At 36.1% G+C, this 70,268-nt stretch overlaps 7 protein-coding genes and 3 pseudogenes across 9 annotated transcripts; 4 read left to right on the top strand and 6 right to left on the bottom strand.

The window, feature by feature from the left end:
- Positions 1–6,256, top strand: part of LOC143531030 (putative ubiquitin-conjugating enzyme E2 38) — a 15,641-nt pseudogene extending 9,385 nt beyond the window's left edge.
- A 4,801-nt stretch (positions 6,257–11,057) lies between these two features.
- Positions 11,058–16,190, top strand: LOC143531029 (putative ubiquitin-conjugating enzyme E2 38). The gene is made up of 8 exons (XM_077026423.1): positions 11,058–11,087; positions 11,182–11,333; positions 13,600–13,684; positions 14,785–15,072; positions 15,163–15,226; positions 15,302–15,441; positions 15,528–15,839; positions 15,927–16,190. Exons 1-8 carry the CDS (start codon positions 11,058–11,060, stop codon positions 16,188–16,190), a joined length of 1,335 nt encoding a protein of 444 aa, XP_076882538.1.
- A 2,510-nt stretch (positions 16,191–18,700) lies between these two features.
- LOC143530979 (uncharacterized) lies at positions 18,701–21,788 on the top strand. The gene is made up of 13 exons (XM_077026384.1): positions 18,701–18,974; positions 19,674–19,786; positions 19,859–19,915; positions 19,989–20,084; positions 20,179–20,249; positions 20,337–20,379; positions 20,465–20,545; positions 20,627–20,686; positions 20,768–20,818; positions 20,927–21,022; positions 21,100–21,150; positions 21,225–21,269; positions 21,342–21,788. Exons 1-13 carry the CDS (start codon positions 18,701–18,703, stop codon positions 21,765–21,767), a joined length of 1,464 nt encoding a protein of 487 aa, XP_076882499.1. The 3' UTR covers positions 21,768–21,788.
- A 1,443-nt stretch (positions 21,789–23,231) lies between these two features.
- On the top strand, positions 23,232–25,032 carry LOC143530978 (uncharacterized). Its single transcript, XM_077026383.1, has 2 exons — positions 23,232–23,525; positions 24,512–25,032. Exons 1-2 carry the CDS (start codon positions 23,282–23,284, stop codon positions 24,823–24,825), a joined length of 558 nt encoding a protein of 185 aa, XP_076882498.1. The 5' UTR covers positions 23,232–23,281; the 3' UTR covers positions 24,826–25,032.
- Positions 25,033–27,188: 2,156 nt separating this feature from the next.
- LOC143531012 (MLO-like protein 11) lies at positions 27,189–32,876 on the bottom strand (annotated as a pseudogene). The gene is made up of 16 exons (XR_013134951.1): positions 32,737–32,876; positions 32,479–32,536; positions 32,175–32,396; positions 31,978–32,094; positions 31,857–31,886; positions 29,661–29,691; positions 29,479–29,573; positions 29,311–29,385; positions 29,050–29,135; positions 28,918–28,967; positions 28,792–28,832; positions 28,561–28,731; positions 28,445–28,480; positions 28,296–28,363; positions 28,095–28,155; positions 27,189–27,762 (listed from the first exon to the last, which is right to left on the bottom strand). The product of XR_013134951.1 is annotated as an MLO-like protein 11 (transcript).
- Positions 32,877–43,746: 10,870 nt separating this feature from the next.
- On the bottom strand, positions 43,747–46,278 carry LOC143531028 (putative pentatricopeptide repeat-containing protein At3g15930 pseudogene; annotated as a pseudogene).
- Positions 46,279–48,331: 2,053 nt separating this feature from the next.
- On the bottom strand, positions 48,332–52,041 carry LOC143530977 (uncharacterized). 2 transcript variants are annotated; one of them, XM_077026381.1, is made up of 11 exons: positions 51,682–52,041; positions 50,475–50,543; positions 50,222–50,314; positions 50,005–50,126; positions 49,730–49,925; positions 49,473–49,648; positions 49,143–49,272; positions 48,905–49,065; positions 48,720–48,826; positions 48,549–48,645; positions 48,332–48,447 (listed from the first exon to the last, which is right to left on the bottom strand). In XM_077026381.1, exons 1-11 carry the CDS (start codon positions 51,973–51,975, stop codon positions 48,402–48,404), a joined length of 1,491 nt encoding a protein of 496 aa, XP_076882496.1. In that variant the 5' UTR covers positions 51,976–52,041; the 3' UTR covers positions 48,332–48,401. The 2 variants fall into 2 exon arrangements, with proteins under 2 accessions (XP_076882496.1, XP_076882497.1); XM_077026382.1 differs by having other exon boundaries at positions 48,333–48,447; positions 48,549–48,633.
- A 3,554-nt stretch (positions 52,042–55,595) lies between these two features.
- On the bottom strand, positions 55,596–57,976 carry LOC143530976 (uncharacterized). The gene is made up of 5 exons (XM_077026380.1): positions 57,722–57,976; positions 56,537–56,669; positions 56,237–56,436; positions 55,977–56,150; positions 55,596–55,874 (listed from the first exon to the last, which is right to left on the bottom strand). Exons 1-5 carry the CDS (start codon positions 57,920–57,922, stop codon positions 55,788–55,790), a joined length of 795 nt encoding a protein of 264 aa, XP_076882495.1. The 5' UTR covers positions 57,923–57,976; the 3' UTR covers positions 55,596–55,787.
- A 2,379-nt stretch (positions 57,977–60,355) lies between these two features.
- Positions 60,356–64,324, bottom strand: LOC143531009 (protein KINASE OF THE OUTER CHLOROPLAST MEMBRANE 1-like). The gene is made up of 5 exons (XM_077026411.1): positions 64,153–64,324; positions 62,858–63,235; positions 62,674–62,777; positions 62,125–62,598; positions 60,356–61,394 (listed from the first exon to the last, which is right to left on the bottom strand). The coding sequence occupies exons 2-5, from the start codon at positions 63,221–63,223 to the stop codon at positions 60,428–60,430; spliced, it is 1,911 nt and encodes a 636-aa protein (XP_076882526.1). The 5' UTR covers positions 63,224–63,235; positions 64,153–64,324; the 3' UTR covers positions 60,356–60,427.
- Positions 64,325–67,677: 3,353 nt separating this feature from the next.
- Positions 67,678–69,873, bottom strand: LOC143531008 (PTI1-like tyrosine-protein kinase At3g15890). The gene is made up of 4 exons (XM_077026410.1): positions 69,740–69,873; positions 69,271–69,418; positions 68,528–68,790; positions 67,678–68,444 (listed from the first exon to the last, which is right to left on the bottom strand). The coding sequence occupies exons 1-4, from the start codon at positions 69,781–69,783 to the stop codon at positions 67,814–67,816; spliced, it is 1,086 nt and encodes a 361-aa protein (XP_076882525.1). The 5' UTR covers positions 69,784–69,873; the 3' UTR covers positions 67,678–67,813.
- Positions 69,874–70,268: the final 395 nt, after the last annotated feature.

The raw sequence follows: 70,268 nt of genomic DNA, 5'->3' as shown, positions 1-70,268 counted from the left end.
TCCCAAGAACTTCCCTTCTTCCACCCCAAATGAACACTTGCTCGGGTTGAGCTTCATGTTTATCTTTCTGAGCGTGTTGAAAGTTTCGTCAATGTCTTTCAACATCGCCTCTGGCTCGGGGCTTTTGATGACCAAATCATCCATATAGACTTCCAAGTTTCTCCCAATTTGGGCGTGAAACTCTTTGTCCATTAGTCGTTGGTACGTGGACCCCGCGTTCTTAAGTCCGAATGGCATCATTTTATAACAAAATGTGCCATCGGGCGTCCGAAAGGCGGTTTTGTCCTGGTCATCTACAGCCATGTGGATTTGATGGTACCCCTTATACGCATCCAAGAAGCATTTAAGGCGAAATGGTGCCACCGAATCCACCTTGAGATCAATTTCTGGCAACGGATAACAATCTTTGGGGCATGCTTTATTCAAATCTTTGAAATCTATGCACATGCGCCGTTGTTTGTTATTCTTCGGTACCATTACGGGATTTGCAACCCATGTTTGATATTTGCTAACGCGCACGATGCCCGCGTCAAGGAGTTCCTTGACTTGGGTTCTGCACGCGTTGGTTTGCTCGGGCCCCATTACTCTGCGCTTTTGTACGATCGGCGTAACGGCCGGATCGCATTTGAGCTTATGCTCTGCCTTACTCCGGGGTACACCAGTCATGTCGGCTGGTGTCCACGCGAAGATGTCTGCGTTTCGCTGCAGTAAGCGCTTGAGTAAGGTGCGTGTTGGATCAACAATTGTCGGGCCAATGGTAACGGCCTGATCGGGATATTTCCCATTGAATGCCCACTTTTCAGGTTCAGTGATGGTTTGTTTGGCCATCTTCGGTTTGGGTTTAGAGGAGACAGATGCGATGCATACCTGGGGAATGCCCGTGATCATCGCTACGCCTTCAGTTGTTGGCCATCCCATCATGCCGTGGACTGAGGATACCACGGCGTTGAATCTTGCCATCCCGTCTCTCCCGAATAGGATGTCATACGTATGATGTGGTTTTTTCATTACAACAAAATCCACATCCTCCGTGCGTGAATAATTCCCATCGGTGAGAGTGACGGGGAAAGATAGGGTGCCCAAGGGAGTGTTCATGCTGCCGTCAAACCCTTCCATTGAAGCGTAGACCGTCTCCAGGCGTTCCTTGTCTTCATCGTCTAGCTTGTCGAAGAACTGCCTGTACATCACTGTCGACGATGCGCCATTGTCAACGAGGGTGCGGGAGGTGATGTAGTGCCCCAGCTGGCTTTTAATGACAATGGGGCCTTCTTTGTTTGGGCCTCCCGGCACTCGCGGGAAGCGCACTTCTGCTTCCTTCCATGCGCATGGTTCGGTCATCGGTCTCTTTCTTCCTCTGACCTTACCATGGACCATGTTGATGCTGATGTCGACGGGCTTTCGTCCGTTACCCCTGTACCTGTTGTTGTTCCTTCCTCCCTTCTTGATAGATGCCACGAGGTGTGCGAGCCTCCCATCCTTGACGAATGTCTCGACGATGTCCCTCAAGGATGTGCACTCCTCAGTGCTATGGCCCTTTGTCCCATGGAAGTCACAAGACTTGCTTTGATCCGCATTGGGTTTCTGTCGGATCGCTGGGGCTTTTGGCCATGGCAGTTTTTCCGTGGCAAATATCTCCGTGACGCTCTTGGTGAGTGGCGTCCAACGGTTTTTCCGGTTCGAAGGGTGCGTGTTGTCCCTTCCGCCAACCAGAGGGCGAGAGCTTGAGGGGGTGTCAAAGTTTATCCTTGACTGCCAAATACCTTGCCGCCTCTTTTTGTTTAGCCGGGCGGTTCTCACATTGTTCTCCCTTGTCCTCTGTGTGTAGAGGTTTGTATTCTGGGGGAGATCTCTTCCCAGCTGTTTCTCCGTTTCGGCAAAGCGTTTGGCTGCCGTCATTATGGCATCCCATGTGGATGGCATGCCGTCTTTACCTGTCAGAGTGCGGATAAGTTCTGGGTACTCAGCGCCCTGAATGAAAGCGGCGCGAACGAGGTCTTCGCTGATGTTGCCCAGACTCAGCTTCTTGGAGTTGAAGCGGGTGATGAAGTCCAGTAAGGATTCATCCTCTTCTCTCACACAGTTGAGGATCGTCCACTGCTCCTCAGTGTGCTTCCTCTGTTGACTAAACTGTTGACTGAACTTGTTCTGGAAGTCTGCCCAGTCATAAATGTGGTGGACCGGTAAACGGTCGAACCATGCTCTGGCTGCTCCTACCAGAGTCATCTGGAACATGTAGCACCACGTGGGTTCCGTCCAGTTACTGACGGTTGCCCCCGCAATGAACCTGTTCAGATGGTCATCTGGGTCGGATAGACCATCGTTTGTGCCAATGTTGGACATTTGTTTGGCACTCCTCGGGGCGATTGCTTCTGCAATGTCCCTTGCAAATTTTGACCTTCCTGCGTTTGTGGCAGTAGGTCTAAAGGCCTTGGAGAAGTCACGCGAGCTTTTTTCCGTGACTGGTTGGAATGCTTCCCCAAAATTCCTTTTTGGCTGGGGATCCGTTTCCTTACGCTTCCCTTTCGCCCTATGGCGAGGGTTCGCGTCGGTGTCGGAGTCTTCCCTCTCGTCGTCTGAGTACTCGTACTCACTACTCATGTTGAGGTGCTGGCGAGTACTACCGAATTCCTCAGCTTGTTGGACTGAACGCAAGCGTTCGTCCAACTCAGCCTGAAATTCTCTTTGACGTGCCTCGGCCCATGCCTTTACTTGATCAAGTGTTTGGCGAGGGGCTCGAGTTCGTTTTTCCAGCTGGGCATCAGTGAATCCCAGTGGAATATTTACTCCACTTGCCCCTACATGAGTGACTGGGGTAGTGTTCGTAAAATGTACTTCACTTGCCCCAGCTTGGGTGGCTGGGGTAGTGTTTGTAAACATTGTGTTGCCGGTGTTTACCCCAGTGGCTGGGGTTGTGGTTACCGGAATTTCTCTAGTCATCTTGGAAGTTTTGAAAAACTGGAGAAAGATGTAGTTCTAGCTTTATGCACGGATGGCGCCAATGAAGAAACACTAAGTGACCCCGGGCAGATTATGGGTAATCTGGGGGCTAAGTAATGTTTCCCTCGAAGGTTAGGTCCAGCAGAGTAAGTTGTACTTCAGGGAACCTGCAAAACAGACACCGTGAGCTCGTCACTGAGAAGGGGGGGGGGGTTCCTCCTTGTGACCACCCTCCGGCGTGAGAATCAGTCTATATTGCTCTTTAAATATAAAAGTATATGAATACTATTAGAGCAATTATCAAGTAAGTTATACGAGATAGTAGATGATGAAATGATAATACCATTTGCTGTCTTTTATAGCCGAAGGTGGGTTTCCAAGGGGTTTAGCCGGCCCAACACGCTACCAACTGTAACCTATGCACGTGCCCTACCTGTGAGTGGTGGATAGGTAGCGGCTGACACAGAGCAGGCGTGCCGTGCACTCTTCGTCTTCTACCAACTGCAGGCTAGGCACGTGGTCTGGCAGGAGTTGGTGGGCAGGCGGCGGCTATTGGTCACAGTGCTGTGGCGTGCTGTCTGCCACGCTGCTGTCAGTGAGCTGTCGCATTCTTGGTCAGATCTTTTGTCTTTACCTCGTCAGGTATCACGCAAAAGATCCTCCATCATACGGACTGGCCCATTTTGGCGGGAGTTTTCCCCCTCCCGCCTTTGCTCATTCTTTCAGGTGACACTGAATATTTGTAAGTGTTAAGCCTTATGCGTGTAGCTATGCTGTGCGGGTAGCCTTCCCTGATGGCTTGTATCCGCAACTGCGGGAACAGGCGGGTTACTTTACCATTGGGAGGCTTTTCCCTGCGTATGCAGCTTGCATACTGCGCGTAGGCTTCTCTGAGCATGGTGGGTCCTGCGGGAGTAGATGGTCTTTGCGCAGACATCCCTGTTCAAGGTGAGTCATGCGGGACCAACTGAGCCCTGCTGGGACCTACCTCTTCAGTATCTGATGATGTTGATGCTTTGACTTTACAATCCTTTATTGATAACATTGATATCCCTACTGGAGTCAAAGCCTCTGCTTATACACTAACTGGTAAAAGTAATCATTTTTCTAATGCTGCTGTAAATAGCCCTGGCCCATCAAGTTCAAGATCTGCTGGAAGCTCATCTAGCAAAGTAAAGCCTGTTGTTAATGATGATGCTATGAAAAAGTATCAAAGTTTCAAGAGGTTTGACACTGTCATGGACCATTCGGATCATCATTTTGCGGCGACACAAGCAAGAATCTGTTTTTGTTAACAATTTAAAACCATTGTTACATATCTCATTATCTATACTATATATAATATGTAAGTGATGGGCAAATTAAGACGCTAGAATTAAGAGTTTTACAAGTTATGATGCATAAGGTACATGTTAAAGTAGGGATAAGTTTGTCTTTTTCACACATATCACCCACGTTCATTTGATTTCTATAAAAACAATTACAAGTATAGTACCTCAACTTTACTTAGATTTTGTAAATTTAAGAATTAGTTACAAATTTAATCCCTCATGATTCCCCATTTTTTACTCTAGCTTTATTGTTTTTGGTTTTCTTCATGTATGTTTTACAAAAATACGGTTAACAAAAATCCGAACATACCTACTTAAACGAGCTTATTTTTGTCGACGTTTCAATATTAATTTTTTTCAAAACAGATTGACGGTTTAAAATGTACAAGTCATTATTGCATGAATGTACAAGTTTCTTAAAGGACAAATGTTTCCAATCTCATGTTTTCATATAATTATGCATCAAACCCTTTAATTTTTTAACTTGTTTCAATTCAAAATTTAAGTAATCCTTACAACTTTGACCCCTCAAATTTATCCAAATATTACTTAACTTTAATTGTTTTTTCCTTCTTATGTGTTTTATAGAAATGTGATTAAAAGTATTCAAGTTATATAAATATTTAAAATAATTAAACAAACGTGAGTCAGGCTCGGTATGAAGTTCGAGTTGAGCTAGAGTATTATTCCCAGCTACATCGTGAGGGCACCTAACTAGTTTATTTATTTATATATATCATATGTCAGATGTTTCAGCCATCTAAAAAATGTTCTAAAAAGATACAAGAAGAGTGGAGGATTCTTGAGAAAGACTCGCCTGGTATGTCTCACCGGTTTATTAACTCGGTTGAGATATAATGAATAAATGCATATATGATTTTGATTATTTGTTTACAGACACGATATTTCTTCGAGTTTATGAATCAAGGATGTATCTTTTACGAGCTGTAATCATTGGAGCAGAGGGGACACCTTATCATGATGGTCTTTTCTTCTTTGATGTTTACAAGAGATCCTCGAGATTTCTTAGCAGTCACCTCCACACCCCCAAAAACCATTGCAGATCTGAACGGAGGAGAGCGAGATTTGGTTACATCATCCCGTAGAAGACGATCCGAACTATGCCTGGTACGTTTCGTGCTTCTTCAGATGCGTGTTTTCCAAGCAGTTACCTGAAGACGCCACCTGTAAGCCGTCTTTTTATCCACTTGATTTCAAGATTTTAACGAATATAGCAAACGACTGACTTTTTGTCATATGTTTTGTGATGTTTTTTAGCTTGTGCCTTATCACTCTGGTGGTCTTTGTATCAATCCAAATCTGTATCATTGTGGTAAAATTTGCTTGAGTCTTCTGAACACATGGTTTGGCGGCAAGAATGAGAAGTGGATCCCAGGCAAATCAACTATGCTTCAAGTTCTAGTCTCTATACAAGGTCTAATTTTGAACATGAAACCGTACTATAACGAACCCAGCAGTGAATCTTTTGTGCAATCTGAAGGGCCTTCTTTAAGATATAATGAGACTACTCTGATTTCATCACTCAAAACAATGGTCTATACCATGAACAAACCACCAAAGGTAAGAGTTGTATTTTATTTATTTTATTTTATTTTTAGTGTGTTTATTTAAAATAACAGTGAAAGTGTTGGGTGCAGCACTTTGAGGATCTTGTGATTGGGCATTTTAGGAAACGTGTGCTTGATATTTTGATGGCGTGTAAAGCTTATACATAAGGTGTGCAAGTAGGGTGTGTCGTTAAAGGAGGTGCACAAGATGTTGATGAGCGTGGCGGTTTTTGTTCACTGGAGTTTAAGAATGGTGTGGCTTCATATGTTAAGACACTTATAACTGCATTTAAGAAGATTGGAGCGAAAGAAGCTGAAAAATTTGTTCATTTAAGTGTAAAGAATAGTCCTTTGCCTGCTGCGACCCGAACCCCAAGTGCTATTGGTTATTCTGGAACCTATGCATCAAAGCATTGGTGAAAATGTGTCAAATGTTAATTTGGATTTTGATGATATTTTTCATTTTGGAGATGATGGGTATATTGGGCCCCATATGATAGGATATGCTATGCTTTGTGTATACGGGACTAACTTCTTTCTAGTGTTCAAACTTTTGAGTTGAGTAATATATCTACCGATTTTGGTAAGATTGAGTACTAGTGGCAGGTGGACATGACTAGAATTAGAACTCCGTTTTGGTCCTCTGCATACAGCATTTATATTAATATTATTCTTTTACAATATAAGTATGTATAGCCTATACATATCAAATTAACTTGGTTTATAATTGTAGTTGGTACTTTAAGAAAAAAATAAAAAATAAAAGAATCAAAGTTTACGTGAGAATATATGGAGATCGAACACAATTAGGCTATAGGCCTCAACAACCTATTTTCCTTAACTGGCCCGTTCTGACCTACACCCATTCTAATCTAGCATGCGGCCCGATCTGACCCGCTCGTTTCGCCAGGTCTAATAAATGGTTTTCAATTTGTTCTAATGTGTGATTCCTAAAATTGGTTATATGGCTCAAGTGTGAATACCATGATATGATGATTTAATGTCACACCCCGTTAATCGAATTGTGGAAGCATAAAACGAAAATGCAACAGATACAACTGGTATCAAATACATTGTTCATAAAGAAACATTACAAACTAATTTACAATATATTACATCGTTCTAACATCTTTTATAAACTAGGTGATACAATCAAACCGGTTCTTCAATTACTTTACTTCTAACTCAAATGCCCATGACATCAATCACCAATCAGACACGTAACGCACAGGAAATTACTTCTCATATCTGATTACCTGAAAAGCATGTTAAAACAGGTCAACTACGAATAGTTGGTGAGTTTCATAAGTTTAACGAAATCAGTTCTGCGTACCACACAGTCATAGTTTGTATATACCCGCGTATGTAAAAATATGTATTTACGTTTGTATAAATATGTACAGCCATATCCTTGTGTGTGCATATGCACACATGTAAGTTTATAATATAAATTCGAAATTTCGATAAAATCGTGATTGTTTGTTCGTACTACCTGTTTCCAATTTCCGTGTTTAACCAACCACTATGGACCCCCTTTCCTCCCACAACGGTTCCACATAAACTCAACCACTGTGGCCCCCCTTCCGCCCACAACGATTCCGCGTTAACATCAACCACTGTGGTCCCCCTTCCACCCACAATGATTCCACGTAAACTCAAACATTATATTGTGTACACGCAAATAATTAGTATATTCTACACATAGTATTTCCTACGGCTAATCACATAGCATGTATATAGACACATATACACATAAAGTATTTATCACGTATCACCAAATACTGTGGCTCCCCATCCGCCCACAATACGCATAATCACATTATTTTCTTAACATTCATGTCATAATCAAGTTAGTTCGTTTAATAAGTTGCAGCAGAACTTGACTCATAGGCCATACTCAACTTTAGTTTATAAGTTGCAGCAGAACTTGACTCATAGGCTATACTCAACTTTAGTTTAGTAAGTTGCAGCAGAACTTGGCTCATAGGCCATACTCAACTTTAGTTTGTTACTATTGTGGCCCACCTTCCGCCCACAATAGCCCCATAATCATCACAGACCACGTTATCCCCATGGCCATTACAGACCACGTTGTCTCCCAAATTAATTATGTTTAACATTACATAACGTGTTTGTATAAACATGCTGTCACGTGTAATTTCATTATGTTTTGCAATTCGCATTATCTCCACTCAATATATCAATCAACGATAATAATCATCTTTCATCAGCACGTAGTCAATCATTATGTTTGTAGAGACTTTTCATATATAAATGTTCAGATATTTTATATCCTGATCCGTTTTTAAATAGATAACGTGTATAAACATGCTTTCCACCTCAAAAGTTCGTAAAATAGTTTAAAGAGTGGGGTCATGAAACTCACAGTTTTGTAGGCACTCAGTGCGAGATCAGCTCGGGGTTCGTTTCCCTTGCTATCACTTAGTCCCTATAGTCCATATTATAATAATATTAATATTTTAATATTATTATAATCTCAGTACTAAACTGGGCTGTATAACTAATCTAGGTATAGCTGGAACGCCCAGAAAGTGGCAATAGGCTTAGGTTGTGATGTTGTTCAATGTCTAATACTTAAAACCGAACTTGGCACAGATTCCCGTTTTCCCAACTGGGCCAAGTTGTTTGTTTACGCGTTCAGAAAACAGTTATGGGAAAATAAGCTTGGGTAAATGTATTGGTTAATAAAATGATTAAGTTATAAAGAAAGATCACATACTGGAGTCCCGGATTAGCCTTTGGGCCCATTTCCGTTTATTCAGTTTGATTTGAGAAGAAACGCGCACAATCTATCCGGATTGTCCAGGTTTCTCATAGAAAAGTTCGTGTTTACTTAACTAATCCAAAAATATGATTTTTTTATCACTCTTGGTGTTTTGATATTCCTGCAGGTTCGTTAGTCGCGAACTTGCCGGTTTTTATAAAAACTGAATTTGTTTAATCTTCAAATTAGTATAATTAATTAACCGTTAATCATTAAATTATGAAAATTTAGCCACTTATCAATTAAAATATGTAGATTTTTATAAAAATATTTCTGGAATTATTTACTGATTTATTAATTTATAAAAATTCATTTTATCAGCTATATTTCGCCTGAAAATCGTCCGTTTATCCCAAACAATTTCCAAAAATTCCACAAAAATTTCTGAATGCTAAAATCATGTCCTAAAACAACTTGTATCAATTCCAGAATGTAAAAAGCTTGTTCAATATTCTTTTCGGCCCAAATTCGGTTATAAAAATTCGCACGAACGCATATGTACAAAACACCTTTAGACTTCTCCAAATGATCTCAAAATTCATATGTGATTAAAATACATCAAATCTGTGTTCCCAGAAAAAATTCATAATTTTTGAAGTATTTTAGCTATTTTTCCCAAATAAACGTCCCAATTTAGTAATAAATCGCCAAATATTCTCGGATGGTCGAAAAATTACCAAATTTGAACAGGGACTCAATAACATGGTCCCTGATGTCCCTGAAATATTTCAAGGCCTAATAATATGCACATCACAACTTAACCTAAACAGCCCGTAAGCGAGTGTTTCGGCATTACCTTAGCGGTTTTGGTTCGTTTCCGCCTTTCTAATCAACTTTTCAAGCCATTGTGCTCCTATGTAGGCTAGATACAGGTCCTATATCACAAACCAAACAAGTTTCATCAATAGAACAGCCCTTTAACTTAGGGTTTCGGCTAGTGCACAAAAACGAACTTTTGAACCGTAAAAACGGCGTTTCAACCCTTTAATATGTGTTTATGGCCAAAAAAACTATTAAACCAGGTTCCTCACCATTTTTATGATCAAAACATGTTTATGAACCATTTTTAAGGTTTTTACATGGTTAGGAATGATTTTTGGCAATCAAGCTATGTTTATATGGTATTAATCGAGTTTAAACGAGCCGGAAATTGATTATTTATGACATTTTTACCTAGTTTCTTGCTGGTTCTTGATGGAGAGCTGCTTGTGTCCAGAATTCTCATGAAAATGATTTCACAAAATCTTAAACTTGTTTAATATTTAAAGGAAAACCAAGGATAAAAAAGTCTTTTTTGGCGGGCTGGGCTTGTTGGCCCCCCTTTTGGGCCCATTTGGCCCACTTTTCTTGATTTACGTGCCTGAACGTGAAATGCCGAGTCCAAATTTATTTCGGGTTCGGTTTTTGGCGACAAAAATATATCGGGTGCGACAAACGGAGCGAAAACGAGTGTTTTTTTTTGCTATTTTTGTGTAAATTTATAAAAACATACTATATGTTTGTAAAAATCAAAAATATTTTCACGGATTGCTTAAAACATTTCCAATAAGTGTTTGGTAAGTCTTTTTCGGCTTAACGGATGATACAATGATTGGTTTGTAACTATCTTTCGTGTTTAAATCTATAGCGGGTAGTTAAACGAACATGTTTTCGTTTAACTTGTTTGCTATCGAACTAAGGCCATATTACTAATATTTTAGCTTGCATAGATCGTATATCACTTATAGATGGCACCCCGGGAAATCCGGACCATAACCAGACCCGTTTGGTTATTCGTTTGTTCGTTATGCAATAAGCGGTTAAACGCTTATTCGAGTTTGTAAGTACTAAGGTGTACTCGGTTTTGCCACGGATGTCACATTTAATCACTCAATTTGTCAGGTTGCTTTTCATGAAATAATTGATCTAGACATTGATGAAGATGTTGTGTTTCTTGGAGGCAAGAATGTTAGACTCTAACAAAAAGATGAAGGGTATAATGGGGATTTCAATTCCATTTTGATAACACTGATCTCCCTACTGGAATCAACTAATAACAGTAATCATATTTCAATACTCAAGTTGCTGTAAATAGCCATAGCCCATCAAGTTCAACATTTGCTGAAAGCTCATCTAGCAAAGCAAAGCCTCGGCGCTCAACTAGCAAAGAGAAGCCGCCTGCTATTGATGATGCTATGGAAAAGTATAAAAGTTTCAAGAAGTTTGATACTGCCACGGACCATTCGGATCATTATATTGCAACGACACGGGCAACTTTTTGTTTTTATTTATGCCATTGTTACATTTGTCATTATTTATATACATGCCACTTGTTTCAGCCAACTAAAAATTGTGCTAAAAGGATACAAAAAGAATGGTGGATTCTTGAGAAAGACTTGCCTGGTATGTCTCACCGGTTTATCAACTCGGAATATTTTCATTTTGTCACTCAAAACAATGGTTTATACCATGAAGAATCCACCGAAGGTAAGGTTCTTTCATTTTTCTAATGTTATTATGTTCCTAGTTTTTTAATATGTTAATTTGGTTAAAACTTAAATGATGAAAGTATTGGATGTAGAAGTTTGAGGATTTCGTGGTTGGACATTTTAGGAGCCACGTGCTTGATATTTTAAAGGCATGTAAAGCTTATAAGGAAGGTGAGCAAGTCGGGTGTCTTGTCAATGGAGGTGTGCAAGGCATTGATGAGGGTAGCCGTAGTTGCTCAGAGAAGTTTAAGAACAGTACGTGTGGCGTCATATACTAAAACACTTATAGCTGCATTTGAGAAGATTGGAGCAAACGAAGCGAAAGAATTAGTTCATTAAAGTGCAAAGAAAACTCCTTTGCTCGCTGCACCAAAAGCTACCCGGAGCCTGTCTGGTATTGGTCATTCTCTAACAGGGGTCAAGTCTAAATACAAGTATCGGTGAAAATATGTCAAATGTTATCAAATTTGAATGAAATTTTGCATGGAGATGGGGAATTTGACATTTGGACTCCATATGATGGATATGCGCTTGTTTTGGTACAATTGTGAGTACAATGGCAGATAAATGATTTTAAATTTTTAACCGTGAATATTTTTTCATTAATGGTAAAGATGCACGTTTCTTGTATGTATTTTGCGGAAAAGGTTTTCGTTCTTCATAGGAGTGTCATCTAGGTTTTAGAACTTGTGTTATGGACGAGCTATACAAACCAACATGGATGATATCGGTTTATTGTTGGAGAACTTGCCAATGACAGGGTTAACATCAATCTCAATGTTGTCACGTTTAGACGCATGTGACTGTACTAACTTACTAAGATTGATGTCGCATATGTTACAGACGGATTCTCATAAACTAGGAAGATGTCGTCCTTGTCATAGGTGGATTTATGACTTCTACATGACACGGATATTAAGACCAAGATGTCGCCCCACCGTGACAACCCTTTTATAAAAGATGTTCAAGAAACTTGAGCTTGGACCCAAGCGCGCCTTAATTTAAGTATGGTCGTCAAGAATGATAAACGATAATTAATCTAACAGGCAACTCATAATATGCTTGTTCTTTTTGAGTTATAATTTGAGCTTGAGCTCGTAAAAGTATGATCCAATAACTCTTTTAATAAAAATTAATATTCAGTATTTAAGTAAAAACAAATATTACAATTAATAGACCATAATGTGTGCAATGATTATAAATGAAATCGAGTTACAACATATAAAAAGTTTAAGTTTGGGCTTAACTTAAATGAGTCAAACGAATGAGCTTACATTGGCTCAAGGTCGGCGCAGTTACAAACCAAACGAGGTCACTTCACCACGTTTATATCCAAGGTGATGCCATGCCATGTAAAGATTTGGTAAAATTCACCTTCATATATGGAAACAGGGTTAGGTTTAAATACGAACTTTGATTTTTCTAAGAAGGCTAAGAATGAGTGTATTTTTGTCTTAACACTTTTATATCAAAACCCACTTACTTTAATCTCAAAACTCACCTACATTAATTTCAAAAACCCACTTACATAAAACCCAATTACATCTTCACTCATCTCCTACATCCACCACCACTCCACCGCCCACCGCCACCACACCTGTCACCCACCACCACCACCTCGCTGGAAAAGTCCGAAAAAACACAATGGAAAACACTATGAAAAACACAATGTAAAAAACACAATGGAAAAAAACACTATGAAAAAAAAACACAATGATAAAAACACAATAAAAAACACAATTGTATGAAACAATGTAAAAAACACAATGAAAAATACCATTGTATAACACAATTTTGGTAAAACACAATTTATAAAAACCCACTAATTTTTTTTTTAGTTTTTATATTACAATATGGTACTCATATTAAAGATAAAAAGACACTCGTTATTATGGTGAATTTATTTTTCAATAGAAACGTGGTAAAAAAAGTTATGGACGTTTTAAAATGATGGAGGAATTTGGCATGTGCCTTGCATGTGGAGAGAGAAAGTCAATAAATGTGTTATTACTTTTATACCCTTTACCTTGTGTTTACACTTGATTTCCCTCTAAACTAATCTCAACCCTTCATGTTCAAAATCAAAGACAAAAAGTATTCTTATCTTTCATACAAAAAGTATACTTTCTATTATAATCTAACTCTACGGTAAACAATAATAATGCTAACAAAATATGAGATATACAAGAATAACAAACTAATATAAATATATTAATCATCCCTTTCCATCATTATCTCCAATAATAATAATACTAATAGTTAAAACGCAAGCAAAAATTAATATCATGATCGTTTCAAATTCGCCAGAGAAACATAGGGTTTAATACAACGTGATTCAAGCTTTAATAAACCCATTCTTAATTATTTTTTTTTGCTGTTAATTCACTCTTGACAAATGGAATCATCGTCAAGATACATGACTCGAAACTCCAAGTAAAAGCCTCTTCTTGTTGATTACTGGTACCTTGTTTTTCAAGTTATGTTAATGTGAGAGTTTATTTATTTTGTAGGAAAAGAGCGAATGCGGAACCCGATGTTGCTCCTCCTTCGGCTGATCAGAATTCGAAAACGAAGGCTAGGCGTAAACAAAAGGAGGTATGTAGTTAACTAGTTATCATGTTGGTTGATTGATTCAAAATGATCGAGTGGAAACTTCTTATTTAACGCTTTGGCTATCGCCCTGCTTGCTGTCGCATAGACTCATACTACACGTATAGGTGGCAGCTTTTTGTCATATTCCCGTTGACCGTTATATACGAGACAGACTATATGACTACATCACTACGCCCCATACGCCCCATCCGAGTAGTTACTCGTATGGGGCTTTACGAGATTCATACGACTTTGAACCAAATGAGATAGATTTGAATTTTCTTATACAAGGTTAGGTCATATGAGTAGTATAATATAGTCTATACGACATAAATTTTTACAATCTCCGCTATAAGGCAGTCTAAGTAGTATGGAGTCGTATGACTAGTGACTCATAACGATTCTAGTCAAACACGTTTTCTACAAAGCTGGTACGGTGTCATTGTACGGACTATTAAACAATGCTTATTGCAATATGTATTGAAAATGATTGTTGTTTTCTAAATCGGTTACAATAGATAATAAGATGAAGCTTGAATTAAGGAGACAAATCCTCTAATAATAAATACAATGAATATAAACAACATGGTCGTCTTTAGGGACAGCGAAACGAAGCTAGGGCTTTAGGTCTTCACTTCCTAAAGCCCTCAATTTCCAGAACAAAATTAATAACTATACATCTATAATTTGGGTTTTGAATTGGTGTGTGCAATTTGAGCGGCGTTTACACTGAATTAGGTCTGGCAAGGTGTGAGGAACTACATTACTTCTGTATTTGCAAAAAATGATGACAACATCTTAATATATTTGGAGTGAAAGCAAGATAACATTTTTACAATAAGGCCCCATTTTTTATACATTGTTTTAGGCCTCCAAATAGGTTGAGCCGGCCCTGATAAACAATCTTCTAATAATAGGAGTTTGGATTGGGACATGATTGTCGGTTGCTATAATGCAAAATATGTGAAATATTCTTTTGTTTGATCACATTAATACGGACAACCTATACGCCTTGTATAGGCTATACAAGTATAAAGGGTGTCTCAAAAATTGAGGTATGCGTCTTATTAGGAGCTCCCTTATTTTATCACTCAATTTGTCAGGTTGAAATAGTTGATGTTGACAATAATGAAGATTTAGTGCCTCTTAAAGGGAAGAGCGTTGACTCTAACAAAAGGACGAAGGGCATTTCATTAGATGATTATGTTTTAGATGATGTTGATGATACTCAAATTGCTGTAAATAGCAAAAGTCTATCAAGTTCAAGACTTACTGGAAGCTCATCTAGCAAAAAAAAGCAGCCTGTTAATGATAATGCTATGAAAAAGTATGGTTTCAAGAAGTTTGATACTGTCGTGGACCATTCGGATCATCATTTTGCGACGACACAAGCAAGAGTCTGTTTTTGTTAATAATTTAATACCATTGTTACATTTCTCATTATTTATTTATTTATATATATCATATGTCAGATGTTTCAGCCATCTAAAAAATGTTCTAAAAAGATACAAGAAGAGTGGAGGATTCTTGAGAAAGACTTGCCTGGTATGTCTCACCGGTTTATCAACTCTATTGAAATATAATGAACGTATGTGTATATGATATTTTATCTGCATACAGACACGATATTTGTTCGAGCTTATGAATCAAGAATGGATCTTTTAAGAGCAGTGATTATTGGAGCAGAGGGGACGCCGTATCATGATGGTCTTTTCTTCTTTGATGTGTGTTTTCCAAGCACTTACCCGGATACGCCACCTGTAATTATCCACTTGATTTTAAGTTTTTAACAAATATAACAAATGATTGACCTTTTGTCAAATGTTTGATGATGTTTTTTTTTCAGCGTGTGCATTATCGATGTGGTGGTCTTCGTATCAATCCAAATCTATACGAATGTGGTAAAGTTTGCTTGAGTCTTTTGAACACGTGGAGCGGGGACATGAATGAGAAGTGGGTTCCAGGCACTTCAACTATGCTTCAAGTTCTAGTCTCAATACAGGGTTTGATTTTGAACATGAAGCCTTACTTTAACGAACCCGGGCATGAACGTTTGAGTGGCTCAGAGCATGGAGAAAAGTGTTCTTTACAATATAATGAGGACATTGTTATTTTATCACTAAAAACAATGGTTTATGCCATGAAGAACCCACCAAAGGTAAGATTCTTTTGTTTTGTTTTGTTTTGTTTTTATGTTCCTAGTTTTTTAGTATCTGTGGTTCAATGGCCAAAGTGTTGGATGCAGAACTTCAAGGATCTAGTGATTGAGCATTTTAGGAGTCGTGTGCTCGATATATTGACGGCATGTAAAGCTTATACAGAAGGTGTGCAAGTTGGGTGTGTTGTCAAAGGAGGTGCACAAAACGTTGATGAGGGTAGCAATGGCTGCTCACAGAAGTTTAAGGATGACGTGGCGTCATTTATTAAGACGCTTATAGCTGCATTTGAGAAGATTGGAGCAAACGAAGTTAAAGAATTTGTTCATTTAAGTGTAAAGAAAAATCCTTAGCCCGCCACACCAAAAGCAACCCGGTACCCGCCTGCTATTGGTTATTCTGGAATGGCGTTTACTTCTAAATCAAAGTATCCGTGAAAAGATGGCAAATGTTATTAAATTTTGATGTTATTTTGCATTTTGGAGATGGGTATTGGATCACATATGATGGATATACTAGATATACATCATATATGGATAACTTTTTTCTAGTGTTTATAACTTTTGACTTGACAAATTTATCTACTTGTTTGGGTAAAATTTTGAGTAAATGTGGCACATTGTTATGTCAAGGTTTTAAAAAATACTTGAATTCTAATGATAGGAGACCCCCCCCCCCCCCCCAACCACCACCACCACCACCACACACACACAAAATTTCCCCCCTTTAATTCGCCCAGACTATGCTATAGTTTGGTTGTTTTAAAACGTGAAATGGGTTATCAAAACTAACTGTAAACCAGAAAGAATATTCATGTTCTAGATTGTCTTTGTGTGCTTAGCAACTTCGACCACGCGTCTTCCAATCACATTTTTACTCGTTCGGTCACTTATGTTGTTTGGGATGCTACAAACTCGTGGTGCAGAGTTTTCTCGCTTTATGCTTTCATAGTGAGAGACATTTTAGAGTTATATTTGAATGTGGGGCTAGGCTTAGGAAAAGGAACCATTTTACGGTATGGTGATTAATATATGCATGTTGGAGGACAAGCTTTTTGAAGGCAGGGAAGTTGAGATCGAAGGTTTCATGATATAAAGTCTTTGGGCTTCCTTTGGTTCAAAAATTAGATTAAAGAGTAAGCCACTAAGCCGTTAGCTTGCTCCAATTGGATTGATTTTAGTTAGACGTAGTTTGTTTTTGTGTTTGGTTCTCTTCGGGTTGTGGTGGATTGGTGGGGGCGAGTGGCTTCGGCCTTTGTTTATAGAAATTAACACTTAGGGGTAAACAAGAAGACTACATGATATGTACTGTTTGTTTATATAAACACAGCAGGTTTAATAAAAAAATTCTCTTCTTTTCATATTAACTACCAATTTACAACGAACAAGTACAAAAGTGTATAAAATAGTGATGTGAATAGAAAATTTTATATCTTTGCCAATTTACGACAAAAAAAGTACAAAATGTAAGGAAAACATTTCAAAGAAACTTGCTCGAAAATCTATCTTTTACCTCTCCTCCCTGTCTGCATTCTGATTGATTTGCTTCTTCCTTGCAGTTGCATCTCCAGCTTCTACTATAGTTTCACCGCCACTCTAGCTCTGATGCACTAGGGGCTCTCGGAAAGATGAAAATAAAATGTTCAAAAGTCAAACTCTGAAGCCAACATGAACGTAGTTAAGAAAACATAGTTTGGTCAGAGTGGGACAACGAGACTCTCCAAAATTAAGGAGTGTGGTGGCTTAACACACAAAAAAATCGTCGTTCAAAAAAAGTAAATGGTTAGCTAAAAGTGTTAGCTAAATTAAAAACTAAAGATGAACTAAATTTATGACACTTGAAAACTTTAACTAAAAACAAGAAGGCTAAAATAATGTAATAATGTATTATATCTTAAATAAAATAATGTATTATATCTTAAATAAACGTGTTTTCTCTAAGTTAACAAGGCTAAACTGTTTTATCTCGTGTTTTAGAGACCGGACCGGTTTGGCCGTCTGACAATCAGTCCGGAGCTGTAAGGCTAAACTGTTTTATCTCGTGTTTTAGAGACCGGACCGGTTTGGCCGTCTGACCAATCAGTCCGGTTCTATACAGCTCGTTTGTTTCTTAAACAACCGGACGGTTCGTAGCGGTTCACAGTCGGACTGAAGAACCGAACCGGTTTACTATGGGAAAAATATATTTTATTTCAAATTTAAAATTTTTCAGTCTTTACCATCATTTTTTTGCCAAAATTGTTCGGTCGGTCCTACCAGTTTGACAGGTTGAACCGGTGAATCGGTTGCATGTCCGGTTTGTTGTCCGATCCGGTTACAAAAACATTAACTGTATCATAATTTCACTCATTTATCAACCGATAAACCAAGTATTTTTCTTTTCCAATCCAACACGCATCAACCCTTGTGGTGTGGGAACACCTTTGGGATCTAGCATAACCAGTCCATTCATCATCTTCATCTCTATAATTACACTAAAAACACTATATTTTCTCTCTCATTTTCAATTCAATAATATATTTTTATACTTTTAAAATTACATTTTCTCTCTCCTTCACTCACAACCACTTTAAAAAACATTATAAAATTATTAACAGTGTGTTTCTCCGAATTTAACCATGGACAGTAACATTTTATCTCTCCTCCTCTCATAACCACTTTTAACCATCTCTAAAATATGGAGAACTCCCTCACATAATTTGGAGAAGCCACTGGGAATGCTTTAGAAGTAACAAGTTTGAGGTTTCCGGTTTTATGTAAAATGACTATAATACCCTTACGAATTCATCATATAACAAGTTTGAGAGTGCTCAAATAGTAACAAAAATAAACCGAATTCATCACCATTCTTTTCTTCTTCCGTCATGGAATTGGACGGTTATTTTATATACAAAACCACATCTCCGCTAACAATCACCGTCGCCAGGTCCACCGCACCGCCGCGTGAACCGGAGCCTTATCACGTGCTGCGTAGTGTATGTACGAATTCAACTCCGTTGCCGGAATCTTCTGCCCCTGAGTTCTACTCTCTCGACGGTGTTGAAGATACTGATGATCGGAGAATCAAACGTCCTCGGTTGGCCAATGAAGAACCTAATAATTGTCGGTTTAAGAGTCCCATGCTTCAGCTTCATAAGGGTATTTGTTTTTCTTTGTTGTTTTTAATTTGATTGATTGGGTTTACTTATTTTGTTCAATTAATCAATTTGATTGTTGATATAATCAAATTAGTTAGCTAGGTGACTTTGATTTGATTATGTAGTTTAACTACAGCTAAATTGATTGCAATCAAATTAACATGACTAGAAGCACACAAAAGAACAATGTAACTAGATAGGTTATGAAGATGATTATGGATTTCGGTTTAATCATACTGTTGTAAACTATGTTTTGATATTAAAAAAGCTATTTTGGATTGTTTTTAATAGGTGTGTGCACGGTTTGGTTCAATCGATTTTCGGTTATCAGTTTGGTTTATTCGGTAGAATGTTGGTTTTTGATTGGTAACCAAAAGTGGCTAAAAGTTTTGCTTAGACATACATGAAAATGGAGGTTTAAATACATGAAATAGTGAAATGGAGGTATAAAACATAAAATACATGTTTTTGGAGGTATAAAAGTTAGAAATATATGAAAATATGAATGGTTCGGTTCGGTTATTTTTGGTTAACCGATAGTATAAAATAAACTGATATTCGATTCTCGGTTAATGCGGTTTTTGGTTAATTTTTTATTTTGCTTAATTCGTTTAATTTCGATTCGGTTTGTCGGTTTTTGGTTCGGTTAGCGGTTTCGTTATTGCTCACCTCTGCCTATTAACATCTGTTTTGTTTGCAGAAATACTGGATTTCTGTGATTTTCTATCTCCAACTAGTGAAGAACAAGTGTCACGCAACACAGCAGTTGAAACTGTTTCTAATGTTATCAAGTCTATCTGGCCAAACTGCAAGGTACTGTTTTTATTAGTATGAATCTCTAAATGCTAAAAATATGCATGATTATAGCTTACGTGTGCCTTTCAGGTAGAAATTTTTGGTTCTTTTAAGACAGGTTTGCTCCTTCCAACCAGCGATGTTGACGTAAGGCCATTTGTTTTTCTTTTTGTTGATTATTAGAAAAGAATTATTGATTTACTGTAACTGTTACATGTAGATGGTGATATTAGAATCACATATTCAAAATCCTGAGACCGGTTTACGTACTATCTCTCGGACTTTACATCGGAGAGGTCTTGCAAGAAATATTCAGGTACCCTGTAGAATGTGGTGATATAGTGAATGCATCATGTCATTATCACCTTCATCAAATCTGTGTGTAACTTATATATTGTGACATATATCAGGTGTTTGGAAAGGCTCGTGTGCCAATCATTAAATTTGAGGAGAAAAGAAGTGGTATCTCTTTTGATATAAGGTTAGAAATCCCAAAAGTTCTCTCTTTTTTCTAATTAAGTGTTATAGTATTATCGTTGTTCCTGAATGCTTGTATTTTTTTTAACAGTTTTGATATGCATGATGGACCAAAAACTTCTGAATATATACAGGTTTCATTTTATATACTGGAAGATACTATAAAACTAAGGAACTTTTTACGGATCTATCAACTTTGTAATACACATCTCTTTCCAGGATGCTATATCTAAGTGGCCCCCTTTAAGACCTTTGTGTTTGGTATTGAAAATTTTTCTGAAACAACGACGGTTAAATGAGGTGTGATACTTTTCGGTTTTTAAGTCTCGTTTCTAGTAGTGTACTCATAAAATTAGTATTAATCGGTTGTTATTAGTACAGGTGCATTCGGGTGGGATTGGGTCCTTTGCGCTCCTAGCTATGTTAATTGCAATGTTGCGGGTACATATTATCATTTATTCTAATCCTATGTTCCATGTCTTTAACTCTTTGAGGAATTAATATTCTTATTTTATTCTACAGAATTCTGTGAACAAGAATTCTTTTTCACAATATAATCTTGGAGTCCTCCTTGTATGATCTCTTTTATCTTCTTGCAAAGTTGTATGTGCTGCGCGCTTATAAAATTATGTTTATTTTGTGTGCTTTTATTAAACTGTGTTTTGTTTTTGAAAAAAAAAGGTAACTTTCTTTGATATGTACGGGTGCAAGTTAAATACTCTTGATGTTGGTGTATCTTGCAATGAAGGAGGCGCGTTTTTCCCTAAGAGTAGTAAAGGGTAATAAATATCTTTTTTTAAATGTACTTTATTTTTTATACTTGTTGATAAGTATATTGTCTTTGTCTAACTTTCGGGTTTCTAATGCCTGGCAAAAGATTACTACTTTCCGTCCAGAGTCCACTGGTAATGCATCTATCATTGTATCTTTAGGTTTTTTCGAAGTTATGATTAATTTGGTTTTCTTTGTTTGATTATAGGATCCAGAGAAAGATGTAGGGAAAAATTCCTACAAGTATATTAAGGTTAGTATGTTTTCTAACTTAAGTTATAATACTAAAATAATTTATTTAAGGTGTAAAACGTTACTGTTGCAGATTAAATGCGCATTTAGAATGGCATGCTCGATTCTGACAAACACATGGCTTATTATGAGCCTGGGGCCCGACCGGAGTATCCTTGGTACTATTATAGGACCTGATGAGGTGGTGTTGGAACGAAAAGGAGGTTTAAATGGTGACGTGGCATTCACTGACGTGCTTCCTGGAGCAGGAGAACTTATGCTAGATGAATTTTGTGGGCCCTATGGGCTTTTTGCTAAACAGCATATTGATGACTGTGAAGAACCATTGCTGCCATGTGAGAAGGTGGTTGCTGGTGGTGATGATGGTGTCAGTGAAAAGGCTGAAGAAAAGTCAAAGAAAGGGGTGAAGGTGAAGAAGGTCAAAGTCAAAAAGATGAAGAAGGTTATTGTTATCAAGGAGAAGAACATAACATCAACAGATGCAGATGCTCAGAGCTGAATGTTGGTGTTAGTTTATTCACTTTATTATATGAGTAGATATACTTGCTATACTTGTAAGAAATCTTGGTTAGTTTTTCTTGCTATATTTTTGTGGAATATTGGAACTTGATATCAACGGTAATTGTGCTTAGTTATATTTTTCAAGTTTGTTAGCAATAATAATATCATAGTTCTGAAGGGGGTGTTTATAGGCTGCTGATACTAAACTGAACCGTCCAAACAAAAGCAAGTCGGGCGTCAGCCATTTTGAACTTGGATTTTTGTTTTTCGAACTGCATTCCCCGTTGACAATGATATTTATGATCCCGATTCGTTAAAGATAAAACCGAGGGGTGGCTAGGTTAGGGGAGGAGATCAAATTCAAATATATTATTATTTAAGTTTTATTTATTAAAAGTTTATGCTTATCTTTCATTAGCTTTCTACTTCTAGTCAAATTGTGATTGTTAGTTCTATAAACACTTTGGAGTTTTTTTTATAATAATAAGAAGTTGAAATTTGAGAAGTTGTATGGCAAATTCTCTCCTTCCATTCGATCTCAATTATTAAATGATATCACATATATTTAATAATTAATACCCATGGTCACTTTTGTTTTCCATCAACCAAGTCGTAAAAGAAAACTTGTGTTTTCTTTGTTAACTCTCAAGTATACAATCAAACTCATAATAAGGGTTTTAAATTCAGTTTGTTTTTCCAACAGGCATAACCCACCCTCTAGTACGAGCCAACACGGGACAGGCAGATCATATTTTGAACTTGGATTGGATTGGCCGTTTAACATTTATTATTCTTTTTTTGTTCTGTTTATGAATATGCTATTTTGTATATATGTTCGTTAACTATGTTTATCATTCTTTAATTTCGAATACAAAATTGTATAGTTTAAAAATATATAAAACATAGATTTAATCAGGATGCCTGGCTAATCCAACATGTTCAGTCGATTTGTCATTTTCAAAATAATAATTATCAATTTAGTCCCGAATTCATATGTTTGTAAATCGTAAAGTCATTTAAAATGTATGATTATAACAAGGATGATGTTATACATACACCACCCCAAATCTACACACGAATAAGGTTGTCACAATATATATGAGCCTGAGTTGTATGTAGTCATAGTGTCAAACAACCCGCATAACTTTTTCAAATCACACATGACACACCTATCATATCTGTCACATCATACAACCCATATAAAGCAAACTTTTACATCATATACCCGTTCGTCTTGTGCCACCATTCACCCTTCTCATATTAGTCAATGCCAATAAAATTATGCATTCGTATAACCATACACCACTAGAGCTGTAAACGAACCAAGCTTTAAGCGAAAAGTTGGAAAATGGAAAGTTTAATATTTTACACACCGCAAACGTGTGTTAGGCACGTGAGGTCTCATCCATCCCACCAACAAACTCCAACTATCCCATTCCATTGCGTTTCACTCTTTCTTTCCCACTGCCAACACAACAAACACTTTGATTATTATTATTATTATTAATCTCCATGGCCGGCGTAATTGAAACCGTAACCGTTCCTCGTGCCCCCGCTTTACTGGCGTCTTCAATATCTCGCGTCGCAACCTCCCGCGTCTCTCGGTTATCCGGTTGCCGGAATGCGGTTAACTTGCAGGAATCCAGTGGCTTAAGGACCCAATCGTACGGTTCTCCTGCGTCAGTGAGCTTGAGGTCGAAAATCGGACGCCGTAGATTTGGAATTGTATGCGAGGCTCAGGATACAGCCGTTCAAGGTTAGAATTGAATTGTCCGTTATTATTATTATTATTATAGCAAACTATTTTCACGCCTAATTGGTACTGTAAAGACCTAGGGTTTCATAATTAGTTTTTCTGCGGTAATAGTTTAATTTAGCGGTGAATGCGGCCTACTAGCATTTGTTGCAGAATTGAAGTTGTTGTTTATCTTACTCTGTATGTCTGTATGCCGATTATACATGCTATTACTCGATTATTCAATTTACAAAGCTCCACATATGATATGATTTTGTTGCGGCATTGACGCAACATGTTTCCCTGGTAAAGGTTTAGGTCCATGAATATTAAGATTGAAGATTGAAAACACGTTCCTTTTTATTAAATAAGTTTTTGGTTTGAGTTAAAAAAATAATAAAAAATAAAATTGATGGGCATCTGACTTTATGAGTTAAATGTAGCTAGGCCTGTGAACGAACCGAACGTTCATGAATTGTTCGGCTGGAAGTTCGTTTATTTGTTTTCTTCATTCATTTGTGTTTGTTTATGCGTGTTTAAAATTTTAATAAATACATGAGTAGTTACATTTGTATAAATATAAACCTAAAAGGGGCTTGTTTAAAAATTAAATCCACAAGTGTGATGAATTGAACTTGTTTGTTTGTGTTTTGTTTGTTTAATTATGTTCGTTTAAGCTTGTTTGTTTGTGTTTAGTTATGTTCGTGAACTGTTCATTTAGGTTTAACATGAATGAACACGAACATGCCCATTTTCTTAATGAACTAACACTACCAAAAAAAAGTCTGATTATATGTTCGTGTTTGGTTAAAGTTAAATGAACGAAAACGAACGTGTCCCCGTTCGTGTTCGTTCTGTTCGTTTACAGGCCTAAGTGTAGCTTTTATGTGTGTAACAAATGAGTATCTATTATTTCTTAGAATTTGAGAGTATGCTGCAATCATACTGAACATTTGGTTATGATTTTTCATCAATATGTAATACATTTTGAATATCAACAATGGCAGTGCTTCCTGTGACTGATTCAACATGGCAATCACAAGTCCTAGAGTCTGATCTCCCTGTACTGGTTGAATTGTGGGCCCCATGGTGTGGTCCGTGTCGCATGATCCACCCTGTCATAGATGAGCTGGCAAAGGAATACAATGGAAAACTTGCTTGCTACAAAGTAAACACTGATGAGAGTCCTTCGACTGCAACCAAGTATGGAATCAGAAGCATCCCGACCATTATAGTTTTCAAAGGTGGCGGGAAGAAAGATGCAATCATTGGTGCGGTTCCCAAATCAACGTTGTGTACCTGCATAGAGAAGTTCTTGTAGAGGTATTGTTAGTGCATTAGAGTTTAGTGCCCTTTAAACTCTATCAAGCTTTTGAAATTTGACGTTTTCTTCTATATCTCAACTTGATGGAATTGAGAGATGAGTTCATGCACTAGGTTGATTTAGTTCTTTCCGTTCTGTTTGCAGCGTATGTTATGTTTCGTTTATGTTAATTCAAGGATAAGCAACCGTTTTAGTCCTAATGGCCGGGAGAGTGTAACACATGTAGTAAATGAGACCAAAATGGCATTTTCATCTTTTTTACTTTTCAGTTCAAAGTTATGGGGTCTCTTTTCTCTAATTTTTTTATAGTTTTTTTAACTGTTAATAATGATATCCTGTTTTTACCATCAGTTTCACCGCTCCAACTCGTAAACAAGCATAGTGGTTGGTTCTTGGCCCGGTATTGAGAGACACAGGACAAAAACATGACATGTATTAAAATATTTAGGAACACAGGACAAAAGCATGGGACATGCATAAAAAAGAAAAATCTTGCTTCTAGTCTTGTCTCCTTGTATAATCAAATATTTGATGAAAACCTTTGTTCTTATCTTTACATTCCAGTTTCGTGCGCCCGTGGGGGATACTGTCCTCTTCCCCGTGGAGGTAGGCCTTCACCAAGGTCAGCGTTGAGTCCGTTTCTCTTTGCTGTAGTCTTGGACGAGTTGTCAAAGTCGATTCAGGAGCCACTCCCGTGGTGCATGATGTTCGCAGACGATATAGTGCTTGTTGCTGAGAGAAAACAAGATCTTAACATGAGGCTAGAGGAATGGCGAACAGCCTTAGAGAGAAAAGGTTTAAGGATTAGTCGCTCTAAACCGGAGTACCTTCACTGTGATTTTGGTGGAGTAAATGACGATGAGGACGTCCAGATCACCATTGAAGGGCAAGTGGTTTCGCAAGTAACGAAGTTCAAATATCTTGGATCGTTTGTCCAGAGCGATGGGGAGCTAGACAGTGATGTGACCCATAGAGTTCAGGTAGGATGGTGTAGATGGAGAGCAGCCACAGGTGTATTATGCGACAGGAGATTCCCAACTAAACTAAAGGGAAAGTTTTATAGGGTCGTAGTTAGGCTTGCAATGTTATATGGAACAGATTGTTGGGCCATTAAGAAGGCACAAGAGTGGAAGATGGAGGTAGCAGAGATGAGAATGTTACGCTGGATGTGTGGGCACACAAAGTTAGACCGAATAAGAAATGGTGTGTTTCGAGAAAGATTAGGGGTGGCTAACATATCAGACAAAATAAGAGAGTGGAGATTGAGATGGTTTGGACATGTGAAGAGAAGACAGGCAACGAATCCTGTTAGATCCGTAGAAAACATTACTATAGAGGGGAGGAGGGGTAGAGGCCGACCTAAATTGACTTGGGATGAGAGGATTAGGCATGATTTGTTAGACCTAAACCTCTCTGAGGACATGGACATGGTTGAGGATAGGAATTCTTGAAGACGTAAAATTAAGGCTATTAACTTTTAGGGAGAAAGTAAGGGCTTCTTTCTACCTTATTTTTGGTCACACGACATTATGTTATTTTCTTTTCATATATACTGGGTAGTCTTTTTTGTATTTTATTCTTGGTATTTCAATATATCTATATATTATTATCATTATTATTATTATTATTATTATTATTATTATTATTATTATTATTACTTGTGCTATTATTAATTATATCACTGTTAAACGTTGATCGCCTTGTATATTTTTTTTAGAGCTGAGGGTCTCTGGAAGCCACCTCTCTATTCTATTGGATAGAGGTGCGGTGTGTCTACATCCCACCCTTCCCAGACTCTACTTATAGCTTTGCTATTGATGGGAATGCCACTGGGTATGATTGATTGATTGACTTGGTAAATCCTTAGCTACTTAACACATGATTAATACAAATCTCCCTACTTACACCACTCTCTCTGCTTTCAATAACCGGTGCTAAATGTACTTCCTTGGTCGGCTGTCTCTTTATCCCTATCATAGACATTATATACATAAAAAAATATACTACAACACACCGGAGACTGAGTTAACCATTGGAGTAGTCCGTAAAGCTTCAGCCATGACCCCTATCCTAGCATGTTCTCTATATAACCCGGACCGTGTCAACTGTCAACAATGTGAAGCAAAACAAATGTTGATTCAAGAGCAACAACATATATCTTGAACAAGCCAAGGTACTTCCAAATTCGTACAAAAGTTACGTAGCTCTCAACATTCATGAAAATTCACAAGACCGCTTACGTTGAACGAGAAAGAACATCTCAGCCAACACACCAGATCCTTGTTGTAACACCCGTCAATTCAATATAGTAATAATTTGTACATAACTGCAATTGCGTGCTCAATTTCTTATGATAAAAAGGATTGTAATTGTAGTTGTAATTGTAACTGTAATTATAGTTCTACATTTATGATCGTAAAATTTCAGACTTTTATATAATTACGCTTCTACCTCAACATATTAACAGGTAAAAGTAAATGTATAAGCTATTCGTCTTCATCTTCACCTTCACCTTCACCTTCATTCTGCGTGAGCAGGCAACGACGATGATCGCGTAACGATTTCCGGCACAAAACTTGGTGAAGCGGCAGAAGACATAGATGCACTGGGTTTAAGCAGAGGTGTACCCACCCGACTCGAGTTTTCATTAACCACGAACGGTGAGTCCGAACCATCTGATTCTGGCATCAACACACTATGTGATTGCAACTCAATTTCAAGACCTGGGCTGGGTTCCAACCCGGCTCGTGGACTATCGAGCTCATGGTTGTCATATTCCTCTACAGACACCACGGTGCTTGTGTCAGTGTGAACCGTTGAGTCATCACCATATATTCCTAGCCGCCTTCTCCTTCTTCTGGCTTCTTTTCCCCAACCGTGGATCGTGTCTCTTATTCTTTGGGGAATCAATGCAGCCTTGTAATTTGTACCCATCTGCAGATTGTGATATAGAGTTCAGATGAATGTAAATATAAGAACATGTGGGTCGGTTACCGTTTTCAAACTTTATGTATGGGGTTTACTTGTAGATCTTGTCCTTTAACTTCAATAAGTACAACTAAAGTTTACACCTTGTCACATTTTTCGTCCTTTCCACTAACACTTTGTTGGCCCGGTCCGGATTATATAGAGAACGTGTACTTATTGAACTTTAGGGACGCTTTTTGTACTTATTGAGTTAAAGGACACGATCTGCAAGTTACCCAAACATGAAGGGCGAAAACTGTAATTTATCCTAAATATTTAACTTCGGTTTGAAAATATACCTGCGTAACGAGTGCATAAAGTGGCAGGGTGATATAACTGCATAAGAACTGGCCCACAAACCTATAAGAAGAAAATAAGATGTAAGAACATTGAGAATGACTTTGACTTTTTGACCGTTACAAACCCGGCCCGACCCCTCCTTTTCATGGCCTGTAAACAACTTGCAAGAAAACAAGGTGAAAATGGTAATATGTGCATACCCGAAAAACAGTCGCATATACACGAGCAAATGGTTCTTGATAAAACAAGAATCGTAGCCAAATTGCCACTGCAATAACACAAGAAATGGTTTATAAAAAAGCAAGTTTAAAGATTAGATATGGTAAATAAAATCAAGTAAAAAAATTACCCAGAACCAAAAGAATGAAGCTAGCTCAAATGCATTCTGCATAGAACAAATTAACCAGAATTGAAGCAAATAATAATGAAAAAAAACGCATTTTAAAAAAAGAAAAAGATTTTGACCTGGAAAAGAATAAAATGGATCAACTTGAGCAATAACTCCGGCTTCTTAAACCAAAATAGTTCATCTCGAGGCTTTAATCTTGTTTCGGTTACATACCCTGTAATTCCAGCACTCTCTAGTGCCAAAGTGGCAATAACATGTTGTAACTTCGTCCCCACAAGTAGAACAAGCTGAGCATAAACACACGCGTTTATCAGAATTCAGAATATTAACAAACAAAAATTACTTACAGTGATAGGAATAATGGCAATCCAGAAATAAAGATTTGATCCTGCGAGAAACGAACAACGGTTAATCAAGATTGAGTTTTTCCATCACGGTTTTAATATGATACATAATTAGTTTAACATTTGTACCTTTCACATTAAAGAGCATAAAAGCAACCACAAATCCCCAAAGTGGACCGCTGCAAACACCCGAACAAACATGATTGATATTCATGTATGCGTTTGGCATATGTAAATAAGGTCAGGAAAATTTTTCATTACCTTACTCCAACTATTCTTTGAAATTCTTCTTCCATAGAACGGATCATATAACTGTGAAAATCATATTTTGATGTGAGGTTGTGATTCTGCCATGAATAAGAGAAACAAACAACTGTGAACAATAATCTGAGATTGACCACTGTTGACCAACTAAATTATGAATATGCTCCAAGTAAACATAAGTCGATGCATACTTCATTAAGTTTGTTTGTATTATTAGCATAGAATAATATATTTATTATATATATAAATTCGACATACCAAGATGAAGGCTTTACGCAGTGTAAGGTAATCCGCACGAACAACCGAACGCCCAAATTGCCGAAAGAAACATATCTGTTAAGCAATTTAAACAAAAGTATAAAAATTTATAATTTGTAATTTCTGAATATAAAGATCAAATTGGTATGCAAATTGGGAGATAGTTACCATCCATGAAAAGAAACCATTTACAACCATTGTATTTGATGAGTGGAATTTGGCAATTGTTGATTACCTCCTCATTGTCTTATTTCTTGATATTTCTGCATTATAAATATGTTATATAAATATATATCACATTTTATGTTTAAGAATAATTATGAACTAGATATACATCACGTATATAATACCGGTTAACACATCATGTTGATCCACTTGAGCCTAGACGTGCACAAAAAAACCGGTTCCTGAACCTAACTGGTGGAACCGAACCGGAACCGGTTCTAGTTCCTACCCGGTTGGCCCTATACCCGGTTTGGGTATTTTTGTACCCGAAAATCGTACCCGGTTCTCCTATTTGTATGTCCCCATCGGTTCCAACCCGATTCCTACCCGGTTCCTAATTGTAACCGGTTCGGTTCCTACCCGAAAAAACCGGTTTCGGCGGGTTTTTTTGAAAAGTCAAACACAGGCCAAACTAGCCGTTGGAACCGGTTCCAACGGTAATATGGCCGGTGGAACCGGTTTTTGAGACACAAAATAGCCGTTGTAACCGGTTCCAACGGTAATATAGCCGTTGGAACCGGTTTTTGAGACAAATAATAGCCGTTGGAACCGGTTCCAACGGTAATATAGCCGTTGGAACCGGTTCTTGTAGCCCAAAAACTATATATAAGTTGTTTTCCATTACTTGTTTCACCACCAAACTCAAAAATAAACTAAAATACTACTCCTTTAGCAAACCCGTTCCGTTACCCGACCATCCAACTAAATATTATTATGGCACCCATCAAAAAAACTAACAAGAAGGCTAAGAAGAGTGTTTTTGTTGCCCCCGTTCCTGCTACGGAGGACCCAAGGATTGTTACGGTAGTCAACCATAACCGCAACGAAGACATATGGAAGAATTGGGATTTGATTGTGGATGACGAAGGTTATCAAAAGGCTCGTTGCAAACTATGTGGTTCACTATTAAAGCACGATTCCAACTCTACTTTGAGAAAGCACATCGAGAAGCCATATTGCAAGGCGTTGAAAGGGATTGACGCGACCGATCAAATTGACTTGGGTAAAGATGGTACACTATTTCGTTACAACACGACTCAAGTTCAAGATAGAATGGCAAAGTTCGTTATTCAACTAGGTTTGCCGTTTAACCACTTTGATGACCCGGATTTGACGTCGTTGATTCAAGAAACTCTACAACCGCGATACACACATGTAAGTCGTACTACCTTAAGACGTCATTGTATCAGGTTGTGGGAGTGTGCTAAAAAAGAGTTAATCGAGTCTTTTCATTCTTTAGAAGCCATGGTTAGTTTAACTACCGATGTTTGGTCGGCACCACACGGGTTGCCCGAATCATACATATGTGTCACCGCTCATTGGGTTGATCTGGTGACATGGCAATTGATGAAACGCACCATCGCTAACGAAGACGAGGGTGAAGACGAGAATGAAGACGAAGAAGAGTTGTAATTTGTGTTTTTTATTTGTTTTAGTAAAATTATTTGTAACTTGTTCAACTAATATTTAGTTTTGATTTGTTTAATTATAATTACTTTTGTTACTCATGATTAATTTTTTGTTATTTTTTTAATAACGACGAACATTTTATTTATTTAAACAATAACTATTACAAACATTATTAAAACATAAAGATACTAAACATAACAACTAAAACTTAAAAAACAAAGTCCGTCGTTTTAATTCGGGAATACTTATTTTTGGGTTGTAGAGCCGGACGATTCTCCCACTTCCGCTTTTTTAGCATCCAAACTTCTTTTCTCTCGACAATACTTATTCGTATGTTTTCGTAATATCGAGTTAGACCCTGCTTTAAGAAACTTCGAGCAATATTTGCAACGTGCCATCTCATGTGAGTCGGTCATTAGACACAAATCGTAATGAACCCAAACATCGGGGCATCTTGTTGTTTCGATCACCATAACAACGTCGTCATTAGTTGCCATTTGTTGTCGGTTTAAGCTTAATTGTCTTTTGGAGTGTGTTTTATAGTTTTGGAAGTGGTTTAACAAGTACACACTCATACATTGATATTTATAGAATGAAAATTAGCTAAATATAGTAATAAAACCGGTTCCAACGGTCAAAAACAGCTATATAGCCGTTGGAACCGGTTTCTAACAGCTATAATGTTTGAATTTCAAAAAAAACCGGTGGAACCGGTTTTTACGTAATAACCGGTCCCAGTTCCAACCCTACCCGGTTCCTAAAAGTTTGCATTTCTGGGCATCGGTTCGGGTCAGGAACCGAACCGGTTCCTGACTGGAACCGGTGTCATTTTCTACCCGGTGTAAGAAAAACCGGTTCTGAACCGGTTCGGGTTTTCAAGGTGAACCCGATTTGTGCACGTCTGCTTGAGCCTCATCCTCCCATTTCCTCCAACTGTGGATCTAAATGTATCACAACAAACAAAAATATATTCATACTTTGTTACTTTTTTTTAACAATTTTCAGTTATAACTAAATAAAAAAGTATGTAACCTTCACGACAGCCAGAAGCATTGTTAAGCAACTGTAAGACACGTGTGTAATTGCCATAACAAAAATAAAGCGGTGTAATTGCTCAAGGCCTTCATATGATACAAACGGCTGGTGATCCTGTAAACGAAAAATCGTAAGATAACTATAATTTAATAAAAAGGAATATATAAAAAGATGATACAATTATTGTAACTCACCTTTGGACAGGTGTTCTGGTTCAACGCATTCAACACCCTCCTTCCTATGAGGATACAAAAAGCTCATAAAAAGTTTCCGCTTATTCTCCATTTCTTCATCAACCTCGGATCTAGTGCACGGAGCAAACGCACTGTCGTAGTATCTTGAGGGAATACATATATTTGATATAATACTAGAAGTGGCTGTAAGAAGCAGAGATATGAATCCAAGAAGCATCAACTCTGCACATACACAACCAAAACTTGATCATTAACCATATAAAAACATCAAAAATTCTTAAAAAGATTTTGTATACCAAAATACCTTCTTTCATTTTCTCCACCGCAGCAAGCAACGGCTTGCGATTTGTTTTCTTCAACCACTGGCATATTAGAACAAATTGTCACATAAACAAGATCAAACCTAAATATATATATATATATATACACCTTATAGCAACATAACATCTTCTCATATGTAGTTATTTTAGCTTCAAAAAGGGATTTAACTTCATTTTGTTGCTCATAGTGGTACAAATATATCTATAAATTAAGAAACTTTATGAAGATGATGAAAACTTACATTACTTAACCGATGAATCGATCGCTCAACAAGCAAGGAAACAACAACAAAGATGGTCAAGACAGTAGCCACAGCCCATGTTGGAGTCAAAGCTAAAGATCTTGATTCCTCTTTGTCAGCTTCAGATGACATGTTTCACCAAATTTTTATCCAATAGCATACAAACACACACAATATCTAGCAAATATCTTGTTTCTTGGTTCTTGTTTTAATATCCAGAATAATAACAAGACCTGGTAATTACTTGAAAGCCGGGGTCATTAGCTCCAATCATAGTCTTCAAATCCAAATCTCTCAGAGACATTTAGTCGAACAGGTTGTGTGCATACAGTAAAGACCCACAACAATATTAATAATTCAAATGCTTGATCCCACGAGTTCGGTAGTAGTAAATTAAATTAAAAAAAATTAACTACTGTAAATAAAATACAGTGGAAGCAAACCAAGATGAGAACTTTTTATTATTAATTGGATCTTTATGGTTATGATTATTGTAGTTTGTATATGTATGAAAGATTTTGAAGAGAAAAGAAAGAATCTTTACTGGTTTGAAAGATACCCAACTCGCTTTTGAGTCAGTAATGATAAACAAATGATGAAAGCAGACACCTTTGATAATAAAGATTACAGATGTATGTAAAGTGCATGTATATATGTATAATAATATAATGAATTGAGGGTGGGTTTTAATTTCTAGGCAGCTTCGTTTTGATTTGCTCTGCTTTCTGTATCTCACTCATAATACGAGATTTGCGCGTAATTAGCGGAAACGACGTCGGTTGTTCAAAGGGGTTAAGGGGACTGTTTGATTCCATTGTTTTTCTACGGTCCTTGATTATTTTGGACGTTGAGATAATAATAATAATAATAATAATAATTTGGGTATTCTTTTATAGCTCCTATTTATTATTCAATTTTTTTTATTATTTATATGCATGTTCATGTGTTTTAAATAGTAATTTTTATGTAAACTGTTAGTTGTGTAAACATTCAGGTTTTGTGTTACTGAAAATGATTATATTCATTTTATTTTTCGTTCAGAACAATAACATGTGGCTTAGGGTTATGATAAGCCCATTATTGGGTTTGTATTATTAGATTATTTACTTAATTAATTATATATATTAGCACTTATCACTATTTAAAATCAACTTGTATGAAATAATAAGAATAATAATATATTATATTAATATTAATATCAATATTAATATTGGGTGCAGTTTTTCACGTGAAGATATATATATATATATATATATATATATATATATATATATATATTTACAATGAAAGAACTAATTGAAGTCATTCAAAAATATATATATTTAAGGATCCATCTATATATGTATAAGTTATATCACAGAGCAATCGTATGAAATGAAAGTACGAAACTTCACTTAAAAGTCAATAATGTTCTAACTTAAGAGTCAATTTGTTAACGTAAAAGTAATAATAGTTTAAAATTCTAATCACCGTTACAATCACATCAAATTTCTTTCCTTTTCTCTTTTCATTGGTGTTTTATTATAATTATAAATTTCTTTTATCCCTCGTAATACGGGTTTGTTTTACATTATTCGTTTATAATATTTATATATTTTTTTAGATCTTAATTTTATTTATTGGAAAGAAGTTAATAATATACTTCGGGTTTGATGATGAAAGTGTTTCACAAATAAATGAGATGTTATAGCCAGGTTTAAAAACTATCTGTGTTTGATGAGAACTATGACCAGCTTACTGCTTTTTTACTGTAAAATTGTTTATTAATTTTAAATAATATTTTTTTTAATCGGGTATTAATTTTTAGTATATTCATATTTTATTGGATTTTCATATCAAATATGTAGTGAGATTAATTTTTAATTTAGTTAGATGTTATAGCCAGTTTAAGGGCTATATGGGTTTGCTGAGACTCGTACCGGCGAATTCGGGTCAAATGCATGAGAAACATACATTTACAAATAAAACAATCTAGTGGCTTGAGAGGATGCGGGGAACAACCAGAAAGCTTTTAAAGGTTTCGTTTATTTATATTTAAGATTACCAGTATTATTAGTTTGTATTTTTTTTTTCCATTATACATGTGTATATATAGAAGTATATTTAAAGGTTCATTTTATAAGGAGTTATGTAATAAAAGTATAATTCATTTCAAATGTATTTTCCCTTTTTAATATCTTCACAAGTCAATACATTGATTTCGGATAGATGCAATTCTTGGCTCAATACAACACAAAAAATAATTAGGTCTTGGTCGTTTAATATAACTTGTTTATTCCAAATAAGACCTGTTTAACTGAGTATTCATGTAGTTGTACCTTACATAATTCGAACCATTTCTTTTTAATACATGCATTGAGCTATTGTTGATACAGAGAAAAGTCAATCCTTCCTTCAATCCTTCTTGATAGTTGATCTTGAGCTATAGTTTATCAGCATACTTGCCTCGAGTTATACTACTCGTTTTATTTACTCGCTTCCTATACTCGAACACTTGAAACGATGTACTAGGGGTACTAGGGAGCTCGCATGGGTGGCGGGTTGAACGTCCCATCCACCCTTAGTAAGGTTATTTTCCTTTCCTTTTCTATTTTTCTCTTTTCTTTCAATTCCTCATTTTTTGAAGAAAAGAGATCCTGTACGATTACTCTTTATTTCTCTCATCTTTTATTTTCTTTCTTTTCTTTCCTTTAGTGAAACTCGAGAACACACATTTTGTTTAGTCATTCCTTAATTGAAACTCGGGAACACAACAATTCATTTCCATCTCTTCTTTTCCTTTCCCTCTTTAAATGAAACTCGAGAGCAGATCTAGCTCGGGCTTGAAATCTATCTATTATGTTTCATACACTAAAACCAGATTTACCTTACCCAACTTGCTCAGCATGTCGTGCTGTCCCATTGTTAACCCAATATACATGGGGTTTTGAAATACTTTGGTTGAAATATCTCAAGATTATAAAATCTTTTGACTTATATATTGTCATAATAATTGGGTACTTCTGCTCCATATGATAAGTTGGTTTGGGGATCTGAACTAGTAACCAAACACAATACGACTTATACATTTATTTTATTACCTTTATATAATATATAATATTATATCTGAGCATGTATTTGCACACTCACATGGTCACATACTTAAAAGAGGTTATTTATTAACACATGTAAAGGACTAAAGCTCCATATTTTTAGAGAGATAATATAGTGAGATTAGCATATAACAAAACACTTGAACCATCATCAAGCAAAATACATTAAATAATGTGTTAAAAAACTGAACTGGGTGAAGAAAACCGTGACACATTGATTCACTAGTTTGATGGTTGAATCAGACATAACCGAATAACGTTGAGAATTATTTTAAAAAATACGTGATTATTACCTGAAATTTAAATGTTATATCATTATGCTAATTATATTTTAAAAATAAAAAAATATATGAGAGATTATTTTAAGAGGGAGGGGGGGGTGTTATAAAAATATATTTTCGTAGAAATAAGAAAGAACCCAAACCGGGTTGATAGTTCAACCGCCACTTATATAAATAGGCAGTCCAACCAATGTTGGTTCAACGGTTCAACCCGTTACACATGCCAACGAACCGACCATAGCTCAATTTCCAATTCAAACAGTCAGATAATCGGTTTAAATCATGGTTGCAAAAGTCGCTAGGCGGACCCTATGCAGCCGACTGGATAGTTGGGTGTACTCGGAGTGCTCGGAGAGTACTCGGACATGGAAAATATAATGAAAATTAATTTTTTTAATATCATATCCATGTAAAATATCATTAGTCTACTAATAAGTTATTTTAAAAATTGCTAATCGTTAATTAAAAAAAATTATATTTGTTCTTTGATATTATAGAAATACGAAGTATGTTTTATTTTTAAGTCAAAATCGGCACAAGTTCACCGACTATATGTGATTCTAACTGCGGTTGACCACCTTTGATCGATTCTTAGTAACTAGACGGAGTGATAGAAACTCCCATCGGCGGCATACCTTGTAGCAAGTAGTCGGAGAGTACTCGGCCTTATAAACCTACTTTTACAACATTGGCTTAAATACATCATCGTAAACATTAAAATAAAAGCAATGCATCATCATCACCATCATCATAAGTCGTAACTATATAAAGATCTGTCAGCTTATTATTAAAAGTTAAAATAACTTTTTTTAAAAACCAAATAGCATGTTTAGTTTGAACTAGCTTAGCGAGTAGTACCTGGGTTTTGATTCGTATAATGGGATCGATAAGCTTTAAATCTTTTGAACACGTGGTGACGCACGCAAAAATGTTTGATAACATTTAGTAAGATTCGGATATAAAATTTAGTGATAGATATTATTCAAATATTACCCACAAAGAGGAGTTTTTACGCTTGTTCCCTCTCACATATATACATATGCACATATGGGTGGGTCATATCCTTTAGGTCTCCCAAACGACCAACAAAAAGTTTAAATTGTTTTAAGTAATATTTAGGTTGGAAGTCTTTTTTTTTTTTTTTTTTTTCGTTTTTCTTTTTATTTTTTATAACGGTGATTGTAATCAGTCCCAATACCCATGTAAGTCTTTTTAATACGAGAATGTCAACCGTCCGTGATAATTTTGATGCTCTATGTCTAACTCACCTAAGAATACCATCTGAAGAAACACTAGTAACATTATACAGTTTAACCTGTTTAATATTTTTACCTTTTAAAAAATTACAGTTTAACTTACCCACCTTGTTTATTATTGTCAACAATAACATTATATTATTATTAGTAAAATAATCATTACTTTCTAATATTTATATTAATACTAATATTATTTATATTTTTATAATGTGTTTCTTTTAGTGTTGAAATTATAAGAATATAATAGTGTTTTATTAATGTGTAAACATGTGAAATATTTGCAACTATTTTAGTTGTAGTTAAGAATCTGACATGAAAAAATGCATTGTAGGTTTAGTTAAGTTTAATTAAAATAAAAATATTTGAGCATTATTAGTCTTAATTAATATATGAGAAAAATATCAAAAGGCAAACGGTAATTTATTTGGATGTATTAGTTATACCTATTTTATTGATTATTTTCTTTATAATTGCATTGAATATATTATTAATTTTTAAAGTATAGTTTTGTAAGCATGGAGAACATAGAAATGAAGATTACACTATTACAGTAGTTACTTAAAACTAACATGAAATTCACATATTCGTATTTAGTTTCAACGGGTTAAGGACAGCTTATCAAACATGCTAACACTCTTAACTAAACATGTAGTGTTTGGTCGGCCCTTACGTTTTTACAATGTTAAATATTTTTATGTTATAACTTAAACTGATCGAGTATTTTATAACAAAATTTAAATGATAAAAGAGAAACAAGCATCAAATTTATAGTTTAAAATATTTTTTTATAAACACTTTAACCTAAATATTTTTTTTATAAACACTTTGTATTTTTTGTTTCTTTTGTTATAATACCTAGTAAATTTAGATTATTAATAGACAGAATTACAAATTTTGTCCTTTAAAACAAAACGAATTACGGTTCGTGTCCTTTTCTAAGTTTCCTTGCAGGCGGTGTACTTTAAACTTTTTTTTCCTACAAGTTTTGTCCTTTACGCTAACTGGGTTAGAAAAACTCAGTTAAATACCCTCACGTGAGGCGCATGTGAGGGTATTTTGGTCTTTTCAACGAAGTGGTTAAAATATATTTAATAATTAATATTTATAAAATAAACTCTCTCTCTCTCCAACCTTTTCACACAATCAATCAATCCTTTCAATTCAATTCCAATCAAACCCATCTCCGATTCAAAGTTTCCGACCAAACCCATCTCCAGTTAACGTTTTCCAACCAAACCCATCTCATCCATGGCTTCAAACCCCCCAAAGGATTGATTGATTGTGTGAGTGGTTGGTGGCGGCGGTGAAGAATCAAACCCATCTCCGATTCACTAAAGGATTGATTGATTGTGTGAAGATAATTAGGGTTTTTGTAAAGGGTTTGTTGCTTGCTTAAAATTGGGGAAATCGGAGGTGATGGTTCAGGTGACCATCAGAAATTCCGGCCACCTGAGCAACCTCTGCTGATTCTTCTTCAACCTCCGATTCACTGATCATAGGAGTGGTCGGAGCTGGAGCGGTGGTGGCGGAGCTGTGGTGGTGGCGAATAAGCAGTGACGGAGATGGAGCGGTGGTGGCGGAGCTGTGGTGGTGGCCGGAGTGGTTGGTGGCGGCGGTGAAGATGGATCTGGGTTTGTGGGTTCTCCGGCGAGTTGGATCTGGAAGATGGATCTGGGTTTGTGTCTTCTCCGGCGAGTTTGACCGGAATCTGGGTTTATGGGTTCTCCGGCGAGTTGGATCTGGGTTTGTGGGTTCTAAGCAGTTTGGTGTTGCAGGGTGGTCGGGATAAGTGGTGGTCGGATCTAATGGTGGTCACAGATATGGTGACACTTGTTGGTGGGGATAAGCGGTGGTGATGTTGGGTGTTGCAGACTTGCAGCCTTGCAGGTGGTGGCGGTGGTGATGGTGGCCGAGAGAGTGGTGATGATGAATCTGAGATGAGATGGAGATGGGTTGGAGAGAGAGAGAGTTTATTTTATAAATATTAATTATTAAATATATATTAAATATATTTTAACCACTTCGTTGAAAAGACCAAAATACCCTCACATGCGCCTCACGTGAGGGTATTTAACTGAGTTTTTCTAACCCAGTTAGCGTAAAGGACAAAACTTGTAGGAAAAAAAAGTTTAAAGTACACCGCCTGCAAGGAAACTTAGAAAAGGACACGAACCGTAATTCGTCTTATTTTAAAGGACAAAATTTGTAATTCTGTCTTATTAATATGTAAAATAAAGAATAAGTTTTTTTGGTTTAAGGGTCTTGTTCATATAAACATGTGAATCATGTTGGATTTCATACGACCAACAAAAAGTTTAAATTGTTTTAAGTAATATTTAGGTTGGAACTCTTTTTTTTTTTTTTTCGTTTTTCTTTTTATTTTTTATAACGGTGATTGTAATCACTCCCAATACCCATGTAAGTCTTTTTAATACGAGAATGTCAACCGTCCGTGATAATTTTGATGCTCTATGTCTAACTCACCTAAGAATACCATCTGAAGAAACACTAGTAACATTATACAGTTTAACCTGTTTAATATTTTTACCTTTTAAAAAATTACAGTTTAACTTACCCACCTTGTTTATTATTGTCAACAATAACATTATATTATTATTAGTAAAATAATCATTACTTTCTAATATTTATATTAATACTAATATTATTTATATTTTTATAATGTGTTTCTTTTAGTGTTGAAATTATAAGAATATAATAGTGTTTTATTAATGTGTAAACATGTGAAATATTTGCAACTATTTTAGTTGTAGTTAAGAATCTGACATGAAAAAATGCATTGTAGGTTTAGTTAAGTTTAAGACAGAATTACAAATTTTGTCCTTTAAAAAAAGCCAAATTACGGTTCGTGTCCTTTTCTAAGTTTCCTAGCAGGCGGTGTACTTTAAACTTTTTTTTCCTACAAGTTTTGTCCTTTACGCTAACTGGGTTAGAAAAACTCAGTTAAATACCCTCACGTGAGGCGCATGTGAGGGTATATTGGTCTTTTTGTCCTTTTGAGCAAAAACTCAGTTAAAATGACATCGGAGCACCAGCTCTTACCCGGATCTCCGGCAGCTATCTCCGCAGTGGAACCACCGTGTGGAGTCACCTTATCGGTTCTCCGATGATACCCATTTCAACTATGATCGATATTATTTTCGAGAACACCATACAGTGATGGATCTTAATAATATTAATATTAATAATAATAAACAAGATTCATACGCGCCGCCGTCACAGCCGGTTGTTGAAGCTGAATCCCCATCTCCGCCGCCACAGCCGCCGTCACCACCATCTCCGCTGCCGGAGCAGAAACCGGAAGTAATCAGAACTTATTATTCTGTGTCTGGAGCTGATGAGCAAAAAGACAACAGCTTGGAGTTGAATAAAGTGTTGCCGGAAGTGAAAAACAAGTTACCGGAAAATCAAGATTCCGAGCAAAGAACAGAAATTGGAGTGAGAAAAAGAGTTAAAAAAGAACGGAGAAGAGCAAGAAGCTCAGAACCCAGAAAAATGGTGCCAGAAATTAACGATTTTGCGGCTGAACCGTCGTCTCCGACGGAAACATCTACTTCGTTAGAAAGCCACCACCACCACCGTAAAACAATCTGTACTGCCACACCGAAAACGCCACCGCTCACAGCCCAACCACCACCACCACCACACCCTACAACAACAATGACCACTCAAATCGTCCTATTACCGACCCCCTTGTTTCTCACTGCCGAAAAACCTGGAATCACCGATGATTAGATGGTGGCGGTACTGTTGCAGGTTTTAATCCGAAAACTTGAGTCGATTGAAGCTTCTGATGGTGCGTTTTAAGTTTTAATCCCTATATCAGAGATGGCGGTGACGCTGTTGCAGGTCCGCCGGAGAAGACGAGTGAAAAGAACAAACCGGCGGAGACGGCGGCTTCTTACGAGGAGCAAGGGGGTTGATGGAAAAATCGGGTAGGAGATGTTGGTGAACGGTTGTGTGGTCAGAGATTTCGGTAGACGGTTTTGTGGCCGGAGTTGTTAGTGACGACAGTTTCCGACATTGGGTGGTGTTCAGGCATGGTGATGATGGTGGCGGCGATTCTGGCATGGTGGTTGGTGACGGTAGGGTTGGTTTATTTTTAGAGATGAACAAAAATCAGAAATTAAAACCCTAAAAAAGAGGTGTTTTGTGATAGAACCCTAATTCCAAACGAATCAGAATTGAGGACGATGGTGGATGAGGGAATCGGAGATGGAGCGGTGGCTGGTGGCGGAGCTATGGTGGTGGTGGTGATGGTGTTTGAGGAGTGGTTATGGTGATGGTGTGGTAGAACATAGAGAGAGAAGTGAGATAAGGCAGCACAGAAACAGAAGAAGAAGAAGAAGCAGCAGGGTAGGCAAAAAGACAAAACTACCCTCACATGCTTCTCACGTGATGGGATTTAACAGAGTTTTTCTAACCCAGTTAGCGTAAAGGACATAACTTGTAGGAAAAAAAAGTTTAAAGTACACCGCCTGCAAGAAAACTTAGAAAAGGACACGAACCGTAATTTGGCTTTTTTTAAAGGACAAAATTTGTAATTCTGTCTAAGTTTAATTAAAATAAAAATATTTGAGCATTATTAGTCTTAATTAATATATGAGAAAAATATCAAAAGGCAAACGGTAATTTATTTGGATGTATTAGTTATACCTATTTTATTGATTATTTTCTTTATAATTGCATTGAATATATTATTAATTTTTAAAGTATAGTTTTGTAAGCATGGAGAACATAGAAATGAAGATTACATTATTACAGTAGTTACTTAAAACTAACATGAAATTCACATATTCGTATTTAGTTTCAACGGGTTAAGGACAGCTTATCAAACATGCTAACACTCTTAACTAAACATGTAGTGTTTGGTCGGCCCTTACGTTTTTACAATGTTAAATATTTTTATGTTATAACTTAAACTGATCGAGTATTTTATAACAAAATTTAAATGATAAAAGAGAAACAAGCATCAAATTTATAGTTTAAAATATTTTTTTTATAAACACTTTGTATTTTTTGTTTCTTTTGTTATAATACCTAGTAAATTTAGATTATTAATATGTAAAATAAAGAATAAGTTTTTTTGGTTTAAGGGTCTTGTTCATATAAACATGTGAATCATGTTGGATTTCATATGACACAACTTTCATGCTCTTGTTGAATTCGACTATGAAACCCATGAAAATGACTTACTTAACACCTCTAGTAAGCTAGAACTAGGAGAAAAAAGTGAAATGGCTTGTCAAGAAGAAAATTTGTAAAAGTGGGGATAAAATATGAATACTTTGGAAAATGTGAGATGTATACATGCAAGCAGTGTTGTAAAAATCGCTAGTCGCTAGTCGGGCAGTGCGGTGGGGACTAACGATTAATCGAGTTTAATCGGGATCAATCGGATCGGACTATAATGTATATTTTTCAGTTTTATATATACACGCACACATTTTTTATGTAATTTTTAGTCTTATACATACACAAACATATTTTGGGCGGAAATTGGTTGGAATCCCGCTAGAAACCGCTGGTTTTTGCTGGAATTTCGTCGAAAACCGCTGATTTTGGTTGGAATCTCGATGGAAACCTCTGATTTTGGTCGGAATCTCGCCGGAAACCGTCGATTTTGGTCGGATTTGACAGTTGAACGATTAATTGGCTGACTAGTCCAAAATAAATCAGTGAAATGGGGACTAGCGATTAATCGAGGATTAATCGGTGTCTAGTCAGGATTTTTGCAACACCGCATGCAAGTATATAATTATGAATAATATAATCACTAGCTTGGTCTAACGGTAAATGTTTGTGATCCTCAATGGTTATGAATTCTAGTCCTATTTGAGACATGAAGACTAAAATAAGATAAAAAAATTAGTTGTTGATAAAAAATATACAATTATGAATAATAAAACAAAAACAATAATGGAATGTACATAAAACTGAAGTACCAACGGAAAATGGATGTTTGATATAAAAAACAATGCATGTGCCCTCAACTAACATTTCAATAACTCAAAACGACAACGGGTCAGTTACAGATGGCTACCTCTACCCCGTTCTTATCCAGTACGTACATTGTCAAATACTCTCAACTTACATAAAAACAAGTCTAAAGTCTAAACAATCATTAAAATAAATAAATAAACGTTAAACAAATAAACAATTGTAAGACATGGAGAGTTTTAAACTCTGGTTATAAAAATATGGAAAGTGTGTGTGACTTGAATTGAAATTTGTCATTCAAATATAATCTACCAGCTTTCCTAAGACATCCAAAACACAATAAATAAACAAATACATAAATTATTAATACAATTAACATGCTTTTAATAAATTATACATCCACATTGCATATTATAATTTATGTCACTCTCCTATGTCAAGAAATGTCTCACTAGGAGCATAACCTAAAATTCTCATATCTTCTGTCATCATCTCAACCGTTGAATGTATCTCCTTAGATCGACGATGCGATCTATTGCGCGCAACAAACTTGCTAACCGTGCCATGAATCTCTATACTATTACAACCCGGGGGTTTTGTTACTCCTCTAATCATCATTATATTTCTTAATTTATGTAAATCATCCCATCTATTATTACAAGCTGCATATATGTTACATAATAATACATAAACTCCACCATTATCCGGCTCTAATTCAATAAGTTTCTTGGCTGCTATTTCAGCCAAATCTACATCTTTATGAACTCTGCAAGCTCCAAGAAGGGCCCGCCAAACAACCGCATTTGGGCTAATTGGCATAGTGGTTGTGAGATCATAAGCTTGGGCTAAAAGCCCAGCCTGGCCCAAAAGATCAGCCACACACCCATAATGCTCAACCTCGAGCTCGATTCCATGGTGGATGGACGTGTCAACAAAAAACTTTAAACCTTCATCCACCATGCCCGCATGAGTACAAGCAGTTAAAACGCCTAGGAAACATATTTGGTTCGGTTTTATCGATGCATTTAGCATCCTGTTAAACATGTTAATAGCTTCATTTCCATATCCATTGATAGCATAACCAATAATAATAGCAGTCCAAGTGAACTTATCTCTTTTGGGAATTTTATTGAAAACATCAACTGCTTTACTCACTTCACCACATTTGAAGTACATGTCTACAAGTGCATTTCCTACAAATCAAAAACATCGTGTTTGATCTTCTTTTTGTCGATACAAACATTAACCCACTCACCCTAACTCGAGTGCACCCGTGTTAGCACAGGCTGTAAGAGTGCTAACCATCGTGAGCTCATCCGGTTCCACTTTTGCATCTTGCATATTCTTGAAAAGCATCAAACCCTCTTTAAACCTGTTTTGTTTTGCATACCCGTCAATCATTGCAGTCCATGAAACCGAATCTCTCACAGGCATTTTACCAAAAACCTCGCGTGCAAAGTCGAGGTTTCCAAGATTAAGAAAACCCAATAAAACTGCAGTCCAAGAAATCACATCTCTCGTACCGCCAATGCAGCATCCATTTCCACACAGCTACCATTATTCAATGCCAAATTCGGTTCGATAATCCCATCTTTGATGTACCCATGAATGTGCTTACAACTATTTATGTCCTTTAAGTTTGAACAAACTGATAACATTGAAACAAGAGTGTACTAGACTCTTTTGATTAGGATTGATTTGGTATTCCGTACCCACTTTTTCAAAAATTTGGCATCATGTTTTTGGTGATGGTACGATCTCATCACTAAAAACACTAATCCAATTTACTAATTAGTATAATTGAGGAAGTTGACGCCATAAAGAGGTTTATATTAGTTTAGCTGATGTTTGTGTACATTATTATGGTTTTGCCTTTCAGCAAATGTTCGTGTGTCCGGCTGGCTGGGTCATTATATTGTAGCGTTGTTACCCGTTTTGGAACAGAGGTTCGAGACTCTGGAGGTGCAAACCTTGTTCTAAACTAATGATTTGAGTGGCGTGAATAGTACTTTAATTCGAGTGGTTCACGTGGAATCATGTTATCGGCCATTCTTGTCCTTTCCAATTTACGTTTCCACTCCCAAACTTAAATCAAATAGAGTAAGGGGCTATTTGACAACTTCTTCAAAATGCTGAAACACTAAGAGGTCTGAATAGTGAACTGTTAAGAAACTTTAAGACAGTAAGTGTTGAGACGCCCATGTATGTGGTGATTAGCGGTGGAGGATGTGATGGTGGGTCTGGAAGTTGTTGCGTGAGTATTAGATAGACTGAGAGTTATGAACACATATGCATAAAATTTTCATTCAACGTCATTTGAAGTTAATTGGTTATAGATTTGCTGACCGATTTAAAATTGCTATTATGATGAATCAAGCATGTCTTATGCTAAATGATCAGAGGTAAAAGTCTACTAGGGGTGCAAACAAGTTGAGCCCGAGGTTGACTCGTTTAACTTACACAGAGCTTGAGCTCGAACTCGGCTCGTTTCAAGCTCTATTTTCAAAGCTCGAGCTCGACTCGTGAGTAGATTCTCAAACTCGAGCTTGGCTCGGGCTCGACTCGTTTACTATTTATCAATTATTTTTTATATAATTATAATTATTTTTATATAACTTTTCTATTATAATTTTATGTATAAAAATATATATATTATTTAGTTATTTTTATTTTTTTTAATAAAATATATATATTAGTTAATAATTATCAAATATATATTTTAAAAAATTATATAAATGACATACTCGTTTAGGCTCGCAAGTTGGCTCTGCTCAGATTCAGACTCGATTAAGTCTGCTCAACCGAAGTTTTCAACGAGTTGATCATACCAATTATAAAAGTATTTATTTTTATGACTTTTGTTTTGTTTTGTTTTGGTGTAAGGTTGACCATAACTAGATAAGGTATAACAGGTCAGGATAACCGTCACGATTCAAGCACCCCTTGCACGCTCATTAGCGACGGCTAGCGGTCAGCACGTTGTGAAGAATGCAGTACATATCAGTCGCAACTCATTTACCTTCAATCTCACGTCACCTGCTTCCGGCAGTCGACGTCGCAGCTTCCAGATCCACTAAAGAAGCAAATTCAACTTCAAAATCAAATACGTCTGAGGTCAGTAAAGCTAAATTAGGTTTTAATTTGAATACTTATTTGATTGTGAGTTGATAAATAAATTAACAGGAGGATGATGATGACGTGAGCTTCTTGTTGAAGCTGGCAGCTGCAATTAAGTACGGCAGCATCCTCGTGCCGGAGATAACACGGCCGAATATTATTATACAAGCTCTTATTATGATATCTGCTCCTGTTATTGTTGCTGTTTTGCTTTTGATTAAACAAAGTCGTCTTCAACAGTAACACATTACACACACCCTTGCTATTATCCTATTTTAAATAATATCATCATTTTAGTGTTTACATTCAGACACCTTGACATAGGTAGTATTTGTTTCGTTAATTGGGTTAAAATAAGAAGTTACATAAAAATAATGTAAATTATACAATAGGCTGGTTTTCTCCCATATGTTTTGTTTTTGTTGTTTGTATGTATATATGATGTTTTTTTCTTGTGAGCAACTGAGCATGACAATTTTAACGTTCTTTTTAGTTTATTCAATTGGTTCATATTCTTTGACCGTGCGCTTGTTTTGTTTGATATGATTTACTTAATATATATGTTTACATTAGGATATGTTTTGTTTGACCGTGCATGGTTATGATGAATAAATGATCACATTAGGATTTGGGAGTTTTTATATTTTACATTTTGTGCTTATTATCTAATGAATATCATGCTAAGTTAAATTGTATAGTATGGATTCCAGCTTGTACTTAAAAACCCAAATACCGAATAACCCAACCAGAATAAATCCGAAACCAAATAACCCGAATCTTATTTGGGCCAGTAAACGGATAGGATCCTATAGCATAGAACCCGAATAACCCAACCACAAAAACCCGAAACTTGATTTAAAAAAACCCAGATGACACCCCTACACGCAAGTAAATTTGATTAGGGAAAATCAGGAGAATATGCGATTTACAATATTTGTTTCACTAAAATAAGCGTGGATTGTTTTTTCTTTGATCTTATAAATTTCACTGTTACACGTCACATATAATCGAAACATGCCACATATCTCAAGGTCATGCAATTTTGCGCTGAGGGGCAAAGGTCTTTTAGAGTTTAACGTCAAACGCGTACCAATCAGATAATGCATCAAAATGTTATATGCCATAATTGATGGCTTGAATAATGTTGTTATGACCCAAGATGTGACTTATGTCATAAAGCTGGGATGACTAGAACCATTCCAACCCAACAAGCTAACCCTACCCGATGGACACTGTCTTGTGTTCTCATGGTCAACTAAAAAACAAAGATCATGCAGAATATGGATACATGATACAGAGTGACCACCTAAACTAGGACTGAAAAAAAAATGGTGTAAGTCAACATTCTACAGCTTATGCCGGACAGATGACTTTCAAAAGGTTACGACAAAAATCCACTTAATAGCAGGGTCCAAACCTAATTAGATCACCCCTTGAGAGTCTAGTCAAATATGCAGTTAAGATTTGGCTAATTAAATCAACAGCATTTTGTACCCTCCTGCAGTCCTGTTACAAATTCTTCGCCAATTTTATGCAAAGAACTAGTGAGGTTTGAAGATTTAAAAGCAAATCCAAATGAACAAAGAAATTGATAAATACCATCTGAACTTGAAGCATGCAGTGTTTATGCTCATGAAATGTGTAAACACTTTGATTCTTGAAGTTCATTATTCTTCATAAACTCACAAGACTCGTTTTGACGAGTGAACTAGCAATTGGAGATTTAAAACTCTTTAAACATTCTGGCATGGAATACAAGTGTTTTACATACACCAATCGACTGTAATCTAAGTTTCAGCCAAAACTTCAACATGTGCTTTCTAAATAACCAACAAATTCTTTCAACAATTTCTTCAACAGAATCCGAGGAGGATATCCTTTTAGCATCCGTTTCAAAAGGACAGAAAATCTTTGGCTGCTAAGTTAGATGAAAGAGAGTATTATCGTATGCTCATCAGCATCTACAAGTTGTCCTTAAACCAATTTATAGCTCCTTTTACGACAGACCTACAGTTTGATAGAAAAAATACAAAGCCCGTTAACCTTTTCTCAAATGAATCCAACCAATGAAAACACGCCACATGTAAAAAGTAAGAAGAAAAAAATACCCGGCAAAATCTGTTATCTTCTTCAACGGGTCATCTTGATCTTCTGAACTCTTCCTTTCCTCCGCAACTGGTTCCACTTGAGTTTCTGTAGCTTTAGCTGCGAAAACACAACCAACCTCAAATTCCTAGAATCATGGGACTAATGAAATGTTGAAAATTAACAGAATTTACCAGTTTGCTGAGCATTAGGAATAGGGGCCTTAGGGCGAGAACGTGGACGGGTGGACGCAGGGTTATTAAGAGAAGCAAGTTCTTCAAGAAGCTCACGTTCTTGGCCACTACTACAACCAATATTAGGTAAGAACATATAATATTGTTGACTTTTTGACAGAAAAACTATTTACCAAAAAACATACCTGATTCGTTTTGGTATAGTAACTTTAACAGTGAATAAGTGATCCCCTCGAATGGAAGGTCGGTTCAACTTTGGAGCACCTTTTCTTGCCAGAACAAGAATATCACCAGGTTGAGTACCTGCAGGGATTTGAAGTTCAGTCATCCCCTCAACTGTCTTCACCTGTAACACAATGCAATTGAATTAGTATATTAGACCAACCAATAAATAAAATAAAGTATTAAAATAAAATTTATCACCTTGGCAACAGTCCCCAATATAGCTTCAAGATAAGAAATTGAAATGGATGAAATTAGGTTAATTCCATCTCTTTGGATCTCTGGAATTTCTTCAACATCGAGGTAGACATAAAGATCTCCAGGAGGGCCTCTGGTCAAAGGGAAAGAAACAGTAAAAAAAAGTCAAAAGCGGATAAGAGTGTAATGGTCATTTCCTTGAATCTTGATGCATCCAAACGACAGTGAATTAGCCTAAAAAGAATACTTCTTCCTTCTTTTAAAGTTGTTTCAGTAAATTCACATAAAATCTTGATAATATCAATAAGTGTATAATGGTCATTTGAAACATACCCTTTTGGACCAGCATCACCTTCACCGGTAACTCTGAGAATGCTTCCTTTGCTGACTCCAGGTGGAATTTTGACTTTAATATCTTTCTTCACACGTATACGCCCTTCACCAGAGCACTTTCTGCAGTATTCAGATATCATCTCTCCGTTCCCGTTACAATTTGGACATACAGAAACCTACAGATCAATCAAGCGTGAACAAACACATATTAATCATGTTTTCCCATATTAAAATAATTAATAAAAATCCTTAATTACCTGTGAGAACATACCAAAAGGTGTTTGCTCTGTTCTCATAACTTGACCTCTGCCACCACAGGTTGAGCATATTCTCATCTTGGACCCCACTTTTGCTCCTGTTCCAGTGCACACGTCACATGTTTCAAGATGAGATAACTCAAATTCCTTTTCGGTTCCAAATATTGCTGCTGAAAATTCTAATGTCATGTCGTATCTGTAAATACATCAACTTTGTCAACCATTTTTAGCTTTATAATAAATAACTAATACTAGTTTAAACCTAACTCACGCACCGTATATCTTCGCCTTTAATAACAGTAGTGGCACGACGTCCTCCGAATCCAGCTGTATCAGCACCAGCAAATCCACCCATACTTGTTCCAAAGAAGGTCTCAAAGAGATCAAATGGATTCGTCTATAACAATAATAAAGATTAATCAACAAAATAAAATAGTTTAGAATTTAACTTTTGCAATGAAAAAGAAAACAAGAGATAATAATGGGTAGTACCGCATAAGCACCAGCTTGTCCACCCACTGTGCTTTTAACTCCATCTTCACCATACCGATCATACATGGCTCTTTTTTTGTCATCTGACAGAACCTGACAGACTCATACTTCAGCATTCATTGTGAAACTATGTAACATGATCTCTCTAATGAAATGACCAAAAGGACAACTGAAAGTTTGTTGATTTATATACAAAAAAGTGTAAAATGAAGAAAAACTGGAATGCAAAAGTTGTGCCCTAACAATAACATACCTCATAAGCAGCACTTATCTCCTTAAACTTTTCAGTAGCACCAGGTTGCTTATTGACATCTGGATGATACTGGACGGAAGAGAGAAATATTTGCAAATCATGAGTAACGTAAAGGTAGTGATGCATTCATTATTATATTCATGAAACTAGAGAAATAAATATAATTGTAACTGGTTATGTTTATACATAAGAATATTAGAAAGAAATGCAAATAATAGAAAGAGACCTGACATAATAAAATGCAACACCCTGGGATTCAAGAGAGATTTGAGAAACTGAGAAAAAAATGCATATATTCCTAGAAGGGTAGATGAAGTACTGATAAGGCTGCTGCTGCTCTTTGTTATTAAAAAGGTTCAGCCAAATTAGTTAGAAGGGTTTGATTGGTTTGGCTGAAAGAACGAATGACAGATCCTAAGGTTAGATGCATGCTAATGTACAGTAGGAATAACCACTGCAAGTTAAGGGATTGGCAGGTCAGTTACATCTGCAATTGAATTTAACACACATTTGCTTGTGCAACTATGTCACTGTAAGCTGCCTATCATTGTAGTCAAAAGTGCTTGAGGTGCACAAACAAAGTGTTTTGTGCCTCAAGCCCTCAGGTAGACGCAGTCACGCAAGGCAAGTAGCTTTCAAAAGACATTAGCCAAGCAAAACCGAGGTGAAATCTAGTTCTTTTTGGTTAGGTTTTAATCATTTGGTTGGTAATGGCAAACAACTAATCTTGTTTGTTTTTTTGTGAATTGCTATAAGTTTTGAGCTTTTGTTATTAATTTGATCATTCTAATTGCTAGTTCTAAGCTAGCTGTAAAGGACTTACAAGTACTGATGCAAAGATGTTCCCAACTTATATGCTGAATTTTCTAGTTACTTTTGACTACATTATGCTTACTGAAGCTATAAACAAAGCTATATGGTTGAATGTGCTGTTAACTAAGCTTAGATAAGTAGCTCAACTGTTGATCCACGTGTGGCGTACACACAATACATTTTTTCTAATAAAGCTGTGATCTTTTTCTTAATTCTTGCAACACGAACAATGAAAAACAATAATTAAGAGAAAAACAACGAAAAAGATTGGTAATTTATGTGTTTAAAGTTTCAACATTTCAGCTTAAACCAGCATCCAAACACCCTCATACTCAATAAACCAATATCAAATCAATAAACACAATAACCCCAAAATAAACAAAAACCCTAATACCTGACGAGCCAACTTCCGATAAGCAGCTTTAATATCTTTAATAGTGGCAGACTTGGGCACTCCAAGAGTGGAATAATAATCCGCCGCAGCGAAGACAACAAACCCTTTACATCGCTTGCCGTATAGCCTCTTGCTGCTGAATTGTGAAGAAGAAACACAAGTCCTGTTAATATTATGATTATTATTACGGGTGAAGGAGAGTGTACCGCCGGCGAAGAAAGAAGAAGAGGATGATGATGGTGAAGAGTGGGTGAGAGGAGATGAAGGGATGAGAGCGAAAGAAGAAGTCGCCATTGCTGTTGCAGGTGTGTGAGTGTTGGTTGTTAGAAGATGCAGACCAGGTGTTCGACGATATGCCTCGTAGTTGATTTGGAAGGAGAAGGAAGATGGTTCTTGAATGGGGGTGGGTAGAAAATTGTAGGAAGAAGAGAAGAGAAGAGAAGAGAAAAGAAAAGATCATGTGGTTAAGGGCCAATTATCCAATCAACTCACTCATGGTAAACACAACTTTTTACTAATGGTAACCAGGGACGTAAACGAACCGAACGGAGCTTTTTTCATGTTTGTTCGTTTAATATGAAACTTGTTCATGAAGTAACCAAACAAAAAATCTAGTTAGTGTTCTTTCTTTAAGGAATTGGATTTGTTCACAAGCGCAAACGAACATGTATTGTTAACTTTAGGCATAATCACCTGAATTAGATATAAAGTTAACCACTTGATATAAACATAGTCATCATTGATCGACGTTTTATTATGATAATGTTCAAGCACAAGTTGTATATGTTGTTAGTTAAATCAAGACTTTATAATACAAAGCATTAACGATACAAATTAAACATAAACAATAAAATTATAAAATTTAATGCTACGTTGTTTAACACAAATAAAATATTATACAAATATCAAGCAAGCCTTTGACTAACGAACATAAAAGAACACATTACCAATCGTTCACGAACACAAATGAACGAACGCAACCTCTATTCTTGTTCGTTCATTTAACTAAACAAGCAAAATTTCTTGTTCGTTTTCGTTCAGTTATTAAACGAACAAGCGTAGACGAACTTTCCGTTGAGCGTTCACGAACTATCCGCTGAGCGTTCGGTTCTTTTACAGCCCTGATTGTAACGGTGTTTTACTTTTAAGAAATATAATATTAAGAAGTGGTTTAAATAAATAGTATTAGAAACTTTTAATATCGATTATCAATTTATTTTTTTTAAAATGACTAACTCACACCCGTTATTTCTAATTCTAAATCTACAATTTTATTCACTCTGCAACTCAAGCTCCACCACTTGAAAAGAAGCACCTCTATGTACACACCTTGATACCATAAGACTATAAACTCTCGCCAATTAATAATATGTTACCGATTATCTATCGTATTTAATTGTAATACGAGTAATCAATTTGAATGAATGCTCGATAAACTTAATATAGTAATAATATATATTAAACTTAAGATACCATTAGATTAACAAATAATCTCAAAACACTATCTACGAATATCTTCAATGCGGTCTATCTACCCGACCTGATTCTCGATCTATACTTTGTGGAAAATAAAATTATTTTATGTGTCATTATTCCTACCTTGATGGATATAGGTTGCGTTTTTACCCAATATGAGAAGCAACACACATTGATGAATCTCAATGATTAGACAATAGTGGTCCTTATTAACTAATCGTTATACCCTTCTTACTTAGTTACCTGTTGTAACTTGTTACATTGGTTGTGAGTGGGAGTTTAGTTTTCGTCTAGGTATGAGACCTTGGATTGTTATTGCATACTCACCTTCTGTTGCAATTGTACATACTGTTTTTTTATCTATCAAATTGGATGTTGAAGTTTTTCTGATGGTATGTTTCTAAGAATTTCTTTTTTTTTGTTTTTCTACATCAATCGTATTTTTAAAATATTTTTTATAATGTTATGTAATTTTCCTAATACAGTCCATTTTTAAAATATAAACTATAGCATAACTGTTCAAAGATTTAAAAATAAATAAATAAATAAATTTTTTAGTTAATTTTCAACTATATATTTACAAAACTGAAGTCTAAAAATGCATTGTAGTACTATTAAAAGAATCCCGAACTCATATCTAGTTTAATTTATTTGATTGTCATTTTCAAATCTTCATGTGTAAGGGTTCTTATGTGAAAGTATGCATCATGCTAATGAGTATGTGTTGTTTTGGTTTCAAAAACACAACACAGGCACACGTGTGCACGTGCAACCCTAGACCGATTCTAAGACCACTGTAGGCTCTTAAAACGCACCCCTTTTAAAGCGACAACTTAAATACATTTTTCATTATACATGATTGTGGTAAAAAATATATATACACAATCATGTGCTTGTAATTTCATCACACATCGGTGTGCAAAAACCTACATAACTTTATGATTGGTGGAAAGCCAATTCCTCATGCTAAATGAGTAAATTTATAGAGCCCTAGTATTTCCACCATCAAGTAAGTTTAAGTCAAATCAAAACATGTATTTCATGCTAATATTTTGGTATTCCATCATAAGCTCTTTTTCCGTATTAAAAAGGGTATATAGTTGTATACATTAGTAATAAATCATCATCATCGTACTCAGTATATCCCACCAATAGCAAAGCTATGGTAGGGTCTGAGGAGGGTAAAATGTAGACAGCCTTACCTCTACCCCATAGGAATAAAGCGGCTGCTTCCTGTGAGACCCTCGGCTCGATAGTAGTTTTGCATCAAGCCTTGGACTAAGGCACATAACACTCAACCATCGGGACACCGGCTGATTGGTGCACGTACCCTTGTCTTTCGACTGTCAACGCCACCACATGATGTCTGATTAACTTTCCGTCACTTTTAACGTTATTTTCACAAGATAGTAAAATAACGTCAAAATTAGTGCAATTTCACTTTTGCACATCCGAGAGTTCACACATATATACATTATATGCGCAGACCGCAAGCAGGACGCATACTTTAGTAATAAATGACAGAGTTATATACCAAAGAGTACATAACCGTCACTGAAAACTAATTTCCATATTTAAAACTTGAAAATTAATTTATAACTGAGCTCACATTATACTAGCATAATTAATATACAAGATCGCGTTTCTCTTTTATAATATGTTAAAACTCTTAGTTTTCAATAAAACAACATAAAACTTATAGGTTTTGATGAACTTTATATGAAGAATCTAAATCTTGAAACTTCCAACTCACAATATTTAACCAAATTCTCAATTTACTTGCATTTAGGTATTTTTAGGTAAACTCTAGCGAGTACATATCATCCCCAATTAGTCTCAACTCACCAAATACAATATAACCAAAGATTAGGAATCGATCATGTGCATAATTGGCACACACTATCATCAAACTAATTACACATAGACAATAACCTAATCCCCTATAGTGTGAGCTAATCTGCATATTCTTCTACCATACGTGGATAACATAATGTGGTTCATGCTCATCAAGGCGGCCATAATTATTTAAGTGGGCATATAAATGGTTTACCTAACAAGTCAAGATGCATAACAAAAAGTACAATTTCTTTTAATACAAACAAATCTTGCTAATCAGAACGCAGGCATCCAGTTCCCCATTCTACAGTTAATGACATTAGACACATGGCTCGACTAATAGCATCTTGCCAACCTTGACACTAGCCACCATCAAATTAATGGTGGCCTTAGGTATCTCACTATAAACAAGTCCTTACTGTGGAGTGTGGAGAACTACTATACTTACTACACTAGATGGTATATTATATGCCAAATGAAACGCATAAGCTTGCTTAACACGTCGTTATATGAAACGAACGTTGCTTGTCTTCATCAAAACACATCCAAGTTTTGCATTCGTAGGCATAATATGAAGCAACAAAACAAGCAAGCTTTGGTAAACCAAAAACTCCAAATATTAAACTGAGGTGTTATACATTAAATTAATCAACCATTCATCGACGTTTAGAACATATAATCTACTTGCCATGAACCTGGCAAATTTATATCTCTTTAAACAAAACAAAAAAATATATAAAAAATTCAATAACAGATATCTATCCACCATGCCAAACACAAACTTCACCTCTTTATTAGAAGATATCAGGATGGAATCGTCCAGGAATGGAGTTGTTTCCCTGAGCTTGTTTTAAATGCATTGTCAATGCATAGTTATTCACCTGCAGCCATCAACAACATTCAACCAACTTTAATATATATATATACATGCTATTCATTTTACTATTTAAAAAAAAGCATAAAGTCAAGTTCTAAGGGTTGACCTCAAGTGTCCTTAACTGCTCTTGATACTGAGATAATAACTGTTTCAACTGCTGCACCTCTACTGTCCTCTCATCAAATTCTTTTTGGCGTTCATGTTGAATCGCTACAGCACGTTTTAGTATTGCATTCTCCCTCAAAATGACTTCAATCTGTTGCTTGAACAATATATTTTCCTGAAATAAACCGTACAACCAAATTAGATGGTTGAAAAAAGAGTACACGCTATACACACTTGTATGTTTGTGTTTGGGAAACTTGCCTTTTGAAGGGTTTCTGCAGCATCACCAGCAGCACGTTCGGTTATGGATTTCTCCAAACTTTCAAGAACCCGCATGGCACGAAGTCTAGCATCATCAATGCTGGTAGCACTTGTCATTTCTGTCACAAACAATTCAACCCATTCTGCACCATTTTTGGGTGAGTTTTCTGAAGGAACATCTTCACTAGCAGTAACCTGGCCTATATAAGTCAGTGAAAAAACTTTATCCGTTAAATGAACAATAACATGCGAAAGCCAAAGTGTAAGCAGTAAGCCTGAAGATGAAATCAAACAAATTACCTTTATCTATTATTGTGTCTGACTGCACTGGTGAACTTGTGATCCCGTTCACATATCCAAGAGAGAGCTCATTGAGACTCTTGATGGCAGAATCTAAATCATTTCCACTCCTTTCTAGTGCTTCTTCCAGAAGCTAAAAACACAGTTACGTCTTTACAGTTAGAATATTAACATAGAATAACGGTGACGTAATTATAGACACTAAGCTTGACATAACAAAATGTACTTGCTGACTAGTTCACATTCACATAAACACTAAATAAATTCAGACCAGATGACCCACAGGCATAAGCAACGTAAGTGACATGTATGCACCCAAATCACCATCACAAACAGACGATAATACAACTTCTTCTAGATTCTATCATACACTTTTCTTTAATTGGGAAAAACACACCTTGCGTCCGAAATCTGGACTCCATCACATTCAAACATTGGCTAATCCAGGCTAATTGTTGATAAACCAAATTAAACAATCGCTGAATCTAGTGCTTTAGCCTAACTATCCATAACCAAAAAATAGCATACAGTAATTGAACCATTCTAGACATGTACATAGAAGCGTTGTGTGTAACTAAACAATTCAACTCGATGAATAAATTTGCTGGATTCGTCAATCAATCTACATAATTTGAATTAACAATGAATCAACCGTATTGAATCAAGCCAATCACAAGCAGATAAAATAGAACCAGAACATAACAACCGCATAAGTTGAACTAATTAGATAGACATACGATTACAATAGATTAAAAAACCCAAATCACCATCACAAACAAATGATAATACAATGCAACCACATCTAGATTCTATCATACAACCTTTTCAATTGAAATATAAAACAAAATTTTCTTCAAGCATCGGCTAATCCGCGCCTAAACTTAATAAAGCTAAATTAAACAATTTCTAAACATAGGGTTTTAACTTATAACCTAATTAATAATTATCATTAACCAAAATAATATCATAAAAGCCACAACTTACAACATGCTAATTAAATCAATCTAAACATATATAATTCCAATTCTATTCTAATTACTAAACCCATCAATCAATCACCGATCTACCTATTTTCAATTAATAACAAACCAACAGTGTCACATCAATTCAATCACAAGCAATAAAAATAACACAAACCTAACAATTTCACAACAATTGACAGTTAAAAACGAATAAAAACCCTACCTTCTTATCCATATTAGGGAAAACCAGGCGGAGCTTATCGACGAGAGACGGCGAAGGCGGAGAGTTAGCGAAAGACGAAAAGCGAACCGGAGAAGTTGAAGTAAAGCAACGAAGTTTCTTGGAAGCCGGAGGCGATGCAGAATTAGGCGACGTTTGTAGGTCTTCAAAGAACGATCTCTTCCCACACACAATCGCAGACATCGTTTGTTCAAATCGATCAATCAATCAAATTCAAACCAGCAGGTGTCCGATTGGATGTGATTGGATTGGATCCGATTAGATCAGAAACATCCGGCCGAGAATTACGAAGCTAGGGTTAGGGTTTTGTTGGGAGCAAATGGGATGATGATATTGTTTTGTTGGTGGAGATGATGGGTGGGTTTTATTTATAGGGTGGTGAAAAGCGGTTTAAATCATGCTTTTGACTAAGTGACACGTTGGATCCCTATATTTTCTGGGTTTTTTTACTTTTGTCATCAAAAGTTGGAAGAAATTATTTTTGGGGAATTAATTTTATCATATTTTCTTGGATCTATCATACTCATACCATTAGTGTACCCACAATTTACATGTGGCAAGTGGGTTGGGTTGGGTCCACCGGGTCATGAGTCGAAATAGGTTAGGGTTAGAATGGGTCAATTAGAAAATGGTTGTTTTGGTTTGGGTCGGAACATGTTAGGGTCGGAACGGGTCAGGACGAGTTTCGAGTTTTTTTTTAACGAGGATAACGACGGAAGCATTTTAGTTTTTTAGATTTTTTATTTTTTATTTATATTTTGAGTTATGATTTTTTTATTATTATTTTTTTAATTTTTTTATCGACTGGGAAGGTTGGATTTTGGGCAAGGCTTGGAGGTCGGTTTGTCACGAGAATTTTCAAAATTGAGTTGGTAGTGACTACATGAGCTGTTAAAAATTAAAAAAGAAAATGGCAAGCAAATGATAATGCAATTAAATGAGTTTTTGGTGTTTTTAAAGAGTACGCAATTTTCAGTTATGACAGCTGACTATACATGATTTGAGGTGTTTTTAAGTCTTATTATGGATGTGTTATACGGGTGTTAGTAAATATATAGGAGACTTTAATGCAAGTTGCTATATCCGACATGAATTACCTTTTTATACTATATGTTACTCGCACGTGTGCTGTGGCGTATTAACTTTCGCACTCGTATTATTAATTAGCGATTACTTATTAGGGTTTGATACGTTTCTATATTTATGGTTCTCTCTTTTGTTTATAAAACCTCTATAATTTATTGTTCAGATAGAAAAAAAATGTTTAATCAACTCAAAGCAACGTAAGATATAATTGGAATACTTTATGCATTGTAAAATGAGTATAACAATAAAAGTTAAATAAAGATGTCTCTCGACGATTATTCTTGTTGATTCCATGTAGTACGTTGTTGATGGATATGAGAATTACGATTCATTACCATCACATTTTCTTTTAATCATTGTAATTACACGTCCACATTAACTACTTTTTTTAAGTAAGATTAACAATATATTACGTTGAGGATGTTGTTGTATCAAACATACGCCCCTTATATTAAGAATGCCATCAAGTTGTTCTTTCCTTAACAATGTAGTAATTGTTTTTTGCTACGTATTTCAAACTTTGCAAAACAACAAAGTTCGAATTTGTTGACTGTTTTTATCGATCGATCGAGAGAGAGATATTGGTGGGAGAAGACTCGAAGGAATCGCTTTATTAGGTATTTACACCTACTCTAACATTATATAGACTTCTATAATATTAAAAGGTATAAACGTTAGAAATGTATGGTTGTTGGATTATAGTGTTGTCATCATGATGGCAAGGTCCGAAACATTTGTTTTGTCTTTATATATGATATTGTTAATACACCAGTTTTGAAGTCACCGATGTGCAAATATGATGCAGTCTTTGATTAATTAAGTTGGCTAAAGGCTCCAACATATTTTGTGGGTTCACACGAAGATCCAGAGCTATGACACGACCAGATCGCACTTATCTTTTAATAAGTTAAGAACATTGCACAAAACCACTTAAATGTTGGTCAATTTATAATAAACCAACCACAAAGCTCTCATCTTTTGATAAGTTAAGAACGCTACACAACACCACTTAAATGAGCGTTAGTTGATTTATTATAAACCAACCACGAATAACATTAATCTTATATTTATTCTAAAGACCATCTATATGTTCGAATAATCATCATCATTATCAATAAAATATCATCCATACATAACGATCTATCTGTATGATGTAACTCTACATGTTTAAGTAGGGCTTTTAACAAGTGATACTCGTTGTCAAAATTTCTTGGCTATCTTAATTAGTATTGTCTTATCTTCCTCCTACACGTTATTAGTTTTTATTGTTAACTATGGATAAGAATATTTTTTATTTGAATATATATTTATTATTATTATTAAACAAATATTATTATAACACAACTCGCGAGCCTAAGATAGTATGCGAAGCTCGAAGGTTCTTGACTTCTTTCACTAAAAGATTCAAGATCCATTTGCAGAGGAGTACATAACAGGGTCAAACAACTTTTTTGAAGGAACTAAATATGTATGAACTTTGGATAAACTGGAAGACATTATTGAAATAAAACAAGTTGCATATATTTATTTACAATAAAAACAACTTCCAAGTCGGCCATTAGCATTAGTTACTTACATCAAACACACGATCCATTCAATCATCTAGCTATACACAGGAGCCACAGAACCGTCCCTCGCGAGCATATTTGCAACAGGCGATGGTAGCCACTTCACCTTACCACCACCGTTCTGCCCATCTTGACCCAGACCGCTACCACCACCTCGTGCCCGACCCGCACAACCTTTCTTCAGTCTAGCACCTACACCATGACCCACCATGAACCCAAACTTCAAAGCCGTAAGCACACCAAATGCAATCATAACTGGCCTCACAGCCCAATGATGATCCTCAACATGCTGATACTTATCCACCAAAGTGGAACACGTATCAAACGAAACATGCTCAACTTCACCTGGATCGGCTAGATACGAATCACACTCGCCTTTAAAAACAAATTTCCCAGGAAAACGCACAATAAGACACCCGCTTGGAAGTATTTGCGTAATCTTACCAGTCGCCCATATTCCTTCTCGTTTATGTACCCACGGAAACCGAGGTGTGACCACGTTCTCCTTTAGTTTCACAAACTGACCCACGGAAAACGGGTCTGCCATTTGGAGCTGAGAACAGTGTCCTTTCCATAGGGTCTCTAGCCCTATAAACCCGACACTTACAGTTCCATCACGGTCTATCGAGTGTAGAATGCCAATAACCGAATGGTTTCGGCTTGGCTCTAGTAAGTGCACCCAGTCACCAGCGGCTAACCCAGAAGTGACCCGCTCTAGAGTGGTGATGTTAACTCTTAACGGGTTGTGGATTCCTTGGACTCGAACTAGAACAAAACCATCTCGATCAGTGTCTTTTTCCAAACCCACTACGGTTCCTTCGGGTACAGCCATGTTTTTGCAATTGTTTGGGGCTTTTCGGGACCGAACAATATCGCCTACTTGCAGATGATCTTTTGTTAGAAACCATGTGGAGTAACTGCTACCTTTAAGTGTTCTGTCTGCTGATATTCTGTTTTCTAGACCAATCCACTCTCCATCATTAAACACCGCATCACGTGAACTGCAAAATCAATTTCAATTTCACTTATTTATAATGAATATGTTAAGCAACAAACAGCAGTAGTTGTTTTCTGCTGTATACTTGTAAAAAGATCATCAAAACAGTTCTGATTGAAATGAGCTGGCCTGTAAATGAACGAGCAAACACAAACAAAGCTGAATCATGCTCGTCAACTTAACCGAACAAACGATCGAACACGAACAGCTAAACGAAGGGAGTTTTCTTGTTCGTGTTCGTTCGTTAAGAAAATGAGCATGTTCCATGTTCGTTTACAACACAAACAAACAGTTCACGAACGTAAACGAATACAAAAGAACGAATATAATAAACGAACTTGGATTAACAGATATAATTGGGTGGACAACAATTAACATAAATGAACTTTCGCGATCATAAATGAAAGAACGAGACATTGTTCATGTTCGTTTATTTAACTAAATGAACAAAAAATGTTGTTCGTGCTTGTTTGTTTAGCAAATAAACAAACATAAACAAACTTCCCACAGGAGGGTTCAATGAACGTTTAGTTCGTTTACAAGCCTAGAAACGAGTCATCTTCGTACGGGTCGGGTTGAACCATAATATCTTTCACACTCAATAAAATGAATAAGAGGTGCTCTCAACCCGTTTCCACGTAGCTAGATTTGTTGATTTCATTCATTTGAAGCAAAACATAATCAAACACAGGATATGAATACAAAACTTAATCAAATACGCACATAGAACCTACCTTTCAAAAGCATGCAGAATATCTGCAATAAGCGGTCGATTACGAAGATCATACTCAAAACAGCCATTAAGAACATTTTCAACAGCAGGAGGTAGACCATTTGGAACCTGCGGTTTTTCTCGTTTCACCACAACAGAATTGTATATCTCACCAACCGATTTACCAAACCATGGTTGTACACCTGTCAACATCTCCAAAACACAGCACCCGAATCCCCAACTATCAGTCTCAACACTAACCGGACCTCTAAGTTCTGGCTCCCATTGTTCCGGAGCCATGTAATTAGGTGATCCAAGCTTCAGAGACATGTTCAGATCAGGCAACTGGGCCCCACGAAGAAGAAACGGGATCCCAAAATCTCCAAGAACCACTTGATCATGTTCATCAAGAAGAAGATTAGTTGGCTTAATATTCAGCACCAAGGCACCTAACATATGCACTTCATGAATTCCTTTAGCTAGTCCCACTCCATACCTGCAATATATAATATAACCATTAATATTTAATAGTCTTGTATGTTAATCGTTATAAGCCTATTATAAAATCCACCTCAGCACATCAGGCAATGTAAGTTTTCCTCCTTTAAGCTTAGCCATTCGATCACCAACCGACCCTTCATAAAACTTCATGATGATACAAATTTGTGGAGATGCCTGAAAGTAACAGATTTGTGAATTAATCACATAGCATGTTATATTGTATGATACTAGTTATTAAATATATAAGTTGCTACCTTTCTAGATATGATTGAGATACCGTGCAACCAGCAAACACTTGGTAGTTTACGAAATCTAAGGAATAAATCCTCAAACTTTACCATAAACTTTGGTATGTCTTCTTCTTTTATAGGATGTAACATCTTAATGGCCACTTCATGATACTCATCGTAATCATGTGACGATTGATGATGTGTAGCCAACCAAACATCCCCAAACGGTCCATGCCCGATCCTGTGCTTAAGTTTCAATAACGAGGCATTTATTTGAGGATTTGGTAGATTCGGTGTTGCTACAACGGTTCTAAGATGTTCAGGATCACCTTCATAGAGCATATAATCGAAAGAAGGCAGCGTTGGCTCTGTTCCTGCCTTTTCAGCCATTTGCTTTTAAAACTGCATACACAAAAAGAATATACAGCTGTCAATCCAATCAGTAGACCAATTCACATCAAGCTAATAGCTGCCACAATAACATTCATCTTCTTAAATCAACTAATTAGTGACCATAAATGGTTTTCCATAATCACAAACCTATTAACATAATTAAGATGTAAGAAGCCTTAAATGCAAAGCTTCTATACTCTATACATCAGTTTCTCTCATCAAAGTCACACTAATCACAATTATAGCAAGTAAATCCTCTCTTTATTCTTCACTGCTTAAGCAATGTAAGCCACATAACAGAAACCTATGATCCCCTAACCTGATTTACAGTAAATGCTAACCTTCTTACTACACCGAAAACAGGCACTAGACAGTCTGCTAACTGAACTGTAACAACTATATTCTTCATTTTAATCAACTCATTTGTGACCATAAACATTTTTTCATAATCACAAACCTAATAACATCCTCAAGATGTAAGAAGCCTTAAATGCAAACCTCAGTTTCTCTCATCAAAATCACACTAATCACAATTACAGCACATTAATATGTTATTAACCTCTTTATTCTTCAAAGTTTAAGCAAAGTAAGCCATATGACACAAATCAATGATCACCTAACCTGATACTGATATACAGTAAACCCTAACCTACTCACTACTCTGAAAACAGTTACTACACATAACACAATAAACAATTCGTACGAAATTAAACTGATGTATCGATGATCTACTATCATTTAATTACTATTTGTGGAAATTTAGGGCTAACAGTAATCAAATTTTCGTGAACACAAAAGGAGAGTGTAATTAAACAGACAGTTAAGTGTAAAATCAGTTTAATTGAACGTACAGGACGAAGAAGATACAATTGATCGGTGTAAGAGTGTAAGTGTTAAGTGAACAAAGATCGGTTCAAGTAACGTACAGTTTATATGATAATCGGAGCTGTAAAACGCCAAACGATCGGAGAAATTGTGAATATTGTTGCAAAAGAGTGTACGTTTGGGAGTCGTGAAAGTGAAGTCGGTTGCAGCAGGAGGTGGGAGCACGTTACATAACTGTTGTGACGTACCAAAAGAGAGAACCTTCATCGACACTCAATGTTTTGTAATTTTATAATGGAAGTACATTACCAGTATCGAAAATAAAGATACAGAAAATCGTTAAAAAATGTGTGTCGATAAATGCTTACTAGCATCGTGGGCAAAAAATCGCTAAAATACCGAACTATATTGTACCGATTTTCGGAACCTTTAAAAGTGGATAGCTAATTCGTATCGAAAATACCCAGTCTAATATTGTGTATAGTATCGTTTGCTCGTCCCTACTGTGAACGATGTTTAGACAAATTATTATTTGCCACGAATGTGATTTTGATGAGTTAACACTCACGTAATTATTTTAATTCTAACCTTACATGACTTCGTTATGGAAATGGTTGGGAACTATATGAATGGTTTTGATAATGGTCAATACCTTATCAAAAGAAACTGGTTTTATTTGTAGATTAAGCATCCGCCTTCTCCATCATGTCGTTGGTGTCAAATAACCAACCCATGTAGCTATACCAAAATCATGAATGTGACTATGTGGATCCTTCTCCGAGTCAAGATATTGATGGTGATTCTATGGATGCTCGCTCAAAATATTAGATCACCCTAAATGTATACAGAAAATCAATGAAATCGTTAGTTACAATATACAAATCGTACTTTGTGTTTTAATAGAAGTACGTTGAGTAAAATAAAGGACAAGTGAGACCCGTATAGCTTGAGCCCCTATATAAGCAAAAGTGTATTCAAGCCATTTGGGTATCTTGAAACTATGGTGCAATAGAAGCCTATGATAAGATATACTTACACCCAACATTCTAGTTAATAAGTAAACCAAAAATGCTTTCCAAAAAGCATCCCGAGTGAATGTAAATGGTGCAAAAAGTGCCAAAAACATGTAGAAACAAAATAGCATAGGTTGTTTTAATGGTCTATTGTCTAAGAGCATTCTCAACGGCTTACCTAAATTTTTGTGAGTGAGTTTTGCAAATTATAGGATAAGGTTAAGAGTGGTTATGAGTAGAGAAGAGAGAAAAGTTTGTGATTTTTTTTGTAAATTTGGAGAAACAATGGTTGCCCTTATTTATGTTTTAATATTTGTAGAATTGGTTGTGAGTAAAGCATAAAGAAAACTGTAATGATAAAGTATAAAAAGTATTATTTAATTAAATATGAGAGAAATATAGTGATTTTAGTGTAATTATAGAGATAGGGATGAGAGACCTGCTGAGAATTCTATAAGGACCTCCATTTTCGTCCCCAAAATAAGAGGTTCCGTTTCCATGAAACCATCATATTATGCTCTAATTCCTTTGCATCAATTAACTATATATTTGTGTTGTAATAGATTTTTATCCATCTTTATAGAGTACTTGCTATAATTAGGTGTGTAAATTGCAAGTATTTATATAGCAAAATGTACGTTTACAAAGTCCATTTTGGACGGTGAGAAGTTAAAGTGGGAGTTTAAAAATTATGTTAAACGAAGTGATGCTCTATAAATGTTACACAGAGAAGTTGAAACATGTACATGTACGTATCTTTATATTGCACACTCGTCATTAGCCTCTTATGGTAAACAAATTGGTGCTCCATCAATGTTACGTAGCAAAGTTGAAACATGTACATATACACTTTAATGGCAAATGAACGACAAACCGATGCTCCATTAATGTTGCATCCAGCTTTGTCTGAATGAGTTCAAGTCCGGTGTTACTGCTGCTTTTGATGACACAATGATAATATCTAATAGAATCATTGCGCATTAGGAATAGATTTGTTTATAACTCCATGAATATGTTTATAATTCTTTGAAATAATATCTCTAATTAAATATAACTTGTAAATAGACAGACATAAATGAGAGTTTATGGTTTCTGTTATTATTTAAGATGATACTTAAATATCCAACTGGTGATGGCTTTTTTTTTAACGGTCAATGAATTCTCTAAATGAACTACTGGCTAGATTCACCATATTGGGATGTACTAGCCTTTCAATCCGGGGAAAACTCTCACCTGAGGTCAATGCCTATGAACACTCGTCCGAAGGCACGACAGGTGAGATAAAACTCGTTCAGTTCAATGATCCAATTAGGCTCCCATCATCACCTAGTACCGTCGAATTAAATGAAGGAACATGAGTCAAATCTGGGTCATATGAAGCAGTAACTCTCTTATAATTGTTGATCATAAATTCTTGATTTACAACGAATACAAATAAATTTGGTGATTCTAAATGATTTTTAACATTTTATCATTTAGTATTTAGAAATATTTAAAAATCAAATTCGGACACTTGCATAATTTACTCTTATTAGTTTATTCGCTTGCTATTATGACATAACGACATTATCGGTTGTTGCATTTTTGCTTTTAATAATCATTTTTAGATAATACTTACATATCGACTTGGTGATGCCAAAGTCCTGATTATAATAAAAACAAAGAAATTTGATGATTCTTTCAACTTTTTAATTTAAAAAAAAAATCATAAATTAGTTGAAAGTAATAATTTGAGCGTTCTAATATTGCATTATTTTAGTCTTTTAGGACGGATCATATTTCGCTCACCCTGATCATAAATACTTTCTCAGTCATCATAAGTTGATTATTCACAACTCTCATATTACACCAATCAATTTAATTAAGTACTTTCTCTCTTTAGAAGGACGATTACTTATTCTCACGCCAGATGGTGGTTACGAGAAGCCCCTATCTTGTCTTTCCCGTAACGAGCTCATGGTAGTTTGTTTTGCGGTATACGAATCCGGTTCTAGCTCTACTCTTGACTTGTTTTATCCTAATTTTATCCATTAACCTTTACCCGGTGAAAATATAGATTTAACCCGAACACAGTTTGGATATATGTTTCTTCAGTAATGAAACCTGAATCTAATAAAAAAAACTAAAACCTTAAATATTTAGGATGGGTAATACCCATTCCATTAAGATATGGGACAGATTTGTAATATGCCCAATTACTCATCTCATACCCGATCCATTGCCGTCCCAATATAACGGTACCCTTAATATTAAATTTCATACCAATCCTTCAATTTCCCATGATATTTGACAAGCCTTCTTTGACTTTTAAGTTTTACCATACACAGGGTGATCTCCCACTTCCATACACAACATTTTGGGGGAGGACATGAGTAGTTCAATAAAGAAAAACAGGATCTTTGTGATTTTCTGTTCGTGATCTTTGGTTCGATCATAACGTCCAGGTTTTATCACCAATGGGCCTTCGGGCGAGTGGGTTTTTCCCGAAACTGAAGAAAACTTGAAGGCGCTTAAGAACCCTGTACGACTGGGTTAGACCAGCTAGCGGTGATCTTTTGCCATCAGGTCACCCCATACGAAGTACTAAGCAATTCTATGTTTGTTAGCCGTTAAAAAAAATTCTCCCACTTCCACACTTAAAAACTTCACAAATACCACAGTAATATCCACACACTAAATAGTAAATAGAAAACAAAAATAAACAACACAAAACACTTTGAACAACTTATACATACAAACCTCTTCATCTCTATGTCCCAACATTTTCAATTTCTTGTTTTCTTTCTCTATCTTCAGAAACAAAATCAGAACTATCATCAGCAACAGACACCCCATCATTATAATCACCACAAAACATTTCATCATTCTCCAAACCAACAACCTTCTCCTTAGACTCACCCTTCAACAACTCAACCACTTCAAGAATCGTCGGTCTTTTCTCGGGCTGATTTCGTGCACAAACAAGCCCAACGAGAACCGCCCGTTTCATTTCCTCAACATCATACTCCCCTTTCAGTTTCGGGTCTGCAATTTCACTAAACTTTCTTTGACACGCCAATGGCAGTGCCCACTCGGTGATCGACCTTCTTGTTGCAGAACTTAGTTTCTCAATCGGTTTCTTGCCACTAGCTAACTCGAGCAAAAGAATTCCAAAACTATAAACATCACAACTCTCGGATGCTTTTCCTAGCATCGCGTATTCAGGTGCTAAATACCCGAGTGTACCCTTCACTCTAGTCGTCACGTGAGTCACACCATCTGGGATTAACTTTGCAAACCCGAAATCCGCCACTTGGGCGTTGAACTCTGCATCTAGTAACACATTGCTTGCTTTGATATCTCTATGAATAATATGTGGTGTGGCATGATGATGAAGATATCTGGATTATACAAAATTTCAAATATATAATCAAGAAACTATAAAAATGTAAGCTTTAAACTTTAATTAGTCATTTGGGCTTACAAAATTCCTTCTGCAGATCCAATGGCAATATTCATTCTTTTATTCCAATCAAGAAGGCATTCAGCAGAGTGTTGACCATGAAGATGTGACAGTAGACTAAGATTAGGCATGTAATCATACACAATCAAACGTTCTTGACCTTCTGCGCAATATCCACGTAAGCTGAGTAGGTTTTTGTGTCGAACACGTGCAAGGATTTCAACTTCAACTGCAAATTCCATCTCTGCTTTGTTGCTGTAAACCTTCAATCTCTTCACCGCAATCTACACATTCAGTTGAAATGAACTAATTAGGGGTGTAAATGAACCCAGCTGCTCGTGAGCTACTTGAGATAAGTTTGTTAAAAACTCGAATCAAGCCGCACTTAAACGACCTTGAGCCCGAGCTCGAGCTTTTATTAAGCCTCATTAAATTAACGAGCTCGAGCCGGCTTGGGAGCCTAAACAAGCTTTTAATTTGTATAATTTTTATGTACTAAATTTACATAACTATTATTATATTTAATAAGATAATATATATATAATTCATAATTATAAATATATATTAAACTATAAAAGTATACATATAAAAATAATTAAATAACTAATAAATAATAAATGAACAGAGCTCGAGCTTGACAAACTATGCATGAGCCAAGCTCGGGTTTTAGAATAACAAATCTAAACGAGATCGAGCCCGACTAAATTAAAACGAGCCGAGCTAGGCTCATAATAATAATAATAAAAAAGGGAGTGAAGAATTACTTGAGATCCATCCCAAAGCTGGCCCCAATAAACACTACCAAATCCACCTTCACCAAGCTTGTTATCATAATTAAAATTGTTTGTAGCAGAATGCAATTCCTTCAATGAGAATATCCTCCATGTTGACTGTTTCTTCTTGTTCTGTTTCCTGCAAAATTTTAAAAAAACAAATAAATAAAACCCTAATTCAAAATCAACCAGAAGCAATTCACTAATTCAACATCATTTATCACAATCATATCACTAATCGCTTCAATCATACACTTAACATTGACAATTTCCCCAATTTGATAAAAGTCAAAATCGATTGCCGTTGACTTACTCAAATTAGCTAACAAACAAACACTGAAAACATGGAATTGAAAGAGTTTAAAGCATAATGAAACAAAAAGTCAACGAATTGAGCGAGTTCAGAGTTCAGATTATGGGTTTGTTGAATCAATTCAACAGCGATTTAAGTGAAACGTACCGATCGAGTCCTCCAAAGCAACAAAACATAGAACGGTAATCCATAAGCCGACAATCGTCAAACGCGTATAGTCAAATTGACCAATTCATAGCTACAAGTGAAAGAAAAAGACAACACCCACAACGAAAATTCGATAGATTGAATCAAATTCTCAATCAAAAAAGGGTTTCCGATCGTAAACAGAGAAGCTTTTGTGAATTGTAATTTAATAATAATAATCCAACAGAGGATGAGCCAACAGGAAGCAAAATGGGAAGCGTGAAGGTATGGTATTGTATTGGTTATGGGAGAAAGCTGACAATTTTAGAGAGAGAGAGAGAGAAAGAAGAAGCAGCCAGTACTATTGGAGTTCCATGACTTTACCGGTAGGAGGGATGGTGGGGAAGGAGGTGCTGAGGTGGCCCATTTTTATATTTCCCTTTTTCCTACTATTTTTTTATTTCAAACTTTGAATTTAGTCTACTTTTCGGTTTACTCGTGCTAGTGCGGTGGAGTTTCTTAGCCGAGTTTAACAGGTCATGCATAATAA

Source organism: Bidens hawaiensis, unplaced genomic scaffold (genome assembly GCF_021521415.1).
Source record: "Bidens hawaiensis isolate Kalapana, Puna unplaced genomic scaffold, B.hawaiensis_p1.1 tig00009070_1, whole genome shotgun sequence".
In the NCBI taxonomy this organism is placed as follows: Eukaryota; Viridiplantae; Streptophyta; class Magnoliopsida; order Asterales; family Asteraceae; genus Bidens; species Bidens hawaiensis.
Note: the sequence above shows the minus strand (reverse complement) of the source record. Positions and strands in the feature narration are given on the sequence as shown.

Bases quoted from the DNA above. Each gene is read 5' to 3' on its own strand.
- LOC143531008 (XM_077026410.1), bottom strand. From the start codon at position 69,783: ATGGATTACCGTTCTATGTTTTGTTGCTTTGGAGGACTCGATCG. The intron at 69,419-69,739 runs GTACGTTTCACT...AAAATTTTGCAG, and splicing joins TGCTTTGGAGGACTCGATCG to GAAACAGAACAAGAAGAAAC. The intron at 68,791-69,270 runs GTAATTCTTCAC...CTGAATGTGTAG, and splicing joins AGCTTTGGGATGGATCTCAA to ATTGCGGTGAAGAGATTGAA.
- LOC143530979 (XM_077026384.1), top strand. From the start codon at position 18,701: ATGGAATTGGACGGTTATTTTATATACAAAACCACATCTCCGCTAACA. The intron at 19,916-19,988 runs GTAAGGCCATTT...TGTTACATGTAG, and splicing joins TTCCAACCAGCGATGTTGAC to ATGGTGATATTAGAATCACA. The intron at 21,270-21,341 runs GTTAGTATGTTT...TTACTGTTGCAG, and splicing joins ATTCCTACAAGTATATTAAG to ATTAAATGCGCATTTAGAAT.
- LOC143530976 (XM_077026380.1), bottom strand. From the start codon at position 57,922: ATGTCTGCGATTGTGTGTGGGAAGAGATCGTTCTTTGAAGACCTACAA. The intron at 56,670-57,721 runs GTAGGGTTTTTA...CTGTGTTTTTAG, and splicing joins TCCCTAATATGGATAAGAAG to CTTCTGGAAGAAGCACTAGA. The intron at 55,875-55,976 runs GTCAACCCTTAG...TGATGGCTGCAG, and splicing joins AGCAGTTAAGGACACTTGAG to GTGAATAACTATGCATTGAC.
- LOC143531029 (XM_077026423.1), top strand. From the start codon at position 11,058: ATGGTTTATACCATGAAGAATCCACCGAAG. The intron at 11,334-13,599 runs GTTTAAGAACAG...TTTATTTTGTAG, and splicing joins AGCCGTAGTTGCTCAGAGAA to GAAAAGAGCGAATGCGGAAC. The intron at 13,685-14,784 runs GTATGTAGTTAA...TCAATTTGTCAG, and splicing joins CTAGGCGTAAACAAAAGGAG to GTTGAAATAGTTGATGTTGA.
- LOC143530978 (XM_077026383.1), top strand. From the start codon at position 23,282: ATGGCCGGCGTAATTGAAACCGTAACCGTTCCTCGTGCCCCCGCTTTA. The intron at 23,526-24,511 runs GTTAGAATTGAA...CAACAATGGCAG, and splicing joins TCAGGATACAGCCGTTCAAG to TGCTTCCTGTGACTGATTCA.
- LOC143530977 (XM_077026381.1), bottom strand. From the start codon at position 51,975: ATGGCGACTTCTTCTTTCGCTCTCATCCCTTCATCTCCTCTCACCCAC. The intron at 50,127-50,221 runs GTACTACCCATT...TTATTGTTATAG, and splicing joins GACAAGCTGGTGCTTATGCG to ACGAATCCATTTGATCTCTT. The intron at 49,066-49,142 runs GTGATAAATTTT...ATTGTGTTACAG, and splicing joins TATTGGGGACTGTTGCCAAG to GTGAAGACAGTTGAGGGGAT.
- LOC143531009 (XM_077026411.1), bottom strand. From the start codon at position 63,223: ATGGCTGAAAAGGCAGGAACAGAGCCAACGCTGCCTTCTTTCGATTAT. The intron at 62,599-62,673 runs GTGGATTTTATA...TATATATTGCAG, and splicing joins ACATTGCCTGATGTGCTGAG to GTATGGAGTGGGACTAGCTA. The intron at 61,395-62,124 runs GTAGGTTCTATG...TTGATTTTGCAG, and splicing joins ATTCTGCATGCTTTTGAAAG to TTCACGTGATGCGGTGTTTA.